This window comes from Labrus bergylta, chromosome 3, assembly GCF_963930695.1.
Source record: "Labrus bergylta chromosome 3, fLabBer1.1, whole genome shotgun sequence".
In the NCBI taxonomy this organism is placed as follows: Eukaryota; Metazoa; Chordata; class Actinopteri; order Labriformes; family Labridae; genus Labrus; species Labrus bergylta.
Genome location: NC_089197.1, coordinates 35,522,255 through 35,594,149, shown reverse-complemented (window position 1 = coordinate 35,594,149; position 71,895 = coordinate 35,522,255). Strand labels below are relative to the sequence as shown.

Below are 71,895 nucleotides of genomic sequence, written 5' to 3'. Positions count from 1 at the left end.
TAAATCAACAGGAGACACTGTGGTGCAGTGTGTGGTAAAATTATTACATTCATGTACGAATGAACACAATACTTTTCTGCAGGATTGTTCTCTCATTCCTTATCAGCAGTTGCAGTATCCTGTTTTACCAAATTAACTTCATCATCACACCTCATTATATTGGACCGCCTGCACTCGACGCTTTTGTGAATAAGAATGGTCAAAAGATGTTTCACATGCGCCCTTTCTGTGACGTGGTGAGAGCCTGAAGCAGAACGCCTGAGTTAACAGACAAAGTTCATAATCAGCTCATACTATCAGATATCTTTATCTGGAGCTTCTGGCTTTGCTGAACCAGCTTTCTTAAAGAAAGCCTGGATATGTTGAACTTGTTCCAGGTATACAACAACTGACCCAAATACTGATCAATAACTTAAACAACAGCCAAATACCGCCACCTAGTGTCTAAAGTGAGTTTTGTCTAAACTAAATGTGTTGATGTGTTTGCACTTAAGAAATAAAAGTTTACAAATAATATAATAAATAGGCTCACTGCAGATGTGAAGAGAGAGGACACTTGGCTTCCATGTATGAGACACACAAGTCCAAGATTCAATTCAATTCAATTCAATTCAATTCAATTTATTTTTGTATAGCGTCAACTCATAACAAGTGTTATCTCAAGACACTTTACAAAAAGCAGGTAGAATACCTTACTCTTTGTCTGTTAACATTACAAAAGAGCAGGTAAAAAGACCTTACTCATTGTTATGTTACAAAAAGCAGGTAAAAGACCTTACTTATTGCTATATTACAAAGATCCGGCCTATCCATCATGAGCACTTTAGCAAAGCAGCAAAAGTTACAGTGGTAAGAAAAAACTGCCTCATTAAAAGGCAGAAATCTTCAGCTGGATCCCCGGCTCATGACGAAACAGCCTTCACAGGCCTAGACTGCGCCGGGCTTGAAAAGGGATAGGGGAGAGATGGGATAAGATGCAGGAAGAGGGATAGGGAGCAAGGGGGTGGGGGGAGGCAAACCGTACCAACGATCCGGTGGGGAGGGGGTATGGGTGGGGTGGGGTGGGGGTTGTTCTGGCAGGCCGTCAACCAACGATCTTGAGGAGCCTAAGAGAGCTCAAGAGCTCTCAGGAAAGTAGGTGGTTAGTGACTGAGATTTACAGATAGATACATGCAGTAATATGATGTACTGTATATGCACAGAGAGAGAGAGAGAGAGAGAGAGAGAGAGAGAGAGAGAGAGAGAGAGAGAGAGAGAGAGAGAGAGAGAGAGAGAGAGAGAGAGAGAGAGAGAGAGGAGCTCAAGGTTAATGGCTGACATAAATCCCTGTTGCACCTACAGCTGCATAAAGTAAGAAAACAAACAGGAATACTCTACATAGTAAGTTGTTTCATTCATATTTTACCAATGTGTGTCCAGCTGGTGAGGTCAGCGACTATATATGTGTGTGTGTTTTTACCTGTAGGGCAAAGTTGTGCAGCAAGAACTGAACTGTCTCTGTGTAAATGGTGGAGGAGGGTTTAGTTCGAGTTGGTCTGGGCATGACGCCCTGTGCTGAAGGCTGTCCTGGCCCGTTTGAGTCCTGGTTTCCACACTCTGGGTCTATTAGGAAACAACAGTGTTGGGCAAGTTACTTAAAAAAAGTAATTAGTAACAGTTACTAGTTACTTCTCCCAAAAAGTAACTCAAGTAGTTACTGATTAACAAATTATAAAAGTAACTAGTTACTTTGGAAAGTAACTATTGCGTTACTTTCAAGTAAATTTTTAAATGCTCAAATGTGTCAAAGAATTTGGACCCCACCTCCACCCCTCTTTAACAGAACTTAAAATACATGTGCATGTTCAATTATTTATGATAAATCTGAATATTATTATGAAATGGACACTTAATACAATCAATAATTAACAGAAACAGTGTACACAAATCTAAACTATTTTAATGTTGCTGTGGGACAAAGTGAGACTAGCCTCCAATCAAATGTCATGTATTATTGTAGATATTATAATTACTATGTTTATATAGTGGATCCGTAAAAATGACATAATAGATGTTTTGGAACTTTTGATATTTATTGCACCTCAACAGGCCACAACAAGGCAAAATTGAATTATATTTGTTCAGCAATATACCAAAAATAAATAACAAATATATTCACTCTTTGTAGTGCAAATTAAAAAAACTTCAGACAACTGGTAGACATACTGTACTTCAAGTATCTTCGTCCTCGAAAAAGTAGAACATTGTAACAATATGAAGTGCTTTCAATATTACTGAAAAGTGCAATGTATAGCAAAACTAAGGCATCCAAATATAAACAGGTAATACAAAAAATACCCTAAATCTCTATGGCTTTCTCATTGACAATCTCACCTCAAGAGGCCGCAGCCAGCCAACAAATGAATCTAAATTAAATTATGCTCTTTAAGCAATGTACCATAAATGTATTCAAAAAAATATATACACTCTTTTTAGTGCAAATGTAATAAGATGCAACAAAACTTCAGACAACAGGTAGACATACTGTATCCAACTTTAGCTCCTGAACATTCATTCATTCATCTATCCATCCATCCATGCATACGGGAGAGAGGAGAGCGCAACTGAAGTTGAGAAATGAACGACTCTTTTCAGTAAGTGATTCAGTTCAGTTCGTTTACCCAGATGATTCATTCGTTTTGAACGAATCGTTCATGACCGACACATCACTACCGCCCCGACTTCTTCCTCTCATGTCTCCAAAATTATATATAATATATTATTTAACATTTAGGTGTCGCGAAAATGTATGTGCTTTTTATAGCTGCTGTCAGTTTACAAATGGCTTTTATATCCAACTTAATTTCACTCAGCTGACTGTTCTAACATCCACTAACGATTGTGTTTCAGTCAGTACAGTGTGTGTGTGTGTGTGTGTGTGTGTGTGTGTGTGTGACTGAGGCTGGTGACTCGCAGTCTCGCTCGTTCACGTTCAGTTAATGTTTCGTTCACTGAACGAACTGAGAGGAAAAGCGGAGCTCTCGTTCAGTTCGTTCACTGAGTTCGAGAGCTCCGACGTAAATCACTGAACGAACTGAACGAGAGCTCCTACATGAATCACTGAACGAACTGAACGAGAGCTCCGACATGAATCACTAAACAAACTGAACGAGAGCTCCAACATGAATCACTGAACGAACTGAACGAGAGCTCCGCCTCCGAGTCACTCTCTTCCTCTTCTTGTACTGAACGTACTAAACAGAACGGTCGGGGAAAATAAATGTGATTGTTTTAGCAGCTTTCAGTTTTCAAACTGGAGCTTTATCCAACTAAATTCTCAGCTCATTATTTATTATTTATTCACCACCGGCTGTTCTCAGTACGATCGTGAGCAGAACTAAACGTTCGGCCGTGTTTCAGCTTATTAAATTCTGATTCACAGACAGAGCTGCAGAGAAGTACTGAACGATTCAGTGAACGAATCTTTTGAACGAATCACTTTACTGAACTGATTCTACTGATTCAGTACACTGAAAATAACTGCTTTTCACAACACTAAAGGGCGGGCTTTAGTGACACAGAGCTCCCGACCGACTCCGTCTTGTTGGTTCAGTCAGTACATATCACTGACATGAGAGGGAGAGGGAGGGCGGGCTTTGAGCAACTCTTACGGTCTGGAGAGAGAGACGGGAGAGAGGAGAGCGCAACTGAAGTTGAGAAATGAACAACTCTTTTCAGTAAGTGATTCAGTTCAGTTCGTTCACCCAGATGATTCGTTCGTTTTGAACGAATCGTTCATGACCGACACATCACTAGTGAGTCAGAGCTTAGGCTCCATTTTGAGAGGACAGAGCAGAAAGACAAACACGTCTGAGACAGGGTGAGTTTAATTCAACATTATTATGACTTTACTGTTTAAACCTCTGGTTCATCAGTTAATGAAGCAGGTTCATGCTGAGTAATACTTTAAAACTGATCACATACAGTGCAGGATCCGCTTTGTGAATGTGGACTACTTCCTCTTTTCAAAATACATTTGGAGTACACACTCACACACACTCTCAATCACTCACTCATACACACACATACATGCAAACTCTCTCTCTCACACACACATACACACACACACACATATATATATGTACACAGTCAAACACACTTACACACACACTCTCAATCACTCACTCTTACACACACATACATGCAAACTCTCTCTCTCACACACACACACACACACACACACACACACACACACACACACACACACACACACACACTCACAGACTCACTCACACACTCACACACATCAAGCTATCTGATATGTTTTGGGACTTTGTCCTCGGCTGATCTTTAATCCTAACTCTTGAGTTTCTCTCGTATTGTTTCCTGTTTGTCAGGACTCCTGCGGTCTGAGCTCAAAGTCAGCGTTAATGGTTTTCTCTCACGTTAAATGAAGTCCAGAGAATGACTCACTTTTAAATTTAATAGGAAATATTTTCTCCACCTCTTCAAGCAGTCACAACAAAATACTGCAACCTAGTAAAATGTTGTGACTGAATGAGGTCTGTTTTATGAGAAGGTTTTAACCCTACAGGCATGAAGGACTTTGTTTTATACCACGGTTGGTGATTAACTTTTTCACCTACGTGCCCCTGTGACTGGTGGATTCAAAAATCTACCAGTCTTGCACTTTTTAGGCAGTAGGGAGGATCATCCCTTCACCAACCCTGGGAATAAAAATTGCTGCATACTACTGAATGATGTCATTCAATAAATGGTGTGAATCAAAGGGAAGTGAGGATACCCTATGCAGACTGAAAAATAAGTGGGTATACCTATACACCTGACCTGCATATACCCTCAACTACACCACTGGAAATTAACTTGCCAAACGGAAAATCTACCCGCATTTGGTGCTTGGCGGGTACCAGTCTTACATTTCTTACCTGCCACTTTATTTTAACTGGCAGCACAATGTAATGACATGTAACATAATAATCAAGGCTTATAGTATTCAAGGAAAAAGACGATCAACTATTAAATAAAATACTGACATGCTGTTTGTCTCACTCATGAACATAAAAAAGTTTGTTTTAGTTTATTATTTTTGGGCTATGTCCTCAAAGGCTGATGAAGCTGAAATCAAACCTCGACTGAGAGGTAAGATAATGGATATATTGTTTTTTTGGGGGCTTTTTGTGCCTTTAATGCAGAGAGAGGACAGTGGATAGAGTTGGAAACCAGGGAGAGAGAGCGGGGAATGACATGCGGAAGGGGGCCACGGGTGGAAGTGAACATGAATACATGGGACGCGCGCCCTAACCATTGCGCCACCAGTGTGCCCTGGATATATTGTTTTAAAAGAATATGAGCTTATATGAGAAGAGTCATCACAGTCATAAAGGTTTCTGCTGGAAACTGAGTTTCATTTAGAAAGATATTTTTAAGTCACTGTGTGTTTTCTTCTCAGGACGTAGCGTATAACTGAATCTGTCAGGTTCCTTTCCTCTGCGTTTGTATTTCAAATGTCTGAGTTACAGTAATTTGCTTCTGTTGAAAAATATCCCATTTTCTAATGTAGCTGCTTCACAATAAAAGCAATACTATTTAAACCAGGAACTTTTAGTGGGAAGAGCTTGTCGGAAATAGAATGCGTGTTATATCGTGTTCACAACCTTTGTTTCAGAGCGCTTCTTACCAGCGCTCCTTGTTGCTAAATTACAAAAGTTAACTTCTGCTTCCCTCTGTAATGTCCGTAAGGTGTGTTTTACTTCACTTATCAAACAAACGTACGGCAGAAAAATGGGTGTACGGTCATTTCCACGCAAAGTTCGGCACTTATCAATTGTGAGCAGAGGGTACGCTAAAATCGCACACCAGGTCTCAGTTCGTGTACGCACGTTTTCAACTCAGTGTGGACTTGCAGTGCAGCGAACCTGTCTGTGTTGGAGAATAATTAGATCACACTCAGGGTCCGAAATTAACACCCGAAATGCGGGTAGATTTTCCGTTTGGCGAGAACTTTTCAGAGGGCTATCCGCCACAGGGCGGGTAAATGTTTTATCAAAAAGCCATAAATACTATGCTGAGTATTCAGCACGTTTGATGTAGCCTAACTGCAGCTACTTTTCCCTGCTCCTCTCTCTGCTGTCATGACTGTCAGCATCGCGGGGCACGCTGAGACACACCAACATACATTGCAACACAAACGCGCGCGCTCAAACTGTCTGCATCTAACTTAGCGATAGCAACATCATAAGTGTGAACATCTCCACACAGACTCTGTGAAACAGCGCTGTGTTACAAACACTTTCGATATGCTAGAGGATGCTAAATGCACGCTCCACTTTTCTCTTCCATCACGTGCAGCAGGAGCAGTCAGAGATATACACACGTCAAATAATGAACAGGCTGATTATATTAAGTGTCTAATATTGACAAAGCTAAATCAGGAGAAAACTTGTTTTGAGGATTAATAATTCATTTTTCTCTGATGGATTTTTGTTTTTAGCCTGTAATGTTGTAATGCAGGGGCAGTTATGAGGGGAGCAGGAGGAGCATGGGAACTACTGCCTACAGATAATACATTAAGAAAAAAGTAAAGGCCAGCAAATATATATTTTTACCATTTTTCAATTTCCTGATCTGATGACATCGAATCGATCGAATCAGTGACTTAAATTTGTTATTGATTAAACAAAACATAAGGCCTTCTCAATTAAATGTACTGTAACAGATGCGTATGGGACACAAAAACAACCTTTGTTATTTTGGCCGGTAAAAAAATATGTTTGGCCGGTGAATTTTTTTATCTACCTGCCACCTTGGCCAGTGAGTCAAAAAGTTAATTTCGGACCCTGATCATGTGACACACCGAAATGTGTTGTCACATTTTGTTATTGTAATTGGTTATTTTGTATGAATATTATACAAAAGTATCTGTGTTTTGGTTAAAGAAGTTATTTTGAAGTTGTTCCTGTATATGCCACAAGGGGGCAGCACCTCTCCTGCTGAGCGGGCTGTTTATTGTCTTTGCTGCGCTCTGCTTCAGTCTGGCAGAACGACAGAAGAGTGAATAACTACAGTCGACTCAGTGTGTTTTCTTTGTCTTTTACAGGTTAGTAATTGAAGTTTAAAACACAGAACTTTCACAATATGATGTAGATTTAATTCCACTTAAAGTTTTATTGGTTCTATAACGCTTTGTTGGTCTTATGTTTGTAAAGAGAGTAAAAAACGGTTTTGAGTGCTAGCATGCTAAGAAAAGTGCCTTGTGCATGACCGTAACTTTCAATTTCAATTCCCTTCTGATTTTCAGTTGGTCAAAAACGCTCATGATACTGTGTAAAATAAATAAATAGATCATTCATTCTGTTTATGTACAAAAGTAAGATTGTTACATAAGTTAAATGTTATTTGTTTATCTGGTAGCTCTGTCAGTTAACATGGTTTTTTCCCATTGAAAATCTTGCTAAGAGGCAAAATGCTAGTTTAGGTAATTAAACCATAATGAGCCTGTGTTTACATGGATGTTAATTTGAACAGTAAAATTAGATTTTGTATTTAGTGAATTAATCAGAGTGTCTGAAAAGCACTTAGAGAAGTAACATATTTTGTATGTTTTGGTATTTAAACATTTGTTTAATAAAAGTCTGGCAGAACGACAGAAGAGTGAATAACTACAGTCGACTCAGTGTGTTTTCTTTGTCTTTTACAGACACACTTTAAGCTGTAAGCAGGTTCCATCCCGTACCTGTTACTATCACACTATAAAAGTGCTTGTTAAGACGGATAGATAGAGGTTCACAGATTTACTGTTAGATAAGATATCTGAAATGTATTTTATATTATGCTTCACCTCATACCTAGATCATAACTAATTGGTATGTCCGGAGATTTAAATGATAAATACGCTGATGGGCCACATGCGTAATTGCACAACAGACACACATAGGACAGACTTCATGTGACATAATAACGAATAAAGAAATCCGTGGGCTGTAAGACAGAGTCAGGACCTTCTTGTGTTAAATTCTTATGTTTGGAAAGAAGGCTAATCGGATGAGAAGTGCACATTGCACAGCGTTTGATCAAACACTACTACATTTGATGCAGGACGTTTCAGGTTTCTCGTCTCTTTTAAAGTCTCATTAATGGAAAGCACAAAGCCGATTTGTGCAGCCGGATGTTATCCGACACAGATGCAGGTTTGCCTGTTCCACTTGTGCCTGATATTGAGGCTGAACCGATGAAGGAAGCCACGGCTGGCGTCCTCCGGTCCGCTCCGGATGCTGCTTGTTTTAAGACCCGCAACACTAGGCTACATTGTAGCGATCGTATTGGTCTGACCAGGTTTTTTTAAACTAAAAGTATAAAACTTTGATTATATTATAGGCTAGATAATGTACATTATATAGGCTATCACAGATTAAATTAATTATTAAAAACTCAGCTGGAGTTCGGTTATCCACACCAACGCGTTTGAGATTTCATGCAGGCGTATTTCTTCTAACGTGCTTTAATCCTACATGTCAGGCTGCCAAACAACACAATGTAACACCCGGTCATGTGTACGCTGTGATCAGCCAGATATGCACGTTTCATAGGTCCCACGTTCACCCGGTCATACAATGATTTCTACACCCATATCTGCGCTGGTTTCTACACCAGATTGATAAGTGAGGGCCCATGTGCATGTGAATATTTTCTTTAAATCAAATAAATATCACCAAGAAAACACGAAGACAATGTAAAGGAGTCATGTCCTGATATCAGCAGCAGCTCTACACCCTCAAAAAGATGAGTCAGACCAGCGTCTCCTCCGCCATTGCATTGTTATTGACAAATCTGATATCAGAAGTCCCGCCCCTTCTTGAGTGTGATTGGTCGGTGAGGGAGAAGTGACATTGATCAGCGTGGCGCTGTTCTCAAAGTTGAACATCTTTCAACTGATAGCGTTTGAGTGCAATGACTAAAAACAGCAACATTTTCACATAATCATTCACTTGAATCATTTTGTGGATATATCATTTTAAATCTGTCGACCATCTAAGGGTCATTGGTTTAGGTCTGTGTGGATGTAACAGTTTGTGTAAGACTCTCATAGCAGCAGATCTATTTTTGGAGAGGAGCCGAGTGTATGTTGTGAGCTTAAATGACTTGAATGTAGATATCTGACAGTTTCAAGTGAAGGTAATGTCACCTCTCTAGCCTTTTAGAAGTGTTCCCAAATGGTAAAAGAATTTGTAGGCTGTACCAGCTAACAGATTATAACAGGACCGTTAACATGAAAAGTTTGTCAGCCATTTGTGTTCTGTTGCTGTTGTCTGACCTCGGCCCAATAAATTCTAAGATAAGCCACTGTCTGTTTCACCATTTCATCATTGGACATTTACAGCAGAAACATCATGGCGTCATGATGTTCTTACATGCTTTTATATTTTTATGTCTTTTTCTCTATATGAGTAATGTGCAATATATGTTGTGTTTTATACATGGGTCTGTACTTTTCTGTTGACATGTCGATGTGTTTTTCTATTGTTTTTATGGATTCTACTGTGAGGCCGCTGGATGTGTACAGCACTTTGAGCCCAAGACAAATGTCTGAAGTTATAATATTTACAGCTGCTCCTTTGAGCCCAAATCAACGCCACAGCGCGCTTCTTTTTATCATGTTGGACTTGAGACAGCGAGGCGTCAGTTTAAACACACCTGAAGCTGGTTGACCCGCTGTTAAAGAGATGCTAGTCTGTGCTCTGTTAATCATGTTACACCAAGCAAAGCCTTTCCAGCATATAGAGCACCATTGTGACCCTCGCTCTGCCACTGTGGTCGGTAGGTTGAGCAAATTCACCCGCCAAAAAGACACCCGTATGTGACGAGTGCTGATTTCCAACCCTGTTTTATACAGTTCTAGTTGTACAAATGTCCTAAAGGTCATGGTTGCTGGCATTATTCAGGGCAGATCAGACGGACCAATCATGTTAGGATCAAAACAAACTGCACTGAGGTGCTGCATCAGGTACTTAGGCAGACAGGAAGGAAGAGAAAAGAGAGAGAGTCTCCTCTGTCCAGCTGTCTCTCTATGAAGAGTGACTGGTCTAAAAGTCTTCCTCCAGTCTTCAGTAATGAACCAGGACCCTCAGATCAGAAGATGAGTGATCGAGGAGACAAAGAGGAGGACAGAGCAGAGTCTCCTCTGTTCAGCTGTCTCTCTATGAAGAGTGACCGGTCTAAACGTCTTCCTCTAAACTTCAGTAATGAACCAGGACCCTCAAATCCACAGTAAGAAAACTTTTTTTAATCACCAAACTGTCAAGCTAAAAAAAGAGTCCTGAACACCATAATGTGTTGATTTTCTTGTTTTTAATCATCAACCTGCACACAGTGATCATACAGAGAAAGTCACTGAACTCATAACAACATACTAAGGATTATATATATGTATTATATGTTTATAGATAAGATAATATGATTTCAGTATTGACTCTTTGGTTGTGTATCTAGTCGTCTTCTCTGTGATTCTGCAGGAAGTAGTCTTTCAAACTGATCCTGAAGTTTAGTGAGATCTGCTGTGATCGTTTGCTTTGAATCATTTTTTCTGTTGTGTCTTTTTACATTTTTTTTTAATAATAATAATAATAATAATAACTTTATTTATATAGCACCTTTTAAAAACACAGGTTTACAAAGTGCTTTGACAAACAGCAAGAACAAAGCAAACTAAACACAGAAAAACATTAACAACAGTAAGAATATAACAGATGCAAAATACCAAAAATAATTAAAAACAATTCAACAGAAAAGAACCCAAAGTGCACGATACCCAACCAGACATATATAACCCAACCATCATAAGAACCATCATAAGAACCCAGGAACACAAGAACCCAACAACATGAGCTGAGACCAAGAGGACCAAAGATTTAAAAAGATGTAAGAAACTAAGAGATAAAAGCAAATAAAAAGCAATGAGAAGGTAAGCGCAGTAAAGGAAATAAAAACAAGTGGTTAAAGGATCAAAAAAAAACCAAAAAAACCCAAAACTATAATATTAATAAAAATAAAAATTAACTATAAACATGACTACACAAAGAGATCTTTTTTTTTACTGAAGTACTGCAAAATCCGGTGTAAGATGCACTTTTAATACCTGTTTTTTTTCATCTTAAAAGTTGGCTGGGTCTTACTAATATACCAGTATAAAATGTTGACACGAGCCATCATTACCGCGGGTGCAGAAGTCACCATCACTGTGTGCGACCGGACGCGATTAAAAAACCATCCCCATTCATTGGGCCTGATTTACTAAAGGTTTGTGTGTCTAAACACGTGTGCAAACTTGATACCACCAGCAAAAAATGTGTTAACTGATCTACTAACGACGCACAGTGAGGATTGAATCTTTCATATGAGCAAAACAACACGCATTGACCATTTAGTATGTTTGACTTAATGAATATTCAATATGGGGCGTTTCTGCCCTAGAAAGGAGAAAATGCAAATAAGTTAAGTTAGTACACGCATTGTGATTTACCAAGTGGACAAAAAGACTGAGGTGATTGTGACGGTGTCTGAGTTTAACACCTTTGAAAAGAACGTGCTAACCCAGGAGACCAGTGTTACACACAACAGACTGCTGTTATTGAAGTTAGGAGGAGACATAAGTGCAACAAAAGAAGACATACAGATCGCTTTATTCCCCACACATGTTAATATGTTTGGAATGACAGCAGGAAACACCATGATTAAACTATATTGTTGCCTATTTAAACAAAACTGAACATTCACAGCCTCTGCATTCTAAAGAATTTCAACATTGACGTTTATGTCTTCCTATTTCCCTCTTTTCACCAACATTATATTTTAAACTGGGATTTCTTTTTTCTCGGGTTGCGCGTCTCGTGCCCTCCGGTACGCTCCTCCCTCTACAACCACTACGCTTAACTGCGGGGACCTCACCACTGCTTGTACCCCCGTCTTCGATGCCTCTTAGGAAGAGCGTTTATGTCCGATCAGACACAGCGCTGGCCAGTTATCTTGTGCGCAACAATGTGCCGAGTGTCACACCTGAGCGCCACAGAGGACACAGCTCACAGCTCACACCTCATGCACAATGTATGACAATTTATCTTCAAAAGATGGAGGGCAGAAAAGAGAGGCCCTGTTTAATGCCAAGGTTTTCTTTAAGCCAAATTTTCTTTTTGTAATATTCAGTTTTATCTGCTATAACTCAAAAATACTGTACGTTTATTTGCCTCTCTCACTGATACCTATTTTGCGCTTGCAGTCATCCTGCTTTCTGTCCAAACTCTCCGTGATGTAAACCAGTAGAACACGCAAAAACCTAACTTAAATAGTACCGCCTCCACAAGGTTTACACCTGGCGTCATTCACGCAAATTTTCTTAGTTGATCACCCGAAAAATTGCACACTCACCAAATTTTTTGGAGTGAACACACAATTTAGTACTCTTTAATTGGGACCTTAGTAAATCAGGCCCTCAGTGTATTAAGAGCTGATTGCACGCTGTTCTGGGAAAGATGGCGACACAGACCAGTCTGGCTGCGCTACTTTTTCAAAACTTTTCCCTCAAGAGGACATAATAATTAATTTACAGAAAATGTAGGATATTGTTCCATAAATAAACCTTGTGGAGTTATTTTTTGATTGAAAGAGTCCTTTATTAAAGTTAAAGAGAAACAAGTGGAGTCGGGCAGAGAGCTTGCAAGCTAGGGTCTCTGCTTCACAACTTTCCCTGCAGGCTGAGAGCTCGATTACCGTACTGTAGCTGGTGGGAGAGCAGACTCCACAAAGAGAAAACAGAGTAAAATGGTGACAGCTGGGGTCTCATTTATAATCGTTGCTTACGCACAAAACAGGGTCTGAAACTGGCGTACGCCTTTTCCCACGCAAAGTCTGTGATCTATAAAAACAAACGTGACGGTAAAATGTGCGCACCGGTAAGCAAACTGTGACCCAGGCGTACGTTCATTTTTTTTGGAGGCATGGGAAATTGGCGACACAGACGGTGAAGTGGTGAATTGAAGCCTGCAGATACATATTGATATCTCTTCCACATTTTATTTCACTAAATATCAAAATTTACTGACCGATCCACGTCATCATAATCATTCAAACCGATGGTTTTATTTAGGCTATAATCGCGCATGTAGTGAGCCGTTTCCAATAAGTAACTTTCATTATGACAATATATAAACATAAAATAAAAAATAAAAGTCTGCCCCATACATATTTCATCAGCGCTGTCTCGCCTTCATTATCCCGGACGGACCTCAGAGGACCGGACTTGTACACTAATGTAATCACTGATGTAGAGTTCAACATTAGACTTACACAAAGACCATAGAGCCACCAGTTTTCATTAATATCTTTCAATATCGTGCATTTATCATCAAGTGTGGTTTTTAGTTTTAATAAAGATGACCGTGTCAAGACGCACAGAGACACGGCGGTGGCTTCACACATTTCACCTTCTCGTTACTCAGCATGTCTTCATAAGCTGCACATATTTACTCTGTAAATAATTCAAGTGTGGACATTAAGTCAGGGCATCTCTGACAGGATCATTAAGCCTATATATCCTCATAATTAGTCACAGAGCAGACGGAGTTTCCCACGAAAAAATGTGGCCAACAATCAAATGTTTTTGTTCGTTGATCAAACCTTTGATTACTAATATGATAGAGTGAGACAGACTGCTGACTGACGTGAGCACTCTGACAATATGAAGTCAGTGTGGGTCCTGTAAACATGTAAACATTGCAGATATACTCGTGTGTAATGATGAACGCTGGATGTTTTCGTGGTGTCATTCTCTGATTTTTCTTCAGTTTGTGATCCTCCTGCTGCAGTAAACTATCCATATGTCCATTTTATCCTTCACTTCATTCACAACCTCCTCCGTTTCTGGGTCAGAAAGTTTTGTTTCTTTGTCTAAACTTCCGGGATCCAGCGCTGGAAACCTTAGCTCCGCCCCCTCATTTGTATGCATTTTCATTCACAAGCTGTTTTGTGTTGAGCGTTTATGGTTGAATGTGGGCGTGTAGAGGGCGGAACATGGGACTAATCTACATGCGCACATTTCCAGGTGGATCGTGATTTATAAAGGGAACATTGCATGCAGGTGTGCGTACGAACTGTTTTATAAATCTGAATCATTTTGTGTGCACGCCATTTCCGGGTTTGGGCACACGTACATTTTTAGTATGGTTTCTACGCACTCTTTTATAAATGAGACCCTTGAACAGTAACTGCAGGTTTTGGACTTTGCTGAACACAATAAAAAATTGTCATGCAGGAAGACAGTGTAAACTTTATTTTCTCTCCGAGAGACCTTCAAAAACACAGCGCGTCTTATACCGGTGCAACTTATATTTAAGATTTTATGGTACTTCTTTTTTTAACTCATGACACAGCTCCTGCACATGCTCAGTGTGCAGGTCATGACACAGCATGTGCAGGTCATGAAACAGCATGTGCAGGTCATGAAACAGCTCTCTATAAAGCTGATTAATAACTTTTCAAAGGGCTCAGGTCTCAACCTAAATATTAAACATTTGAACTTATGGCTTTTAAAGATTGTAATGTTCCCCATATTTGTAATAATCCAGTGAATGACCAGGTCACATACCTGGGAGTAGTTTTCACCAAGGAGCAAAATATAAGGTGCACCTTAAATTGTAATCCCATCGTTGATACAAAGAGATTTATCTCTGAGACGAAGGACCTTGCTCTCAAAAACTGAGGGCATTTCCAGACGCACTAATCCGGCTCTATCTTTGGATGTTGACTAAAATGTAACCAAAAGATTCAATTATATGTTGTTGAACTTTATGTGAAAAAATAAAATACATTATATTAAAAAGAACATGACAATAAACACGAGTCAATGTGGGGGCTTGAACTTTTTAGACTTCACAGCTCTTAACATTCAAAGTGAACAGGCTGAGACATTTTTAAATAACCCAACATCTCTATGGAATATGATTCCTAATTATGTTTTTTCTAAAGTTGGTGGCCTGTAATTTTATTACTGTGCAACTATAATATCAGTAAAATCACGATCAAACTATCCAACTTCCATAAACAGATACTCTTGACTTGGTCTCTCATCTTGAAACATAACTTCTCTCCACACAGGTATTACATCTGGAACAATAAGTTAATATGTTTTTTGAAAACTGGTTGAAAATAACATCACACTTGTAGGTCAGTTATTGGACTCAGATGGTAGACTCTATGGTTACACAGACAGACCTCTGCACATGCTCACTGAGGAGGACATGGCACACCTTTTTAAACACTGCTTTTTGTGATTTTTATTTGATTTAGTCCACCACTGGTTTCTAAATGTCAGTCTCAGTTTTCATAGCTTTATGATTTCCCTTATCTCCACAGAATAACAAAGGGGTCTGTTTCTGTGGAGGAGCAGCTGTCCAGCTGTGCTTTGTGTCAGTGTGTCCTGAGAGATCTGGTTTCTACCAAATGTGGACACTGGTTCTGTAGACAGTGTCTCACCTCATACTGGGACCAGTCTACTTCATCAGGAGAGTCCTCCTGTCCCCAGTGTGGAGAACGATCTAAAATAAGACGAGGACTGCAGATATCAAGTAAGTCCAGCAGTGTAATAAGTAAGACTGAAGTCATTGTGTCTAAAACAAGACAAAGCAGTTAGTATTTTCATTGATATATAGTTAAATGTGACATTTACATTTTATCTGATTCTTGCTGTCAGTTTATATTCAGTATATTTTATTTGTCTTTTAGCAGCACACATTTATTACAGGGATGTTTTTGTGTTGTGTGCTTAATGTGTAATAAGGAAAATTGTGTATTTGATCATTTTATAAATCCAGTCTCAGGATATGTTTCTTCTCTTTCAGCAGATAGGGGTCTGCAGGAGGTTACAGATGAACTTAAGATCAGTCTGAGGAAGAGATATGAACATGTGATTGAAGTGATGAAACAGGAAGTAAAACCCTTCTCAACAAGACAGAAGCTCAACCCGACCAACAGAACCAAAAGACAGAAGATCAACCCGACCAACAGAAACACAAGACAAAAGCTCAACCCAACCAACAGAAACAAAAGACAGAAGCTCAACCCGACAAACAGAAACAAAAGACAGAAGCTCAACCCGACAAACAGAAACAAAAGACAGAAGCTCAACCCGACCAACAGAAACACATCAGAGTGGTTCTGACAAATGGCGTCGCTGGTGTTGGAAAAACCTTCTCAGTGCAGAAGTTCACTCTGGACTGGGCAGAGGGCTCAGAGAACCAAGACGTCAGTCTGGTGATCCTGCTTTCATTCAGGGAGCTGAACTTGATCAGAGATGAGAGGTACAGTCTTCTTGAGCTGCTCTGTGTTTTCCATCCAACATTACAGAAGGTCACAGCAGAGATGCTTGCTGTCTGTAAACTGTTGTTCATCTTTGACGGCCTGGATGAAAGCAGACTGTTGTTGGACTTCACAAACTGGGAGATTGTTACTGATGTCACACAGAAATCACCATTACACACACTGTTCACAAACCTCATCAAGGGGAATCTGCTCCCCTCAGCTCTCATCTGGATAACTTCTCGACCTGCAGCAGCCAATCAGATCCCTCCTTCATGTGTTGACAGGGTAACTGAAATACGAGGCTTCACTGACACCCAGAAGGAGGAATACTTCAGGAGGAGGTTCAGTGATGATGAAGATCTGTCCAGCAGAATCAGAATAGTTATAAACTTAGTATTTTAAGATATGATTTTATACCCTTCATACTATAATTAATGTGTTTTTGAATGTTGAATGGTATAATGCTGATTTCATTCCCATACAGGCGGAAATCGTCTAACTGTCTTCAGGTTGGACGTAATGTCTATTTCATTGCATAATTGTTTGAAATGTTTACTGTCGGAGATAATCCTACAAATACGAATATTGACATGGTGATGTTCATATGATCAAAGTTCTTATTTATGCTCTTAATAAGTAAAGAACTCGGAGTGGATTAAATTCAAAGTTAAACATCGGAGGCGGGTTAGATATTAGGCCCTGCCCCCTCGTAAAAGTAATCCCCAGGATAAAGTAGCTCGTCTCTCAGGAGCTCTCTCTCTTGTAAATTCTTCTAAAAACTCTCGTAAATTTATCTTGAAAAATCTTTCTTCACCCTCTTAGATGTCTTCTTGTTAATTCTTGTTTCGAACCATTTTGTTTCTTCAAGTTTTGCCGACGCAAAACTCTTTGAATTTAAGTCCGGATTCGCAGGACCTGCAGAACTCGAATCCAACTTAAACCAACCCTGATTCTTCATGCACGCATTCTAAGGTTTTTTCCTACAGCCTAAGATTGAGCGCCGCTTTCTTTTTCTCCTTTTTTTAAGTATTGATCATTCGTCTTCCAGAACAGTAATTTTTCTAATCCTCACCCTTGACTACAAGTGACCATTCAAGTCAAGTGAGGATCAAGAGCGTTCAATCCTGACGAACGTTAATTGAGACTCTTTGAGCCGCTGAGAGAACGACCCCCAGACAACCGCTTGGACCGCTGTGTTTTTCTTCAAACCCATCTCATTGTCGACTCCGACCACACCTGCTACGGCGGTTATCGTGGGCCACCGGCATTCCTGATCCGAAAGAACTTGACGGGAAGTCTTGGTACCACTCGGCAGAGTTCAGTTGAACACTACGCATAAGTAAGGAAGCGTTCTGATTATGAGATTGGGGTGTTGAGTCAAGCTTGTGGTATCCGAATCAAAGCCTCAGAGTCAACTTTCATCAAATTTATTAAGTTCCCTTTTCATTTTCTTTCTCAAAATCCCACTTCGTTAAATCCCTCAAACAATATAGTTTTAAACTCCAAAATTGACATAAGGATCTCACCATGGCAACTTAAAACAACTCAATATTATTATTCAAGTTATATCACTGTCGTAATTATACAGATATTACCTATGCATTTCCTTTAAACTCTTCTGTTCATAATTTTTCTTTATTAAACTTTCATATAAACTTTCAGTACTTTGTGTAGTTTTATGGTTTTACTGCTTGAGAATTCATCCCAATGATATGAGACAGATTTATAGATTCATTAATTACTACAGGTAATATTAGTTTCCCTGCTTAACAAGGATGGTGCCCAGAGTTATATATATATTAAATATTGAAAGTAGATACACTACACAGGGAAGTTCTTCTGAAGCTGGGGAGGCTGGCATTTGAACATCTGGAGGATGGAAACATCATGTTCTATAAAGAAGACCTGGAGCGTTGCGGTCTGGATGTCACAAAGGCCTCCGTTTACTCAGGAGTTTGTACACGGATCTTCAAAACAGAGTGTGTGATCTTCCAGAAAACAGTCTACTGCTTTATTCATCTGAGCGTTTAGGAGTTCCTGGCTGCAGTCTACATGTTCCACTGTTTGACAAACAGGAAAAGAGAGGCTTTCCTTAAAGAGAGCAACATCATTTTTCAAATTCCTGAAAGTGATGACTTGTCCCTGGAAATCTTCCTGAGGAGTGCCATGGAGAAATCCCTGAAAAGTAAAAATGGTCACCTGGACCTGTTTGTTCGCTTCCTTCATGGCCTCTCTCTGGAGTCCAACCAGAGACTCTTAGGAGGCCTGCTGGGTCGGACAGACAACAGTCCAAAAATTATCCGTAGAGTAGAGTCATCAAAAACCTGAAGGAGATGAACAGTAAAGGTATCTCTCCTGACAGAAGCATCAACATCTTCCACTGTCTGACGGAGATGAACGACCTCTCAGTACATCAGAAGATCCAAGAGTTCCTGAAGTCAGAGAACAGATCAGAGAAGAGACTCTCTGAGATCCACTGCTCTGCTCTGGGCTACATGCTGCAGATGTCAGAGGAGGTTGGACCTGAAGGAGTACAACTCATCATACCAGGGACGACTGAGACTGATTCCAGCTGTGAGGAACTGCAGGAAGGCAAGGTAAGTCCAGATGTGATTTAATTTGAGTAAAAATAAGCTGTTTAGTTCTTCAAATATGTACTATAAAATATCTAGGTTTGTGAAAACAGTGTTTATCTGAAATATTAACAAACTCTTCATTCACTTGTATTTTGTTAAAAGTTTTCTTGAGCTGCTTTAAATGCTGTGAGTGAAATATGTCTTTTTTTAGATCTAGTGTTTACCAACTTCAAGATCACAGGTCATTTGTTTCATTATAATCCCTACATTTACTATTTTTCTTTTATCATCCTATTAGTATCAGTAATAACAATAGTGATTATTGTTACAATAAATATTATTATCATTACAACTAGGGCTGTCGCGGTAACCACAAAAATGAATAACCTCAGAGAGCTCAGGATTCCCAGGAAATGATGTTGTTAGTAACTGAGATTTACAGATAGCAACATGCAGTCATATGATCTCACATAGAGAGAGAGAGATGGAGAGAGAGAGAGAAAGAGGGAGAGAGAGATAGAGAGAGGGAGAGATAATGTGGTCATTGGACAGTTCTGTGTATTTTTCCTTGTTTGGTGCGTGACATTTCTGAGAACCGTGCTGAGCAACTGACCAATAACGACAGAGCGGATCGGCAGACCAGTCAGAGCAGACTTGGCCCACGTTGGGTCTAACAGTGGGGGCTCAACAGAGTGTAGCTGACAGACTCAAAGCGGAGAGGGAGCAAGGAGGAGCAGTACATGAAAACAGACACTTTTTTCGGACTTTAGCAATTGTGAATGTACAAAAGTAGGTACATATACGAACCCCAAAAAGGACATAATATGGGCTCTTTAACACTTACATAAAAGAAGGTCCTTACTTCGTCTTAGAGCCCCCCGGATATCTTTATTCGTTATTATGTCACGTGTAGTTTGGCCTAAGTGTGTCTGCTGTGCGCAATTACGCATGTGGCACATCAGCGTATTTATTATTTTAATCTCCGGACCTACCGATTAGTTATGATCTAATGTTGATGTTCTGTATTCCTAAATATTTCATATTTCAGAGGCTAAAAGTTGTATTTACTATCCTCTGGAAGTTTGTCTGGCCTTTTAAAGTAACTGTTTTTAGTTTTTCTGTTTTAATTTGTCTCAGTATTTTCTGCAGTGATATTCCTGTGCGCATGAACGTTTAACATGTATTTACTGAACGCAGCCTCTCTAATCTTTAATCTTTAAAGTAAATCGATTAAACAAACAAAAAATAATCAAATAAAACACTCAACTAAATAAATCACCTGACAGCTCGCGCTGCTCAACATTATTTAAAAAGTAATTTAGCCTACAGAGATCATTTGAGATGGAGCGTCATATAAAATACATTTGAGATATCTTATCTAACCAAGAATCTCATCATGCCTTGCTGATATCTCTAAATGGATGAATGAACGGCACCTTCAACTCAGTCTTTCAAAGACTGAGCTCCTTGTCATCCCAGCCAGTCCCTCTGTGCAACCACAGATCAATATCCAGCTTGGAACAACCAAACTCGCAAAGTCTGCCCGGAACCTGGGTGTCATGATTGATGACCAGCTAACTTTTAAGGTTCAAGTAGCCTCGATTGCCCGGTCATGTCGATTTGTCGATTACAACATCAGGAATATCAGACCTTACCTGTCAGAACATGCTACAACAGCTCCTGGTACAGGCTCTTCACGCATCAACTCTCTACTGGCAGGTCTTCCTACATGCATTATCAAATCCCTGCAGATGATACAAAATGCAGCAGCACGACTGGTCTTCAACCTTCCTAAAAGAGCACATGTCACTCCGCTGTTCATCTCCTTACACTGGCTCCCAGTTTCAAATTAAAAACTCTGCTGTTTGCTTACAAAACAGCGACAAAAACAGCTCCTCCTTACTTTAACTCTCTCATCCAGGTCTACACTCCCTCCCGCCCACTGCGCTCTGCCAATGAAAGGCGTCTGATCCAACCTTCACAACAGTGTCCTAAGTCTCTGACTAGACTCTTCTCCTCTGTTGCCCCCCGGTGGTGGAATGAACTTCCAAACTCAATTGGATCTGCAGAGTCCCTCTGCACCTTTAAGAAAAAGCTAAAGACCCAGCTCTTTCATGAATACCTACTAACTTAATGATGATGATTTCGATATCATTGATGATGATGATGGTTGTCATGATTGTTTTTGTTTGATAACGATGACTTATAAGATGGTTTCTATACTGATTAGAGCTCTCAAGAACTGCCGTCAATGTTGTGCTTTGCCTCTGGTCACTTCCTGTCAGCACCTGCGTGTCCAATCGGACTCAAAGCTGATTGTTTGCTCTTACTGACATTGTTCCCTTTTTTCTAGATCCTTGCTTGTGTTGTACTTACTCTCTGATGTATGTCGCTTTGGATTCAATTCAATTCAATTTATTTGTATAGCATCAACTCATAACAAGTGTTATCTCAAGACACTTTACAAAAAGCAGGTAGAATACCTTACTCTTTGCCTGTTAACATTACAAAAGAGCAGGTAAAAAGACCTTACTCATTGTTATGTTACAAAAAGCAGGTAAAAGACCTTACTTATTGCTAAATTACAAAGACCCGGCCTATCCATCATGAGCACTTTAGCAAAGCAGCAAAAGTTTCAGTGGTAAGAAAAAACTGCCTTATTAAAAGGCAGAAATCTTCGGCCGGATGCCCGGCGCAGTCTAGGCCTGTGAAGGCTGTTTCGTCATGAGCCGGGGATCCGGCCGAAGATTTTGAAAAGGGATAGGGGGAGAGATGGGATAAGATGCAGGAAGAGGGATAGGGAGCAAGGGGGTGGGGGGAGTCAGACCGTCCATCAACAATCCGGTGGGGGGGGGGGGGGGTTGTTCTGGCAGGATATCTGGATAAAAGCGTCTGCTAAGTGAATTGTAGAATTGTAGAATTGTAGAATCTAACAGTAAATCTGTGAACCTCTATCTATCCGTCTTAACAAGCACTGTCATAGTATGATCTAATTATTCTCCGACACAGACAGATTCGCTGCACCACAAGTCCACACTGAGTTGAAAACATGCGTACACGAACTGAGACCTGGTGTGGGATTTAAGCGTACCCTCCGCTCACGTCCAAATTGATAAGTGCCAAACTTTGCGTGGAAATGACCGTACACCCATTTTTCTGCCGTAAGTACGTTTGATAAGTGAGGGCCTATGGGTGTAACCCACAGCACACAGATTCCCCTTAAGTAGACAGGTTAATTACACACACCTGAGCAGGTAGACAATGAACTCACAGGTAAAAGTACAAGGTCTCACCAGTAGGTGGCTCTTCAAAATGTAAGAAAAGATAAGAAAAGTGAAAAATGTGGAAAAAATAAATAAAGAGATAGGCAAAACAATCATGATAAATCAATATACAAGCAACAAAATCTCTAGAGCAACATAGGCATCAGACCACAAATACAAGAAAAACTATAAAAAAGGACTGAAATCAGTTTCCTCATTGAGTCCTGGATATACTGTAGCCTGCATTTGGTATATGTAATACGTTTCTCTTTGCAATAATAATTTGATTTAATCACCATGAATATTCTTTTGGATTGTTTCTAGGTCTTGGTTTCCTCTTCTTTTATAAATTTTTGTGTCCCCCACCAAAGAGAACCCTCATCACATGTGTCTCAACTTCTGAGCTCTCTGGACTTTTTTTTCTCTCTGTAGCTACATATTTCTTCACTCTAAGCCTATTTAGCATCAATACATAGGCTATTTTGGCATTTGACCAGGTGGAAACGGACACCCTAATTATCATGGAAGACCATGTCTGATTTACAATGTACCTGAGCTCTATCACGCACAACATTATTTGCATCCACTACAGTATGAAAGAGTGGGGATTGTTCTCCAAGAGGACATTTGTTTGTGGAAAACAGACATTCCCTGCGACCATGAGCTGCATGAGCTCTGTTTGATGGGGATGGAAGAGAACAACATAGCACAGTGTCATAACGCTGCAGAGGCAATATGACTTTACAAAGACCTGAGGCCTTTAATAAGAGCACTCCTGCCAGAGCCTCATCACTGATGTTGTAGCATACAGACAGATGCACTGTCCATGGTTTTAATAATGATGATGATGGCATCTCCAGCAATGAGGCCTCTCCACAAGTTTACATTTTTCAAGTATCATTGGCCTTTGCTTCAGTTGATGCTGTGTTGAAATGTTTACCAAGATGATGTGATTTCTGTGTCGTAGGCCAGGTTGTTAATGTTGGGTCTTGGGACCAGCAAGGGCACTTTAGGGTTTTCCAGTCATGGAATTCTGGACAAAATCATATATAGCTTTAATAAAATATTCTCAGATTTGGGTCCAAGAGACAAATTTACATAAAATGGGGGTCTGTGCCCTTTAAGTGTAACAAATGTGAGGTCCATGCTGTGAAAATGTTGAAAATCACTGTAAAGTAGGCCTGTCATCAACTAAAGGCTGTGGCTCAGTTGGCAGAGTTGTCGCCTCTCACCCGGTAGGTCAAGGGTTCGGTCCTCCGCTGGGCAACATGTCCGGTGTGTCCTTGGGCAAGACACGTAACCCTGAATTGCTCCCGCTGCTTCGGTGGTGGTGTATGAATCAAAATAGTTACTTCTGATGGATGATATTACATAGCGATCACTACCATCAGTGTGTGAATGTGTAGTTGTGACATGCGATGTAAAAGAGCTTTGAGTAGTCAGAAGACTAGAAAAGCGCTATATAAGCTCAAATCCATTTGCCATTTAAAGAAATTCTTAGTCAACTAATAGACATAAAATTGATCAACTAACTGATTAGTTGATTTCATCGACAAATCTGTAAAGTTTGAGTTTTCCACATGCAACAATTCAAAAGGACCTCCTTAAATATCATGCTTATCAGCGATGTCCTTGTAATTACTAATTCAGCATGGTAATAAAGCATTAGAACTGACTAATGGACTAACAAAATCTTAGTTGACACATTAACACAGTTAAAAAAAGACAGTGAAAATGACAAACAGTTGAAACCTTTTAATTGATGAAACATTTTCATTGCAAACATTGCAAACTCATAAGACATTGCTTTCATTTAAATAACATGAACTTTGACCCGGAAAGTGCAGGGTCCTATTTTGGGGGGGGGGGGGGGGGGGGGGGCACTGCACTATTCTAAATCAAAGTAAGCAAAACAAAATAATTTCTCAAAATTGGCATATGAATAAAATGCATATAGGCCTAACATATGAGGTGCGTCAGAAAAGAAACAGGACTGGGGTCACAAAAAATGTATTTCAAATCTAAACTACAAACTACATTTCTTGAGTCTTAATGAAATTTTATCTTGTTATCAATCTGGTTTTAGAAAATCACACAGTACAGTCACAGCAGCTACTAAAATAGTAAATAATATTTTTATGGCCCTGGATAGCAAACAACACTGTGCTTGTCTTTTTATTGATTTTTCCAAGGCCTTCGATACGGTGGACCATGATGTATTATTGCATAGACTGGCTAATATAGGATTGTCTAATTCTGCTGTTGGTTGGTTTTTTAACTATCTTGCAGACAGGACTCAATGTGTTAAACTTGATGGCTGCTCCTCTGATACTTTGGCTGTCCACAAGGGGGTGCCACAAAGCTCTATATTAGTCCCTTGTTGTTTACTATTTATAGTAATGATTTGGGGAAATATGTCCAAAATGCAAATGCCCATTTTTATGCAGACGATACTATTATTTATTGTTTTGGAGAGACTGTGTTAAAGGCTGTTGATCGCTTGCAAGCTGCTTTTAAAGAAACAGAAGCCCAACTCCTGTCTTTAAGACTGGTACTTAATGTAGATAAAACTAAAATGATGATCTTCATGACATTTCAAGGTACTCTTATTGAGACCGTCTCCACTTTTAAATACCTTGGTATCATCCTTGATGAGAATTTCTCTTTTAAACCCCATATCGAGAACCTGGCAAAGAAACTAAAGGGGAGATTGGGCTTTTATTTCAGACATAAATCTTGTTTTTATTTTGTTTCGAAAAAGAGGCTTATTGCAGTTCAGTTCAGTTCAGATCTTTATTGTCCCTGGAAGGGAAATTTGATTTGCAGCAGTGGACACAAAAACACAACAGATAAACAGACAAAGGACAGTGCAACACAACCTGATGAAATACAACCAAGAAATATAAAATATAAAAATTCACTGTTCGTTAAGAAGTTTCACTCAAATGATATAAATTAAGAGCTGGACAAGATAGACTTTGCTTTCCTAACAACTTGTCTGTTCCAGATTTCTGACAATGAACGCTGCTGAGCGCCGATTATTTTACTGGCTGTATTGACAATACTGGAAAGACGATTTTAGTTCTGAACAGAAAGGTTACCATACCATGAGATAAAACAAAAGGTTAAAATTGACTCGATAAAAGATCGGTAGAATAAAACCATCAGTGTCTTGTCCACATTAAAAGTGTTCATTCTGTACAGAAAGTAGAGTCTCTGAAGGCCCTTTTTGCAGATTGCATCTGTGTTCTTGTCATGATTTAAGTTTTTGTCAATCACAGTGCCCAGGTACTTGTAACACTCAACATTCTCCACAGGTGTACCTTTGATCATAGGAGGGAAGGTGGAGTGGGAGATTTTCCAAAAATCAATGACATCTCTTTTGTTTTTTTAACATTGATCTTTAAGAAGTGGTGGTCGCACCACTCCGCAAAGTCCTTCACAACAGGCCCGTGACCGACCTCTCCATCCTGGAGCAGACTGATTGTCGTCCGCAATCTTCAGGAGATGCCTGTTGTCATAGGTACTCCTACAGTCATTTGTATATAAAATATACAATAAAGGGGACAGGACACACCCCTGGGGTGTGTCATTTATAAAGCCTTCATTTATAAAGCTATTACTGGACTACTCCCTTCATACCTCTGCACCTACCTCACTTTTAAATCAAATCCATCATACAGTTTGCGCTCTCTGGACTTTCTATCTACGTCAGTCCCCAGAGTTTGGGAAGAGGGCCTTCATGTACTCTGCTCCCTCCGCATGGAACAGTATTCAAAAAACACTCAAATTGCAGGAACTCATCACTATTAATGATTTTAAAACTCGGCTCACAAGTTTTTTAATGGCTAATTTTGGAGTGTGTAAATGTTATGTAAATGCATAGTATTTTATCATCATCACAATTGTTCTTTTAGTGTGTATTGTGGTGCACTGTTGTGTTTTGTTTTTGTTTAACATGAGCTCATCCCCCTCCTCCTTCTTCTTCTTCACCTTCTGGACTGTATTTGTCTCTTTTTCTCATGTCTGTGCTTTCTTTTTAGGTTTGTCTTATATTTCGGTTTTTTCTGCTGCCAAGGCCAGGCCTTGCTCGAAAAAGAGGTCATTTGATCTCAAGCAATTCTTGCCTGGTAAAATAAAGGTAAAATAAAAAAAATAAAGAAATAAACATTGACCTTGTTGATACCTTTGAGCTTGGGGAAAATGAAACAATCCTAAAAAAATCCTCCATAATCACCTGACCTGGCTCCAGGTGATTTTCTCCCCAAGCTCAAAGGTCTCATCAAGGGAACACATTTTCCGGCCGTGGAAGCATCAAGAGGGCCATGACGCTGGCGCTGCGGAGAATCCCGGGAGAATCCTTCCAGGAGTACATGGAGGTGTAGAAGGATGGGAAAGTGTGTTAGATTCGAGGGGGATTATTTTGTAGGGGAAAACTTGTAGTATGTAGTTTAGATTTTAAATACATTGTTTGTGACCCCAGTCCTGTTTCTTTTCTGACACACCTCGTAAGTATGTCCACCACCACCTCCACCTACTAACCACTATTCCTAGGTGTCAGGCTCCTCATTCACTCTCATTCATTTTGAGGGCCTATAGTCTAAATATCATACTTCTGAATTATAAACAAACAATACAGCAATATTCTGTGTAATATTTTTTTCTGAATCAAAGGAAGAGATTGAGAGGCCTGACACCTGGGAGGAATGATGATGTTGGCAGCAGACAGGGACACTGCAAAAACTCAAAATCTTACCAAGAATATTTGTCTTATTTCTAGTCAAAACAAATCTCATTACACTTAAAAAAAGACACATCACCTAAAAAGTCACTTGTTTTTCCACAATTTTTTACTTGTTTCAAGCTAATTTTCACTTGAAATAAGTAGAACAATTTTCCATGGAGTAAGTGTTTATTACAAGCAAAAAAAAAACTAACTCCATGGAGTTTCTTCTTATTTCAAGTGAAAATTTGCTTGAAACAAGTAAAAATTGTGGAAAAACAAGTTATTTTTTACGTGTCTTATTTTAAGTGTAATGAGATTTGTTTTGACTAGAAATAAGACAAATATTCTTGGTAAGATTTTAAGTTTTTGCAGTGGACAGCAGTGGTCATCAGCTTATTCGTATAACTTTAGATAGAGGTAAGACTGCTGAAACTTGTTCTACTTAAGTCAAATATTCCTTTAAGTGTGGTTAGAAAAATGTATATATAGCACTTTGAATTTGACACGGTGGTGTCAAATCCCAATTCATTCACAAGAGCACATTCACACTCTGATGCACTCCAAACCTGCAGAGGGTTTGTGTTAGGGGAAATGTTTGGAGGTAGCTCAGTTAGCCCTCTCACCTGCCCCTGGAAACAGGGCATGACCACAACTCCTGATCAATCAGAAGATGCAACTGGTAGGAAAAACAACTTTGAATGTGGATGATGTGTTGAGGTCATGCTTCTCCATGACTGCTTGGTTGAAGTAGTGAGTAAAATGCAGTTAAAATTGGACAATTTTGGTTATGCTAATTTAAGCTTATGTATTTTGTTGAAACGTTGTTTGTTTGAGAACCAAGTAATGGTAAAATGTATTCTTTCGGAAAACTTTGAGAGAAAATGTTTATTAGAATTTATTTGAGACTAATGCATGTCTTTTCTGTTTATCTTGAAGGTTATCAACCTATTCGATTTCCTCATATTCCATCATTCTGTTTACATCCATTGAAACCATCAAACCCAAAACCATCTTCAAGAAAATAAAAATCAAAGAATGAGAAGAATTGAGTTGTCCTTTGCTTCCTTCAGCAGTTGATCAAGCAGTTTTTCAAGTTTGGGCAGAGTTGTGGTCACAAAAACACACAGAACTTGACAGACACCGACAACATATATAGTACTGGCAATATAAACTCTTCCAAGTTTGAAGAGCTGCATAGCATTACAAACACTGTAATTTATGAACAATGTTTAGGTTAAATTTACAGTGGAAAAACATAAATCCACAAACAGTTGGGCATTTTTTACATACAACTTTTCCAAGAATACAGTGTCACATTTCTATTTTTTGTAAATACATTGTCTTTATTGAAATATTAACTCAAGTGTGACTTTTTTTTCCACAGTGCCTTCAGCTGTCCTATTTGAATTTTAAAGAGATCATAAATTGAAAAGAAAAATCTACCTCCTTCTACTACAACGATGCATCTGCCCTCCACATGTAGAACTTGTGGATTATATAAAAGATGATGCTGCTAAACTTCTGAATGTGAGTGTGTGCGTGCGTGTGCGCGCGCGTGTGTGCAGTTTTCATTTGTTGTCTAAGCAAACAGATTTTAGGCCAAATCCATTACTCACACTCCACTCTTCAACACAGAGATGAATTCTGTTCTAAATTCTGCATAGTCTTTGTAGTTAGATGCCAGGTGTGAGCCAAAGGCGCCCTTGTGAACTGTGGCTGTTCTGCTGTGAATGTGACTTTAATGGTCTTACATAGGAACAAGTCAGACCCTGTGCAGTACCTGAGGAATAGGCCAAGCTCCGTCTCATCTCTTTCTCTTACAAATGTCAAGAGAGGGTTTGAGGTAGTTTGTTCTTCCAGTGAAATAGATCCTGGGAACTTGATGGTTTTGGTAATGTTTCATGCCTTGGGTTTAAGATCATCCAGAATCTTCTTCAGTCCTTCCCAACTCATGGATTGTCCAATAGACCTGAGAATTGGCTTCCAACACTTTTTGATAAATGCTGGTTCTTGTACCATCTCTTTTAGGGCTATTTCCTCCACCAGACTTGGCAGATTTTCTTCAGTTGGGAGTACACAGCAGTTGTGACTGCTGAGGAGTTCATCCATATCTGCCCCTTTGAAGTTGCTAATTGTTTCACCCGCTATTCACACATACGCTATTCACGTCATTTTGTTCTATCGGACGGCTCGCGTCCATTCACACTGGATCCGTTTCTGGGACGTCAGCGCAGCGGAACGCACCCATGACACATCACAGGAGAACTACAAGATCCCGCGGGAATAAAGAGAAAAACATGCAAACATGTTGCTTTGTCTTTCTGAAGACGCATTGTTGTTAATTCGGTTCCTGTTTTGACGTCATGTTGATAAAGTGATGAGAAATACGATCACGAGTCCGTATATTGTGTTTTATTTTTAAATTGACCGAATGCTCTGTGCGTTTCCTTGTCTGACTTCCTGTCCGCATTGTCATATTCTGTCCAGTTTGACGCAAACTTGCAGCGCGCTCCGGTGAAAATAGACTCTCTGCGTATTTGAAACGGAGCAGAGCGCCGGAGATGGACCGCAGCGCGCGCTGTGTGAACACAATGATTGACTAGAGTGGAATCTAAGTACAACGTAGTGCGCTGCGCTGACGGACCGCGGCACGCACGGAGTATGTGTGAATTGGGCTTCAGTTAGCACATCCTTCTCAGTTGCGCTGATATAGTTGAAGAAATCCTCTCGTAGATTGTCTGAACAGGAGAGAGATAGAGCCACGGTACGGAATGGAGGGGCTTAGAACCAATGACAGAAAGCATGCGCTCAAAGTCCTCTAATTTGCCTTTCGTTGATGTACTGTTGGGGAAAAAAGTGTTTTTCCTTTTTCAAGAATGGTGGATACAGTATCGTCTTTGCTTACAACTATCTCTCTTGTTCCATCCCCAGTAGGCCTTCTTACTTGTTTGTACATAGAATCTTGGTAGTTCAACCAGCCAAGTTCTATTTTCCTTGTCTTTTCAGCATTCTTATTTCCTTTTGGAAGGAAAAATACTAATTTTATACTTGACATGATTCAATATTGCCACCTTGTGAGCAAAATCTGCAACATGTTACTGTGCAGCTCACTTAAAATCTGCTTCACATTTTACTTATTTCAAAACAATGGTACACTCAAAAGAAAACAAAGAACACAGTAGACAACTTTGTGAACTATCTCACACCAGTGGAAAATTATATTTTAATGAATGAACTACACGGCTACATATATTTGAGTAATGAGTGTTTTGAGTTTCTGTTTATTTCTGTGAGTGAGAATGTAATGTATGTATGTTAGGGCTGGGCAACGATTAAAAGTGTGATTAATCGCATTGTTATATGCAAAATCCAATAATGAATTAAAAAGTAGTGTATAGCGCACTTTTATTGTAAATGTAATTAAACAATGTAATCAAAGCAAATAAATACAAAACTAAAGCTTATTGCATTCGTTGCAGTCTGGACGCAGAGTGGTGTGGGTCTCCTCTCTGACTGCAGCTGGGTCTGCTGCGCGAGGCTACACTGACAGCCTGTGAGTGCTTTTGGAAGGGGGAGGGGCTCACGGCAGCACCCGCTGCACCAGAAAAAGTCGCTAGATTTGTTGCTAGTAGCTGTTGACGAAAAAAGTCACCAAGGGGGTTTGGAAAGTCGGCAGATTTAGCGAGAAAGTCGCCAAGTTGGCAACACTGTTTCCTCTTTCCTGTGAGCGCCGCAGCAGACATGCGCAGCAGTAAGCAACATACTAGGCTCGCTCACGATGGAATTTTACAAAATAAAAGCCAGTGAGCAACAGACTTTTACAATAAGAAAATAAATAATAAAAACTGCGTTAATGTGAGATAAAATAATTGTCGGCGATTAATGAGTTAATGTTAAGAAGGAGGAGGGGGATGAGAGCGTTAACGTGCCCAGCCCTAATGTATGTTTATTATTATTATGTAATTATGAGTGTTTAACATGGTATATTTTTCAATCAATCAATCAATCAATCAATTTTTATTTGTATAGCGTCAACTCATAACAAGTGTTTTTGTTATTCTTTTTGTAGAAAAACCACACTCATAACTGTAATCTCCAACTGTTATGCCTGTGTGCTGCTGAAAAGGAAAGGAAAGAAAACTGAAAGCATATCAACCTCTCTAAGCCTTTTATTTCCCCACATACTCGGAATTGTGGCCTCAAGTGGTGTTCTAGCCTACACACCAGCATGAACCTGGTGATAAACCTTGAACTAGTGCCCAGTCTGAACATTACTAGTAGTTTCTCCACTACAACCAGAATGGCATTAGCTGGTTTAAGCTGGACACCAACTGAGCCACCACTTCAACCAGCTTGATACCAACTACATTACAGATCATAAAACCTCTTACGATAAATTTAGATACATTTCTGTTACCTTTTGGTTTCAGACAAATAAAGTTTATATTCTATTCTATTCTTAGACTGGTCATAGCTGTTTTTGTTTTTTTGTTTTTAACAGCAAGGGTGTGTGTCCAACCTTTTTTGCAATTTAGTAGTTACCAGTATTAACTTAGGTCATATAAATCATTTTATGTCCATCTTGTGCAGGTAAATACAGGTATTATGCCATTATCAATATCCAAATGAATCATATTTATGATTCTACAGACTTACAACAACCAAATTGGACCAAACTAGTTCTTAATTTCTCACTTAAGCATTAGCAGGCAATGCCTTTAAATATTAACTTAGATTATGTAGCTGCTTCACCTTGTCCTCTGACATTCTTGCCAGGTTCTCCTCAGGAACACCCCTTTCTTTCAAGGCTGAGAGAAACTGATCAGGGGGATTTCCCGAGGAAAATAGGTGGTTAGTGACTGAGATTTACAGATAGATACATGCTGTATATGATGTACTGTATAGAGAGAGAGAGAGAGAGAGAGAGAGAGGAGCACAAGGTGCCAGGTAGTCTAAGCCTATAGCAGCATAACTAGGAGCTGGTCTACACCAGCACCAGCCCTAACTATAAGATTTATCAAAAAGTAAAGTTTTAAGTCTATTCTTAAAAATACAGAGTGTGTCTGCCTCCTGGACCCCGGCTGGAAGGCGGTTCCAGAGGAGAGGAGCCCGATAACTGAAGGCTTTACCTCCCATAGTACATTTAGAGACTGTAGGTACCACTAGCAGGCCTGCATTCTGGGACCGTAATGTTCTCGAAGGGTAGTATGGCACTAGTAGCTCCTTAAGATAAGATGGAGCCTGGCCATTTAGAGCTTTGTAAGTGAGAAGAAGGATCTTGAATTCTATTCTAGATTTTATAGGGAGCCAGTGCAGAGAAGCCAACACAGGAGTAATGTGGTCCCTTTTCCTAGTTCTAGTTAGCACACGAGCTGCAGCGTTCTGGACTAGTTGAAGAGTCTTAAGAGACTTACCAGAGCACCCTGACAAAAGAGAGTTACAATAATCCAATCTGGAGGTAACGAGTGCATGAACTAGTTTTTCTGTATCATTTTGCGACAGGATATTCCTGATCTTGGATATATTACGAAGGTGAAAATAGGCTGTTCTTGAAATTTGCCTGATGTGAGAGTTAAAAGACATTTCTTGATCAAATAGAACTTCTAGATTCCTAATAGTGGTGCTAGATGCCAGGCTGATGTCATTAAGGACAGTCACATCACTAGAAACTGTGGTACATAGCCTGCCAGTAAAGACATATTGATCATATCTAATATAGAGTTGCTAACTAAGGGAAAGACTTCCTTAAACAGCTTGGTTGGGATTGGGTCTAAAAGACAGGTTGACGGTTTCGACACAGAAATAATTGAATTTAGCTCTGAAAGGTTGATAGGAGAAAAACAGGTTAATATCAGGTCCTGGAACTGTTTCTGCCATATCAGAGGTATCTGCACCAGGTAAGGGCAGGAGGTTACCAATTTTGTCTCTGATGTCTAGAATTTTGTTGTTGAAAAAGCTCAGGAAATCATTACTGCTGAGGGCTAAAGGAATACAAGGCTCAATGGAGCTATGATTCTCTGTCAGCCTGGCTACAGTGCTGAAAAGGTATCTAGGATTGCTTTTGTTTTCCTCGATTAGAGAGGAGTAGTAGGCAGCTCGAGCGTGACGTAGAGCCTTCATATATTTATTATGACTGTCCTGCCAGAATAAACAAGATTCTACCGTTTTGGTAGAGCGCCATATTCTTTCAAAATTTTGCGATGTTTGTTTTAGAGTACGGGTTTCTGAGTTTAACCATGGAGCTAGTCTCTGCCGTTTGATAACCTTCTGTTTTAGGGGAGCAATCGAACCAAGAGTAACTCTCAACGTATCCACTGCACTATCAACAAACTGATGTAGCTGAGAGGGACTAAAGCTATCACAAGAGTTTCCAACTGGGTTGAAACACGGTGCTGAATCAGAAGCAGCTGAAATAGCTTCCTTAAATCTAGCTACAGCACTATCAGATAAACTTCTAGAGAGCACATTGTTATTAAGCAGAGATAATTCTGGTAAGACAAAGTCAAAAGTAATAAGAAAATGGTCTGATAGAAGAGGATTTTCTAGGAAAACTCAGGCTTTGGATTTCAATGCCATAAGCTAAAACAAGATCCAGGGTGTGGTTAAAACGATGAGTAGGTTCGTTTAAACCCTGGGTGAAACCAATAGAGTCTAATAATGACATGAAAGCTGTGCTAAGGCTATCATTATCAACATCCACATGGATATTGAAGTCACCTACAACAATTATTCTATCACTGCTAAGGACTACATTTGATAAAAATTCTGCAAATTCAGATAGAAATTCAGAATATGGGCCAGTAAACTACAACAACTAGAACTGGCTGAAAGGTTCTTGAGACTGAATGTGAAAGACTAAGAACAAGGCTTTCAAAAGAAGAAAAATTCAGCTTTGGTCGAGGGTTAACTAGAAGATTAGAATTAAAAATAGCTGCTACTCCACCACCTTGTCCAGTGTCTCGAGGTATATGAGTATTAAAATGACTGATCATTCACTAAAAGAGATTTGGATGCTAAGGACCTAATGTTCAAAAGTCCGCAGTGAATTTTCTGATTTTGTTTTTGCAAAATCGTATTTGTAGTTTTGATTCTAATGAGATTTTGACGATTTACGCCTTTTTTTTCTACATTTGGATGACTTATAAAAACGGGTCTGGGCCGGGGGACAGACACAGTACCTATAGTATAACTACAGTTAGATTCAGAATTACAGCTATAGTGACTGGGAGACAGATCTAAGGGAGGCGCAGAGAAGCCTGTAAGACTGCAGCTCTGCCTCCTGGTCTGAACTTTGTGTTGTTGTCTGCTATATTTCTAGATAATAGAGCTGCACTGTCCAAAGTGGGATGGATGCCGTCTCTAGCTAGCAGACCAGGTTTTCCCCAAAAAGACTGCCAGTTATTTATGAAGCCCACATTGTTTGCTGGACACCACCTCAACAGCCAGCGGTTGAGTGATGACATGCGGCTATACATGTCATCACTGGTCTGATTTGGGAGAGGTCCAGAGAACACTACGGAGTCCGACATCATCTAAGCAAAAGTACACACCGACTCCACATTAACCTTAGTGACTTCCGACTGGCGTAGTCGGGAGTCATTAGTGCCGACATGAATTACGATTGTATCAAATCTACCTTTAGTCTTCGTCAGCAACTTTAAATGAGATGCGATGTCGCCCGCTCTGGCCCAGGGTATACACCTAACTATGCCCGCTGACTTCGCTAGCTTCACGTTTCGGACTATGGAGTCTCCAATAATCAGAGTTTTATTCTCAGCAGGTGTGTCGCTGAGTGGGGAAAATTTGTTTGAAACGTGAAGTGGTTGGCGGGGAACCATGTGCTTCGATTTTTGACTATGCTTCCCTCGGACAGTAACCCAGCCACCGCCTCCCGGCTGCTCGGGAGCTACCGGGGGGGAAGCCAAGCTATGTCGGCCCGCACCGGCAACAGGTGGCTGGCTAACTACTGCTGCATACGATGACTCTGACTCAGTGGTGCGGAGCCGTCTCTCTAACTCAGACACCCTCGCCTCCAAAGCTAAAAATAAACTACATTTCTTACATGTATCATTATCACTAAAGGAGGACGAGGAGTAACTTAACATCTGACACGTAGAGCAGGAGAGAACAGGAGAGGGAGAAAAAGAAGCCATTGTAAATAAAGCTAACTGCTAAGCTAGGCTAAGAGTGGGTAGCTAAAATAAACAAAACTGTTAAGCAGGTTTGTCGCTAGAGAGAAAGAGTGCTTTTCGATTACTTCTGTTTGTCTGAACGTACAGTGTGTTGGAAACAACAGTCGTAAGAAATTAGGCAAAATTAACAATTAAGCTTTTAGCTCTAACGATACGCTCACCCGTAGTACGTGAGTCACATGAGTTGTGTTTTAAATGTAGACTTTGTAAGCGCACTTTATGAAGTTTATTAGCAGACATGTTTCCGAGTGCTACAGGGTTTCCCTTGTGTTTATCTGCTAACAGGGGACTGGAGACCCGTGTGTGTGTGAGAGACTGCATGTTACAGAACTTGTATTTCTTTTTGACTTGTGCAGGTATGTGTATTTTATGTGTATTTTATATGTTCACTGTTTGCATAAATAATTATGCTGGTTTGATTCATACGCTGCAAATGCATTTAGCATTCAAATGATTTAATTTCATTTACTGTTACATATTATTTAAAAACATTTATGGTGTTTAAAACAGAATTTGAGCTTTGTTTAAAATTGCAATTGCATGTATAAATTAAAAAGCAGTCTGCGCTAAGCTCACTGAGAGAAGGGGACTGGAGATCCGCTGTCATATTTGACTGTGATGACTTTTATGCTTATCGATGTTGATTCCGAGTAAAGCAACGTCAAATATTTAAGATTTTTAGTCTAACGGGAAAACAAGGCTGAATATTTTACTGAATGCAATGGAAAATAAATTTAGTGAACAGTGTTTAAATCATTTAACAGAATGAATTGGATGAATAAAGATTATGGTTTCCCCCGGATGGATCTTAAAATCAATTGCAGAAACTAGAAGAAAGGTTAAAGGAAAAAATAAAAAATAAAAGAAGGAAAAAAGAAGGTGAAATAAGAAAAAACAAAAAAATCAGAGTAACGAATTTAGATTGAAATGAAAGTTATAAGAAATGTTTGAATGTGTGGAAAGAGGAAGCAAAAAGTAGAGAAAAGAAACAAGCATGCAAAACTCTGCCTAAAGTAGATGTGCAAAATAAAAAAGGGAAAAATGAAAGGGAACAGACAAAACTACTACTCTCTATCCTCCACTGTGCAGTGTGAATCCTGATCTCGATGCATGTCCCCAACCCTACATCCCTCCAAATGCAATCGCACCAACACAAGAAGCGACAGCGGCTCAACAGCAAGTGAGTCCTCCCAGAACACCAGCCACGACACCCGGCCCGTCAACACCATACTCATCGTCGCCCTCCTCATCGACACCCGCCTCTTCACTTTTCGATCAACTGGATGAAGTAATGGGGCAGGCCAAACATGCTGAAAAACAACATGAAGCCCAGTTGGCGAAGAAAATAGATGGCAAAGACAAAACGCTTCACATGGCTCAATTGACCATGGTCAAGGCAGTATAAGCTATGATATCTGGGCGCCAACTACAACAAAAAACTCAATCCACAAGGTCTCAACACCTTTTACGGACGAGGAGGCATGTGCAGAGGTCGAGGTCGTGGAATGGGAGTATGACCTCTACTGGATAGAGATCAATGTTAGATCTGTTGCAGAAAAGGACATCGGGCAGCAGAATGCCTCCACAAGGACGACAGGCTAACCGCAACAACAATTATTCATCAGATTGAAGGGAGATGGACATGGGGGAGTGCGGAGAGAGAGGGAGACATCTGCCAGTGACAAGTGAGGGGACAGATAAGGGAAGTGAAACACACACACACATTCACACCAGTATGTGATCAAACAAAAATGCTTACCTCCTCAAAAGATGAGTGGGAGATATATTTACTCAGTAGGGGCATCAGGCCTCACGGTTACCTCTCCCCTCACCTGTCTCTATCAAGATCAACAGGTGAAAGATGCATTTATGTTTGGCAGAGCTTCAGCAGGTAAAGTAGCCGAGAGGACTACTTGGATCCACGCCAGCCATTGTAAGAAAGTGCCTGCACCAGAAGTAGCTTCCGACAACACTGATGGAACCACAGCATCAACTTAGCAGAACTGAGGACTTCAGTCAACAATGGAACAATGACGTCCGTGGAACTCGTTCCGACAGCTCGGACTGTGCAGCCTTCGTGGAGCAACATGCTATCTCGTCCTGCTAACTTTTATGGTTGTATTTCCTATTCTGTGTTATGAAGCCCAACATAAGAAACTCTGGAGATACTTAGCTTATGATACAGACACCAACCTTACAAGCCATTTAGAATTCAGCTCCAGCACAGACATTACTTTATCTAGAATTGATCTCACGATGGCAATTGTTTAAGCATAACACATTCTGAACTTTCACTTGGTGGTGTTTATACTTTGGGATTAATGAATAATAAATAGGAGGGAATGTAATAGGGAATTTGAGCTTTTTTGAGATTTTGTTTATGTGTTAAAATAATTCTGTTGTGAATTGTCTGACATTTCAAGAAATGCTGTTTTAGGTTAAACTGGCCTATAAACATCTTGTTTTTGCATGACCTTTGACCTCTACAAGGATGACTGCATGAACACTTGCTCATCTGCTTGTCTTTTCCATTGTTTTAAGGAAGTGTTTAGGTTGATTGTGTTAAACTGCTTATCTCCTACAACAGAGCTGGTATTAAAGGAGTCTTCAGTCCCTCTCTCTCATTCGAGTTTTCTCTGCAGACTGATCACCATGATACACTCTGTGCAGTTTTCCTTCTTGCAACTTCTTGCAAGAATAAAACCTCAAAAAGACCATTGGGTCTTGGTCTTTATTCATATTCTCACTTTACTGAAATATTTCCATAACAACGGCAACACATTTTAATCAAATTTGCAAATGGTCCACGGTCAACATATTTTCATCAGAATTTGCAACAGGTCTGGGTTCAAAAGAATTTCATCAAAATTTGGGCCAGGTCGGCGGTAAAGTTGATCACCTGGCACTGTTATGCACCCATTGTTTTTCCATAGTGAGACGGAAAAAAAACGTTTTTCAAACATGGAATTCTATTAACGTTGTACACATTTGTATATTTAAATACATCATAAGTGATATGAATAAATAATTCAGAGTTTTTACTTTTTTTTTTCTAATGTGTGTGTCATGACCACTTTACTGCTAGAGAAGTGTCATTTTCACTCCCTGTGCGTTTTCTGTGTAGAAAACATTCAAAGTTGTATATAAACTGTGCTATTTAACAGTTATCAGCACAGATGCCCCACTGGATTCACAAAAAAAGTATTTCTGGACAGTCTTGTTTCATTTTGACCCCCACTTAATGTGTACCACGTCATTTTGCAAAAAGACTTTACACAGCAGTTAAAGTTGATCTTTATGTCTTTCACAATCCTCTGAACTTGTCTGCAAACAATATGTTGAGAGTTCAGATTAAAATGCATAATTTCTTGTTGCCTATACCTTAACCTTTAGTCAATAAGTTCATTTTGATCCCTTGTTACTGTTTTGCACCTATTTGATAGGCATCGTTTTGCCAAAGTGAGATGGAAAAAGAAAAACTTATTCAAACATGGAAGTGAAATGAAAAACAAAATTACTTGTAGCTTGTACTTTTTGTCCTTATGATTATACCCTTACTTTGATCACCTGTCTATGTTTTGCATTTACTTTGACAAGCATATTTCTACAGTCAGATGGGGAAAAAAACTATTTAAAATAGGTGATTTCATAAATTTTGTAGACATAAGTACATTTAAACCTTTATGAGTGACAAGAAAAACTGTATTATGAGATACAAAACCCTGAGTTTTACAGGAACATGATAATGAATTTGGATTTTTTTTTTAAAAGAATAAGACCATCACCAAAATAAAGACTGGTTAGTGTCATATTTGGCACAATCCACATTTTTACAACAAACAACATATACTGTGACAATGATGAACAGTTTATTATAGTTCTGTTTTTTTAACTTCACACAAAAAGGGTTAAAAAAAATATAGAACTTACCGGTAATTTAAAACAGAAACAAGTGTTTCAGTTTCAATAGTTAGAAATGCCCTTTTATGATTAAGACTAAAGACAGAAGACTTCATAATACTGTTGGCCTTTTATAGAGCTATAATTGAGCTATGGTAGCTTTGGTACATCAACCTGACTGATCAAACAGTGAATTTCATAAATTTTGTAGACATAAGTACATTTAAACCTTTATGAGTGGCAAGAAAAACACATTTGGGAATTTGACTGTATTATGAGATGTGCGTGTGTTTGCTGACTTCTTCTGGACTTTTAACAGCATTGTCATGTTATTACTATACACAAAATATAGCTGAGACTGAAGGGAAAACCCCTGAGTCAGGAATATGATAATGAATTTGGATTTTAAAAAAAGAATAAGACCATCACCAAAATAAAGACTGGTTAGTGTATATGAGGCACAATCCACATTTTCACAATAGACAACATATACTGTGACAATGATGAACAGTCAGTGGCGAATCTAGAGTCTGTTTGGGCCATAGGCAAAAAATAATTGGGGGCCCCTCCAATCACTATTATATCCAGCAGTGTTATGACACTCTTCCTCTTTATTTTTTCTCTTTTTTCTTTTTTCTCAATGACTTGTCTTCATTTTCCTTAAAGGGGTCATATTATGCTTTATCTGGTTTTATATGCTCTTTAGTGTGTTTTCCATGTGTCCTGTGCATGTTTAAGCACATGCAAAGATTCCTACCTCCTCCTGTTAGCTGTAGCATTAGCTGCATGTAACGCTCGGTTCTAGCCCCCCTCTAAATCTTTTTTGCCAGTGTGACGTTTTGTCAGTGTGATATCACTGATCTAAGCCCATTGGCTCGTTGTGGCAAGTCCAGCAGCTTATGTTGCAGGCCCATTAACTTCTGTAGCACGTCCAAGATATGCGGTAGCACAGTAGTGCTAAGGTGCTAATGTTTTTGCTCTCCTCGGAGCCAAAGTGGCTGCATTCCCAATATGGTAAAAGGGGCGTGACATTTCCGAGAAGTGTGCTGAGCGACTGACCAATTACGGCAGAGCCGACAGGCCGACCAATCAGATCAGACTTGGCACACGTGGGCACTTCAGAGCCTTAGAGAGAGAGTCAGAAGCGAGCCAGTGCATGGAGTGGTAGTACATGAAAACAGACACTTTTTTAAAACTTTAGTTATTGTGAACATACTTTAGTAGGTACATAGATTAAATATACGAACCCCAAAAAGGGCATAATATGACCTCTTTAAATGATTTTCATTGACAAGCTAGGTTTTCACAGGAGTAATATATGATATGCTAAGCAGGGCAATGAGAGTGAGTGCTGTCAGATGGAGCCCCATTTAGGGGGTTTCCTACTGTCATAGCTAAATTTGCTCATTTTGAGTTACTGCTGTTGTTTAAAATTTGTCAGCCCTCAGGGGCCCCTAAGTGGCCTGGGGCACCAAGCAGTTGCCTGCCTGTTGACAAGCAGCGCCTCTGTGAACAGTTTATTATAGTTCTGTTTCTTTTTAACTTCACACAAAAAGGGTTAAAAAAATTCAAAACTTAATTCAAAACAGAAACAAGTGTTTCAGTTTCAATAGTTAGAAATGCCCTTTTATGACTAAGACTAAACACAAAAGACTTCATAATACTGTTGGCCTTTTGTTAGAGCTATAATAGCTTTGAGTACATCAACCTGACTGATAACGAGTATGCAGGTCTAAATCCTAGATATTTCCATGCCCACATGTCTCTTGCTTCAAACATTGCAGGATTTAATATTTATTGTATTTAGTATTTGTCTTGAAACATATACTCAACTCAGGAAAGATAGATGTGAAATTAAAGGAAGAATATGTGATTTTTTTGAGCCCTTGAGCACCAGCATGAAACCAAAACAACTTGCGCTGCATTGTTGTGTTAGCATGCTAATGCTAGCGATCTTTATTATGCTCGTATCTTCACACTGCATGTAAATTTACCTGAAATGAGCGTGATCTAGAAACACAGTTAAGCAGTGAGTACAGTATGTTATTCTTCTTTTCTCTAGTCCCTCAATTAAACAACTTTTATACACGAGGGGAGGAGTCAGCCGGCCGTCCAGGCGATGTAAACATGCTATAGATACGGCTCGGAAAGCATCACAGACAGTGGGACTCGGGTGTTACACCCATTGTAGACAGTCATGACTCACAGAGTTATTTTCAGAGGAGATATTTGATTTCTATTACATTTAAGTGTGAAAAATCACATACTCTTCCATTAAGTACATCTTCTATAGTAAATTCCTAATATGCAAGGGTTATGTTACCAGTGCCTCTGTACCAAATCTAAGGAATGTAAAAGGAAGAATCTGCGATTTTTGATCCAGTAGATGTCGCCCTTGAGCACCAGCATAAAACCAAAACAAACTGCTGCTTATTCGCACGAAGGAGTTATCAATTGGAACAAACAATAATTAAGCACCATTATGCGCAAGCAGCATACACAGCAAAACGAAAAGAGTAAAATTTTTGGTGTTTCAGCAAGTGCAGAGTTAATTCTACTCTGGATGCAGTCAAATCCCTGTTAGAGTCAAAATCGAGTGTAAAAACGAAGTGTCAAGTAATCAAATCTGTAAGTGTCACTGCAACATCTTTAACTCTTTTACTTTTCACTCTGAACTCTGAACCTGGATGTGACTCTTTTGTGAGTGTTATTTATCCCTCCCCGCCCCCATAATAGAACACACACCAACAGAAGTCATGAAGACTGCAGACTGTGTTGACTTGTGGATTTAGCCTGACGTTGGCCAGTAAGAAAATAAAGTATTCTCAGTAAACGTTATGTTTTCATATAGATATTGATACTACTCTTCTTGTGTATGTTCTTTTTGAAATATTAGCCACTGTAACACTGTTAGCTTATTTTATGCTGCAATATCTAGCTAGCCATCTTATTCTCCTCCTAAGTAGCTTACTTACTCAATGATTTCATCTTGCTTCATCTTAAATTTGTTGGCAAGGACCATAGCTATGATAAATGTTTCAGAGATGGTGTCCCAATGAACTATTTATTAAGCTAAGTATGCTAAATTTGCTGTGTGAGTGTTGGTATGATATCTCCTGTAAGACTAAAACTAGCATTATTTTTGTAGAAACTAAAACAGCAGAAACATATAAGACAGTGAATGGTTTATACGCTGCCTGGATCGTTCAAGACTTGTCCAACAGCATGTTGCTACGCTATCTTTATGCAGTTGTGCTATAAAATTATTAACTAAATGTTTTTTGTGTGTGTGTTTTTTACTGTGTCTTTTTGTGTATGAGTGTGCATGCATGAGTAGGAAGAGATCGTCCAATACAGGTTGTCTTGCATGGAGAATATAGACAGTCCAACTCAACACCTATGATGGCTTACGTGAGCTTCCAGGCCTCATTTCCAGACTGATAAGTAATACTGTAATGAAAATGAGAGAGCATACATTGTTTCATATTGCTGTATGTTTTATAAAGTGTTTTAAACGGTTATGTGGTGCACATGTTTTAAAATAAATGTTTTTTAATCAAACCTGATCTTTTTGTGAGTGTATTTTTTAAAGTAATTCATTAAAGCAATGTTTACACCTCACAGTGTTAATATGGGGGTAACATTTTAAATAGTTAAAAAGATACTCTGAAAGAGTGACTTTCTAACACTACATTGCAGTGTTGAGCAAAAGTGACACTGGTTAGTGTTACTGGTGTTAACCTTTAACTCCAAGAAGAGTCAATAGTAACACTTAGTGTTAAGGTACCAACTCTCCAAAAAGAGTTAAATTAACACTTTGTGGTGTAGACCCATATAGACACTTTAAAGTGTTAATATTAATTCCTTAATCCTTGTATCATTCTATTATTGTATTTTTTCTCCCTTTATTTAACTGATGTACATATGTTTGATTTTTAACTTCTTGTTATTTTTGATAAATTATATTCCTGTTTCTTGAGCTGTTGTGACAAAAAAATGTCCCCCATGGGGGATCAATAAAGTTTATCTTTATGTTTAACTCTGATAGTTTTAATTTAAGTATGCTGATTTTGCTGTGTACAAAGTTGACCTTGGCTTTAGCTGCAATTGCCTGTGGCCTGCTTGTTGTGTTAGCAGGCTAATGGTAGCACACTTTAGATAGCTCGTAGCTTCAAATTGCACATAAATTGATGTTTAGGTGTAAAATGTCGCACATTCTTCCTTTAAGCACAGATCCACATATTCGGAACAGAGGACAAGTTTTAAATCTATAATTTGTTGGTTTCACCGATTCCCCTTCCCTTAATATTAATCAAGGTTATACATGATAAGGGGTGGCCTTAGTTTGCACGCCCCATGTACTAAATGTGGAAAGAAGGGAGTTCATATCCGACCTGTGGCCGTTTTACCGTATGTCATTCCCCACTCTCTCTATCCACTGCCCTGTCTCTTTAAAAAAGCATAAATGCCGCCCCCCCCTTCCGAAAGTACATCATCTGCTCTGATGTCCTTTTATCCTTTGTAAATCCTTACTCTCCCAATAACCATAATCCAAAGGTCAAAAGTACAGATCATGTCACATTCTTTTTCTTAGATTGTTCCATCTATGAAGTCTTGTCTGCCAAATCCTTTCTGAAAAACAAAACAAAGAAAATTATTATGCATTAATGATCGCATGTGTCAGCTAGTCACTTACACAATGTCATTTTAACTTTATAAGGTACTACTATCCTATCATTGTGTTTGTGGCTTGTTATACTCCCCAAGAGCAAAAAAAAATACTGTTATATTTTTAGATGATCTTACAGAAATTTCAATTTTACATCATAAATCCTGTGGATGAAGAACATCTTTATTATACTTACGTAAATTGACTCCTTTGGTTACTATTGTAACAACAGGTTGGCATTTTGCATCAGACAAATTTAAAATGTTACGTATAATCTGTTGTTAATGCACTGTAGTGTAGTTGTTGAAAATCTGAATCTAAATCTCACAAATGGTTTTTCATATTTTAAAAAAAGAAATAGGAAACAAGATGCAACAAGTAAAAACTCTCCAAAGATGTCCTTTTATGATATGTGTGAGTGCCCCAATGCAGAGAAGTAAAGAAATTCTACAATCTAACTGTTACCAGCTGCAGAAAAAGAACTTGAATTTTAAAGGGGCTATATGTAACTTTTTAAATGTATAAATACTTTTTTATCGCCCATTAATAAGCAAACGGTTAACTGATGTGAAAAAGTAGATGTTCACTGTCTATCTGTGTTAGACTGTCTATCCTGCATAGAGTTTTTCCGTGAAAGCTCCAGGAAGTGACATTTTATGCACATTCTCAATGTCCTCCTCACTCCGCTCCGCTTACAGAGATCAACAGTACAAACTCATCACACACTCCCGGTCTTCACCTGCACAGCCAGAGGCCGTCTTCCACACACTTCTATCAAACTCATCACACACTCCCGGTCTTCACCTGCACAGCTAGAGGCCGTCTTCCACACACTTCTATCAGACACACAGACTCCTTCACAGACTTTCACATGTGTATGACCACTTACCTCCTCTGTAAACATTATGCCGGTAAATATCCAGTGTTTCGCGGCCGATGATGACACTCCTTTGTGTACGTACGAGCACGTATGACGAGCAACAGTTTACTGGTGCAGTTCACCTAACGGCCTGCGGTCTCACTACAAACGCAGTATTTTTGAAAGTTACATATAGCCCCTTTAAGGTCAAAGCATTCCGAGTTAAGGCATGGCCAGAGACTGAAAAGATGCAGGTGTTCACTACAGAGTGTGGGAGGAAGTGGACTAATCAGGAAAGAATGGTGTTCAAACGGGATAAAACCCAAATACTCTGCTGTTCATATAATCTCCAGGGTCATGTGTTCACCCAAACACAGCGACAAAACTACCGTGTTGACAGTAAAATGTTGTTTTAGGTTCTGTGTCTCTTATTATTTTGATGCAGCTAAGAATATCTGGAGATTATGTGTCTTGGTATGAGCAGCTGTTGGTCTTACCAGTTTGTAGTTTTTGTGCAGTTTGTTATACTGGAACATGTTGCAGAGGACAGTTGAGGCTGCCCTGGCAGCATTTAGACTCCCATAGCTATATCAAAACACAGCAATGGACATTTAGAGGCAAAGACGACATTTTAGGAGGATATAAAACAGAAATGCAAGAAAAAGAGCATAATGAAAATGTGTTATAGAAATGAAACAGGTTTCACTGATATAACATTAAATCTTTGGAGAGCAGCTCTACCTTACCTATACTGATATTTGAAGTTTGCCCTGGAAGTCAGTCCTACCTGGTATCATGTGATGTCTTGATGCCCACCAGTTTTGGCAGGCCATTGAAGTACGAGATTTCATGGGCTGCCAATGAACTGCAGGTGACGAGGTGATTGAGGGCTCCACAGATGTTAATCACCACCTCACTGGATGGCTCTTTTTGAAATCCATCACTGGGCAGCTTGGAAACAAGCATGTTGACCATGTTCTTAGCTGCAAAGACAAAGAAAGAGGGTTACCTTTCAGACATGTTTTGAGATGAATTGCAGTAATTTCAGCCTTTGAAAGGTTTCCAAACAATCAATTGTTAAACAGTTTAGGGTCTGCTTTGTCTTATTTTTCACGTCATTTACTATGGAGCCATGCAGTTGCAATACGTGCAGAATTGAGTAGCTGAAATAAGACCTGAAAAACAAGATGTCTATAACGGCAGCTTATGTTGCCCCTTGTAACAAAGAGGTACTTTGTTATTAGTCAGGCACGGCTTTAAAGGCTGTGGACACTTTATTTTTGCACCTTTGCACTTTAAAGAAAACATGTATTTGCACAGTAAGAAGCAGACATTTGCACAAGTTAGCCTGATTTCTTATCAATTGTTTATTAATTGGTTGAGTGTTTGTGTGTGTCCTCCAGGTGCTTCGCATCTGATAGACAGCTGCCTGCAAAACAGAGATGACGTTACCCGCAGAAAATTAATTGATTGCTGTCTGGTTAAGTAGTCAGGTGTCTCTGTGCAATATATTATTAGTGCAAAAAACGTGTGTGTTTATAACAATATAAGTGTTGGTTCCTAGTTTAAGCGCTCACTTACCTGTATCTCTTGGGTACGTCCGAATTGTCATTTTTGGTTAGGAAGGTTCCTAACTGAGTGAAATGACCCGGAAGCATTTAAGTGGCGGCCATGATAAATTCTCTAAAAGTTAAGGAAAGGTGGGTCATTGCTTCCTTTATAACCTCCTTTAGCATAGGATACACTGGACCATCCTTTACAAAAGGAGATGAGACAATGCTGCCCCACGAAAATTAACGATGACCATAAAGGGACACAGATCATGTAAGGGATGAAGGGATAAGAGACAATTTTATCCAGATGATGTTTTATTCAACATATTTCATTCAGTCAAGAATGCTTTGTGCAGTTGTACATTTGTATACTTAAAACATTCTGTATATGTATATCTTACATAAATGTAACAATTAAAATGTCCAGTGTATCCTATGCTAAAGGAGGTTATAAAGGAAGCATTGACCCACCTTTCCTTTGCTTCTAGAGAATTCAAACGGCTCTTAAATGCTTAGGGGTGCGTCCGAATTGTCATTTTTGTTTAGGAAGGTTCCTAACTGAGTGAAATGAAGCGTTTAGGTTGAAAAGGATTTGCAAATAATGGTATTCTGTTATTATTTACGTTTTACACAACATCCCAGGTTCATTAAAACTGGGGTTTGTATATATATATATATATATATATATGTATATGTCATGCCATTTAGGAAATTACAAAATATATATAACATCTATGATGTCTGAATATATTGAATGGAAGTCTGAATATATTAAATGAAACTTTGAATATATTAATTGCAAGTTTGAATATATTGAAGCTAGTCTAAATATACTGAATGAAAGTATGAATATATTGACTGGAAGCCGATTTCAATTTTTTCTATCTACCAGTTTCATTGTTGTCATTAAAATGATACCCTGCTGAATATGCTTCGTTTTTTTAAAATTAAATAAGAGGAAATATACCAATACTTTGTTGAACTTCAAAACAGTTGTTTGTACTCAAACTAATATGAATAATTTGGAATGTAGATTCCGTCACCTTGAAGATCATAGGTCAATTATTGGAACATTTTCACTGCTTATAAGTAGTAATGTTCAACAAAACATTGCTGAGTACTTTGTGCATCATTCTAGAGGGAATTTTTGAGTCTCTTATGGAGATGTCAGCTGAACAAACATTACAGACTTCCATTCAATATATTCAGCCTTCCATTCAATATATTCAAAGTTTCATTCAATATATTAAGACTTTCGTTCAAAATATTCGTACATCACGGTTGTAACATATATATATTTTAATTTCCTATATGGCATGCCATGATATATATATATATATATATATATATATATATATATATATATATATATATATATATATATATATAAATTATTGAACATGATTGCAATTAGTGCCAAGTGGAATCATGTGTAGCTGTATGAGTTAGTAACTATGGGCTATTTTGTTAGATCTCTCCCACAACAATTACAATGAAACAAAAAGTGGTTCCTCAACAAAACCCAACAGAGCTTGGAGACCTCAATGTAGGACTATGACAAAGTAATACAGAAGTCAGAGAGAACCGTAGAGGGGCTGTCAACTTATAAATAAGGAAAGAGCTTGACTATAAATGTTTTATAAACAACATCTTCAGCATTCTTAATTTGCATCATACCTATGTCTTTGTCAGAGTAGTGTTTGGCCAGATTTCTTAGAAGGCCAGTCAGAGACCTCAGTTCAGTTTCACTGTGGGTGTCCAACAGATCTAGCAGGAGGGGCAGCATCCTCTCCTGGTCCATTATCACACAGCTCAGCACTGATGACCACTGGCAAAGAAGGGAATAGATTCAATGAGTCAATTTACCATTTACCAGGAATACTACTGAAAAATGCACACAGCTTTTTTTTATATTTGTATGGCCTGTGAGCTCTTACCCGGGTCTCTCCTGCAGTGACATTTTGCAGGGCTCCTATGGCAGCCTCGCGGATGGCTGAATTACTGTTGCTGTTTAGCAGGATAAACTTGTAAAGAACCACTACCTTAGGATGCCACAGCCACTCAGACCCCTTTGGCTGTTGAGACACTTCAGACATGATGAAGGGACTCTGATTAAGCTGGTCATGTTGTGAAGGAGAGAGAAAATTACATGTTGAGTTGATTATATTGAATTAAATACATTCACTTACATAGCTCTTTCTTTTTTCACTCTTCAACACTAAATGTCAAATTCACCCTTTTAAACACGTTCATTACACCGATTCACTGATGGTGGTTCCATCCATCACTATTATTATTTAATACATTTATACACCAAAGGCTATGCCTCCGGGGCAAGTTGGGGTACTCCACTGAGTCACAGACCCCCTTATTTATCTCAGTCTCTCAACCAGAAGGTTTGGCGATCCCCGCTCCAGGAGTTATATGTCAAAGTGGTCACTGAACCCCTCATTTCTTCCGCTGCACAGCCAGTGGCAAGTGAATGTGTGTGAACGAAACAGTGCTGTTGGGCATTTTGGCCCTATAAAGCCTCTGTCATCAGTATGAATTGATGAATGTGACATGTAATATTCAAGTGGTCGAAAGACTAGAACAGGGCTATTTTACCATTTATTTACAAGGACAGTTTCCTCTAACCGATGGATCTAGATTATACAAACTGTTAATAAAACCAATCCTAGGAGCGGGAACTTCATGGTTCAATAAAAATAAACACAAATATTGGATTTATTCTGTAGGCTATCTTTACAGAGCAGAAATCTTCAATTAAGTTCAACAAGGTCCTGTCGGAGACATTCCCCAAGCAGGTCTACTGATTTTAAACTGGTACCAATGAACATATAAGAGTGGACCATTTAGTAGAAAAAAGGTTTAATTCGCTTCTTTTCTAATTTTAGAGTAGACCACACCGTATAGCCTGGACTTCTTCTGGGTTTCTCATATCTGCTGCTAATGATATTGATTATGACGATGACGATTTTTGATGAATACGATGATGACTGTTTTTGTTTGATAATGACAATGACATTATTGAGGACAGTTTTGATGCTGATTAGAACTCTCAAGAACAGCTGTTAATGTTGTGCTTTGCCTCAGTGCACTGCCTGTCAGCACCTGTGTCCGGTCCAAATGAAAGCTATTAGTTTCCTTTTACTGACATTGTTTCCTCCTTTCTAGATCCTTGCTTGTGTGTAAGTGAATCATAGAATTGCTGAAATCGCTTCTGTAGAGGCAAGATAAGCTGGGCTGTTTAAAATAGACTTTTGTGAAGGAATAAGTAATCTAGCAGAAGTTAGTCTCCTATGAGCTCTGTTTTGAGCTTTTCTCCTTGAGATAAATAACTACCTCTCTAGCTGCTTTAACTATAATGTTTTCTGTCTGTTCTTCTGTGCTGGGCAGAATAGGTACATTGTAACAAGCTGAAACCAGCTGTTTGCTGTTGATGAACAAAAGAGTCAAAAGTATATGGCAGTTGTGGGTTAGGTTGCTGGCTGCTAAATTGAAAGAGGATTAAACTCTGAAAAAAGGATTTAGATCTCCAAAATCTTATTTGTTGTTACTTGTTGTCATTACATACAAGTTAATGATAGTGATTACATTTACCTTTGTGTTTTTTTTGCTATACACAGTAAAGCAGCCTATGGCCTCACTGTCCCTGGAGGCCGCCTTGCGACCTTCAAGGCGGAGTCGGACAGATGAGGGAATTTCCACGTACAACTGGTAGGACAGATTCCTCATCACACATAATGAATTCTCCAAACCCTAAACACAGAAAAAGACAGAACAAGTTGACAAGTAGACAGTTAAACTGAAAGCATTTATAAATAGCTAACTAAGAAGGATGCTGAAACAACTGAATGACTAAGACCTTTAAGTGTTTAATATCTCTTTCATATAAGGGAAAGACGTAAACTCAATCCCTGAAGTAGTAATATAAAATAGGATCTCAAAGCTCCCCTGAAAGCAACAACAAATACAGCCAAGTTACCTTGTCATCTTAGTAAAGCTGATGACAATGATCAATTCACTCTACACATGATTGATTAATAGTATTTTATCTATGTGGCATTCACACAAAGTGCCCAACCCTCAGGGACACCAGAAAAACATTATTAAACAACATATTAAACAAATCAAGTCATTACTAGTAATTGTAAAGGTGCAAGATCCTTTTACATTTCTGTCACACAACAAACAAACTCTGTCCTCCTCTGGAGAGGCATTAAACCTGCCGGTCTGTAAAGTTAATGCTTATGATCCTGAATATGAATTTATATGCACAGAGAGATCTACAGTATGTCTTTTGATTAAATTATCTCGACACTGGAACTATTTTTAGGAGGCAATAAGTAGTTGTAGTTTTGGTTAACGGAATATATCGATGGAACCATTTTCCTCTTAATCTCCTGAATATCACAGAGTTTTCTGTTGTGATATGTGAGTGACATATTATTCAAATAAGAAACAGATTTGAACTCTTTGGCCCAGAGGTAAAAACCCCTGAAGTTGAGTGGTATGCTTGGAAAAATGTTTAATTATGGTCTTGTGTCACTGTGTTGGGAAAATGCCGTAACCAAAACAAGAAATAAATCATGTATGCTACACAACTTCATCAACACTTCATCTGAATTTTTGTCAATTCTAGGATATTTTTTCAGTTTGCATTGATACATCACTTTTCTTCACGTTTGAAAAACTATTACCATTATTTTCTTCATCTTTATTTCAGATTATATTACCCTCTTGAGCTAATCATTTCCTTCAAATCTGATATGTGCTTCCTTAAATTCTATGCTCAGTCAGATTTATTTTCTTTCATCTTTTAAAGTGTTTCTCTGCTGTTCATACTAACTGCAATTCTTGATTTCAATAGGGTTTGGAATAATTTCTAAATTCATTATGCCTATTAAGATTCCTTTGTGCATTTATAAAATTATTTCCAACCACTGCCCAGCATATATCATAACAATTTTCCAAATCCTGTTGATTGTTAATACATCCCATTGCTGAATAACGCCCCGGAATCTGTTGCCACATTGGCTAGATGAGAAAAACGAGTCAGGGAGTTGCCTTTGCCTTACAATTTTGAATTGTTAGGTTATTTTCAACTATCAGCCAGTCAAGAAAGTTCTCTTATTCTAATCTCTCAAGTCGATCATTTTGGGCAAAAACACAAAACACACAATTATTTAAGCCTTCAATATTTCCTCATAGCTATTAACAGTGCTGTCCAAATTAATTATTTCATGAACGTTTTTTTACATCACTTATAAAGATAACCATTATGGTAATATATATATTTTTTTATTTGTTTGTTTATTTTGACAGGGACAGTGCACAGTCAATTAGCTGTACCAGAGTTAGCTATAAGCTAATTTACATCTGTAGTCCCTGGGCAGGAGACAGAGACAATGTCTCTGTGAAGAAACAAAACATACACTAACAACATCATCACAACAGTAAGACCGTACACAACCACTGAACAATGACATTACACTAGTCCACAGTGAAATTCACACATTATATAAAACCAATAATAGGCTAAGAGCACTTGACTTTAAAAATTACACTAAAAAAACAGCTATACCACAACATATATCTCCAATACACCACAACAACAAAGCCATAATAACATACTGTATCAATACGTTACAACATTATCAAACATAGTTCATGAAAATGTGTTTATGTGTGATGAGGACATGATTGAGTTGATTTGAGCCATGATTTGATTTTACATTTAAATTCAGCAAAGCTACGGCACTCTCTGATTTTAGCGGAGTCTCGGATTTTCGGATTTTCTGGAGTTCCAAAAGTGTGTAGCTCTAATAGAGACGGCTGATTTGCCAAACTCAGAGGATCTGTGCTGTATAACACAATCCCCTCTGTTGTTCTTCCTCCATCTGCACGCGGTGATATGAAATATTTTAGTGGGGAAGGAGCCAGACCATTAATAACTTTATACACTAGACAAGCATCAGCAAGACCCACAACATTGTCAAAGGTTAGGAGGTTATACCTCTGAATGATGTTACAGTAGTGGTAACTTGTTGGCTTTTTGTCCAGTGCCTTGAGTATTTGCTTGTACAGGGTTTGGAGAGGGGCGAGTGTTGTTTCACCTGCTTGCGACCAGCTTGTGATACAATATGACATGTGTGAGAAAATCATTGAGTGCACATATAGCTTTGCTGCATTAATGGGTAACTGGTTTCAGATAAACCTGAAGTTCCTTAGGTTAAATTTTATAGTGTTACACAGTTGTTTCACATGTTTCTTAAAAGACTGTCTGTATCCTTTCACCGTTTACACTGATATCTGGTTGAAATCCATTATTCCTTATATAAAAATACATGCAAGCTGTTTTGCTCACATTAAGTGTGAGGCAAGATTCTGTGATTCTGGAAATACTATTGCAATGGAATCCACATAAAACAGATTAAACATCTGGGTCGTTAGCTTTATCAAAAAGGAAAGTTTAAAGTCTATTCCTAAAAGTACAGGTGCCTCCCAGACCCTGAATGGTGTGATTCCAAAGGAGAGGGGCCTGATGACTGAAGGCTCAACCTCCAATTGTACACTATGGGCCTGATTTACTAAAGGTTTGCGTGTCTTAAAATGTGTGCAAACTTGATACCACCCATAAAAGAAGTGCTATCTGATCTACTAACAGCGCGCAGTGAGGACTGAATCTTTCATATGAGCAAAACAACACGCATTGACCATTTAGTATGTTTGACTTAATGAATATTCAATATGGGGCGTTTCTGCCCTAGGGTACAAAATACTGGGAGGAGAAAATGCAAACAAGTTAAGTTAGTACACGCATTGTGATTTACCAAGAATAATAAAAACTGCGGTGATGGTGTCTGAATTTAACACCTTTGAAAAGAACGTGCTAACCCAGGAGACCAGTGTTACACACAACAGACTGCTGTTATTGAAGTTAGGAGGAGACATAAGCGCAACAAAAGAAGACATACAGATCACTTTATTCCCCACACATGTTAATATGTTTGGAATGACAGCAGGAAACACCATGATTAAACTATATTGTTGCCTATTTAAACAAAACTGAACATTCACAGCCTCTGCATTCTAAAGAATTTCAACATTGACGTTTATTTCTTCCTATTTCCCTCTTTTCACCAACATTATATTTTAAACTGGGATTTCCTTTTTCTCGGGTTGTGCCTCTCTCCCCCAGCTCGCCCCCTCTGGTGCGCTCCTCTCCATAATGCGCTCGTCTCCTCCCTCTAAAGCTGCTGCTACTCTGTAGGACGCTTTGATTGGGGGACCTCACCACTGTTTGTACCCCCGTCTTCGATACCTCTCTCCATAGCATTTCTGTCTGATCAGATACAGCGCTGGCCAGCTGTCTGCTGCACAACAACGGCAAGAGTGTCGCGTCATATCCATTATTGACAGTATGTAAAGATGTAACACATTGTGGCAGTGCAGGGCAGAGTTACCTTGTCATCGACTGTCTCCTCTTGTTTGATGTAGGACACCAATGAGTCCACCAGGCCTGGCATATCCCTCATCGTCCGTCTTGTTCTTTCATTCACAGAGCTTAAGTTCCTATATACAATAAACGTATAGAGATATTGCAAACAGGCTAAGCTTTTGATAATCAATACAACACAGGTGTCTGTTTGAAATGATAAACACATTTTATAAACTTTATGTCGATTTCTTGAACCCATTTATTTGCCTCCTAACCATATTGAACAATAAAGCATTTTGGAGTTTACTACACTTGCATGTGCTTCAGTCCATCTGAAACTAAAATAAAGAATTAGAATATGATCAAGAAAAAAGTATGTACTGTACTAACAGAGCAGCACTTTAAATTGTATATTTAATTAAAGTTGCATTTTGTGAAGTCAGCTTAAATAAATAATCAAATTATACCTTTAAGTGTCAAGTATAAATAAAGAAGGTGTTCCATAAATGACAGTGGTTTTCTATTAACAGTAGAGGTAACCATTTTTATGGCTGGTATCTCTTACTCTTGTTCAGGCTTGTATCTCCAAACCAATGCCAGTTACAGTTAATGACTGTGATTATAAATTTAATTTTATCCAGAAGACTCAAAGTGTAACAGAGAGGCTATAGTTGGAAGCAATTTAAAAAAAAAAATGTAGAAATAAAAAAAAGTTAAATAATGATTTTTTGTGTCCTTTATAATCCTGTGTGTATATGCCATATCACCTGGAATTATACAACCCCTATTTACTAAAAGATACCATGCTTGAGATGTATTGGTCTTTTTAAAGTAAGTTGTTAGATTGATCTGTGTAAACAGGTAAAGTAGGTCTTGCAAAATATAAATCAAATGTTTTGATGTGGATTTGTCTGAGGGCATAGTTTTATAACCCTCTCTTATATTTCTTACAGTTGATTCAGTCTGAGATCTCAGAATAGTCTAAATATTCAGTCTCAGCAAATAATTAAAGGTAGAAAATGGTACTAGAAATGTCCATTGCAGCTTGTAAACATAACATTCAAACTGGGCTGCTCCTCCTGGGTATAGCACCACCATACTTACCATAAGTGCACACTCACTGCAGGGTTAGCGTGTACATTTACTGCATAACCTACATTGCAAGCTACCGCACACCAGCACAAGCAAACCACCAGTGTTTGGCTCCTGGGTTAAGGGCATCACCTGAGGCAGCCTGTCGTGTTGTTGAATATCTCTCTCTCAGATGTGCTTAACGGCATGCTGCTGCACAGAGGAATCAGTACTTTTTCTGTAAGCTCTGTTAAAGCCTCATTGGACAGCTTCTCCTTCAGATTATCTCTTGAGGACAGATTCCACAGTACACCTGCAGCCACAATGAAATTGTATTTTGTTATCCTGATATGTCAGTTGTTTCATCAAGTAAACCATAGAAAAATATAAATCAGTGATTATAACTGGATGATGTTGCTCAATTACAACCTGGTACATATGCTTGCTTGGAAATTTACATATTGAAAGGGCTGTTTGCACAGCTATTACCTGTAATGGTCTTTCGTAATTCCTCATCAGGTTTATTCAGGATGCTTACAAGACACATCACGCCACCTGCATTGACAAGTGCTGACTTGTTGTCAGTGTTCTCGAAGATTAGGTTTCGCATGGCACCAGTGGCAAAACGCTGCACTTCTTGGTTGTCACTAGAGAATAGCTGAACAAGAGCTGGAACACCATGAAGAGCATGGACCTGGGAGAGAGAGACATGTCTAGATGAAAATACACAGTTGGTGTAAATAAAAAACAGGCCTAGTAAAAAAAATAGAACTAATGGAAAATCAGATAGATAAATAAATAGATGAATACAGCAATATAAGAGACCTGTGACCAAACACAAAACATTTTCAGCTGTTGTTACCTGGTTTTTGGCAATGTTGCTATGGTAACATTGGTGTTGTATGTATGCAGCTCCAAGAACTTGCAAAGCAGCATCTTCCTCAGAGAGATATCTGACAGCTGTAGCCATGTCCAGAACCTGCATTCTGCACACATGCATACACATAATAATATGTGTAAATAGATGTAAATATAATAGGTGCTGTGACCAACAGTGAATGTTAAAGCTATTATCACAGTAGTGCTGAAACCAAGCACTTTTTATGTGAAGTAACAATTCATCCTCCTCTCACTTTTCTTCTGCAAAAGATTTCCGTGTCAAAAAATTCTCATAGAGCAAAATACACTCCACAAATAAGCAAGAAAAATAAATCAATATTATGTCTCACTCTTCAAGTGCGTCGTTGCTGTGAACCGATGCCCCATCCGAAATATCCAATACTTTCCCAGCACTCTTTAGACTATGGAGTGAAGCAGCCCTGTGTAGGTTCAGGTTGGCTTGGTACTGCCCTGTCCCAATGACATGGTTGTCCCTGTACACATCCTGCTGCCCCTGTGTCCCCCAGCCTTCACCAGCCATGGTGACCCCCCGGCCAGACCCAACCCAGCCCTCATGGCCAGTGGCAGAGCTTTGCTGATGGTAGTGCTGCTGTCGGTTGGTAATACGGCTGATGGTACGATGTGAAGGGCCTTTGTAGATGTACTGACTTGGAGGCTCTTCTTTGCTTAGTGTCCCACTGAGGCAACGCCGAAGGGTGCCAGGAGAATTTGCAGTGATCGGGAAGTAGACTTTCTCTGGAGGAACCAACAAAGTAAGAGGAAGTGCCCTCTGATCTGTCTGACACAGCGATTTAGAGCGTCTGTTACGGCTGTGTGACTGGTAATTCTGGATGCTGCATTGGATTGCGCTGGAATCTTTTTTTCTTTCATTAGAACTCATTTCCACAGCAGAGCAAGAAGAAGCTGAAGTGCACAGGCTTACTGTGGGAACCTGCAAGGTCGTTGGAAAAGCGAGAAACTGTTAACAGAAACTAAGCACAATGAAAAATAAATACCTTTTCAAAAAAACTGATTTGACAAGAAGTGGTAAAAAAACAGAATTGTAATTAATAGTGACCTAGGGCTTGCCAACATCAACCACTAGTGGTCCAACTGATTACAGTATGGATGACCCCACTATTTGGCATGCATGCATCGCAGATTGATATAATGTATGGTCATAGATGTTAAATAGATTACTGTGCCTTAATCCTTGTTTACTGCCCCTTAATCCTTGATTACTGCCCCTTAATCCTTGGTTACTGCCCCTTGATCCTTGGTTACTGCCCCTTAATCCTTGATTACTGCCCCTTAATCCTTGGTTACTGCCCCTTAATCCTTGTTTACTGCCCCTTGATCCTTGGTTACTGCCCCTTAATCCTTGATTACTGCCCCTTAATCCTTGTTTACTGCCCCTTGATCCTTGGTTACTGCCCCTTAATCCTTGATTACTGCCCCTTAATCCTTGTTTACTGCCTCTTGATCCTTGGTTACTGCCCCTTGTACAGAGAGCTGTGCTTTACTCAGAGGTCTTATGATTACAAGTTGGAACACAATGAGAAAACATTTAATCAGCAGCTCCTGCAAAATGGGTAGTGAAGTTATTGTAAGGTTGGAAATTTGATGGTCATCACTCCTGCCCAACCTGAAACTAACTTCACCACAATGCTAAATTTGAAGTGATAGCACTCTACTTTACAAATGATCAAATATTTTTAAAACAAGTTTTGTTTGACTTTTCACACAGAAATGAAATCTCAAGTGTTGATATGTAAAAATATTTAGTTTCACTTTGTCTTTATAACCTTGCAGCTATCATCTGGAGGTTGCGTGTGACAACAATCAGTAGCTTTTCATAAATGATTATCTCCCAACTTGCTGTAGTTTTTATATACACTTAACCAATCAACACAAACTCCATTATACAGCACAGTGCTGGGCCCAAAAACATGACTAACACTAACTACTCACACATGGGCTAAATGAACAGTGTGCAAATACTATTTATTACGGCTATATCAGTCTTTGCAGGTCGTCAAAAAAGAGTGCCGCGAGGGACTAAACACGGGAGTGAAGCTGTGGCACGCTGCCGTTATGAATGACTTACAAATCCAAGATGCTTTAGTCATTTATTTACACTACTTGTTTGACATTACTAAATTCATAATGTAACAGATAATGGCATTGACATTATGAAGCTTTTAATATGTACTCCAAAAAAATGTATTGGAATTATAGCAATGTATCTAATAGTAAATATTTGTTTCTGAGAAAGACAAAATATTTTATCATGACAAATTGAAGGGATTCACTTCTTTTTTTAAATGCAGTTGGAATTTTTTTTTCTTGAGTTGGTCCACTACAGACACATGCCTCTTTCCAATCCATCCTAAAGTCTGGAAAAGTTTTTAAAATGTGAATTTGTCTCAGTGACTTGTTGACTGAATCCTAACAGGATGAACTCACCCCTTCTTGTCTCTAATCAAACCACTAATCCAAATATTTCATCCCCTTTGCCATCAGGCTGTTAAACCTTTATAGTAGTAACTCTGAATAAAAACATCATTGTATTGTTTTCCTTATCATATCCCTTGATCTTGTGTTTAACCATATAGTGATTAATTCCTGTGACTCCTGCGTCCTGTACATAGATTCCTTAAATGTCTTGGTTATTTATTATGTGTTTAATGACATATTTATTTATTACTGTTGTCCTTAAATTGTGCTTTTCATCTTGCATGGCCCTTATATGTGTCATTACCCACAGAGACCACATGAGGGGGTCAGCGTGCCAGCACTCATCTGCCGTTTCTGAAAGAAGGTTGAACAAACCCTCAGTCTAACCCTGAGCTCTGAGTTGATTTACTCTCAGGTGGGAAACTCTGAGTTTCTGGTTCCAGATCAGCAGATTTGAATTTTTTAAATTAACTCTGAGAAGGTCCACTCGGTGTTCAGGGTGTGCACCACGACGATAAAAAGCCAACATGAATGGAGCCCCGATTCTACGATTCACCATGGCAACAGGTGACAAAAAAGAGATCCTCCTATTTTAACCATCTCGAAATATAGTATTTCTTCAAGCAGACACACGGAGAATATGAACAGGTTTTAAGAAGGAAAAAAAGGAACACTGCTGCAGAGGAGAGAGAAGTGATGTAAGAGAAAGCAGCTGTTCGCGTTGGCGTGTAATGAAGTCTATTCATTTAATATTTAATCTGAATTATTATAGGCCTATTGCAGGTCAAATCTGGTGGAATGGGTTATATAGGCTATTAAACCTACAATTTATTTTCATTAAGATCCAGCAGAAGAAAGGAGACTTTTAAACAGCTCAAAATGAAATATAAGAACATAATAGGCTCATGTAGATTTAAAGTTAACTTCATTCAGAGTCTATTTGAATGTGCATTAACTTTATCCTCAACATAAAGCTGTATCGACACAGATAGGTTAAATGTCCTTTCACCTTTAAATAAACATTTAATGTAGACTCTAATTCTCTGTGGAGTAATGCAGCTCCTGAAACAGGTCCCTGATTGATCTGTTGTCTCTGACATTCTTCATCTATTGTTTGTTTGTAAATATATGAATGGTCTGGGCGGACTGTGACATCGAATTGCTTCTGGGTTAAATCAAGTTTTTTAAGTCTAAGTCCAAGTCTAAGGGTGTATTCACACCAGGAAAGTCCTTTAGTTCACTTTCTTTGGTCCGGACCAAATACAGTGGTTCTTTTTTTGGTTTGGTGCGGTTCGTTTTCACATCCTAGCACTTTTCATAAGAGGCCCAGAATTTGTAAACAAAACCACGTGTGCAAAGATCGTTCAATCATTGGACAAAAAGGTCTGGGGCGGGGTAAAGCGGTGATCGCAAAGTAAAAGTAAACAATCACAGACATCTTGCGTGCTGCACTTGTTGTATTGATATTGATGGTATTGATTTGGTTCATACAATTACAAATGTTTGTAGAACAGCAGCAAGAGCGTTTGATACAACGTTGATTTTATGATGCAATGAAATTTGGTCTTCTGCCCAAATATCCAGGAGACAGTGCGCTCCATGTTGAACCTTGACCAATTTTTAGCAAACGACAACACTGTTTGTTTGGTTTGGGGTGGTGTGAATGCTCAAATGAACCCTGGTGCGGACCAAGGAACTGAACTCTGGTTCGCTTAAAAACGGGGACGAATATTTCGGCAATTCCAGCACTTAATTCTTTCCCCAATTTCTGACTTGTTGTTCCGATTTGGGCAGGCGTTTCTGTACATTTTCCAACTCGGAAACTCGTTTTTTAGATGTGTCCGACACCACATGAATGCAACTGCAGCCACAACTAGTGGCGTGTTACGGTGGCCGGTAGGGCTTAAACGCTCAGCAACATATATAGAAACGCTGCACATTCAAAAGCAAATGCAAACTACCACAACAAATGCAAAGGCTGAAACGCGCTGCAAAGAAACAAACGCGCTGCAAAGAAACAAACGCGCTGCAAAGAAACAAACGCGCTGCAAAGAAACAAACACGCTGCAAAGAAACAAACACGCTGCAAATTGCAGCGTTTCTGTGTTTGCAACCGTTTTTAAGTAGCGTGTGGCTATGGTATACAGAATTTGAAATTTGCTTTGGTGCGCTTGACAGAGTACAGTCTGAAAGCAAACCGAACCAAATTAAAAGTCCACCGATCTTTAGGCTATATGTGAAAGTGACCTTAGCCTCACTGACTAAGGTGATTTATGGCTAGAATTATTATTTTCCTCATTTTTTATCGACTAATTATCATTATGTTTTCATAGTATGTCCGCACTTAATCATACACGAGTGAGATTTAAGGAACCTTTCTTTCAATTATCTGCACTGGACAGCGCTTTAAAAGGTTGTCTAAAATGTATAACACAGTAATGTAGTGCTGGGAGGAGTTACTTACAGCCTTGACTTTGCTGGGTGTGTGTATCATGGATCTGGAACTGAAACCGTGGGTATGGTTCAAACTCCTTACATCAGGACTGCAGTAGTCTAGGCAAAAAGAAGACAGAAAATGAATGATACATTTTAATTTACCAAGTATTCACCATAGAAAAGTACAATGTTACCAGATGTTATAATGTACAACGGAGTATAAGGGCCACGTTAAAGAAAAAAAAATCTAAAATTTCGGGATTCAATTCATAAATTTACGAGTATAAAGTCGTAAAGAGGAGACCTCTTAAAGTCGTTTTACGAGAAGAAAGTCATACATTTATGAGATTAATGTCGTTATTTTAGTCTATATCTTAAGGGTCATAGGCTACCCTAGGCATTTTCGAGCCTAGGCTTGAAAATGACAAATGTGGAGCCTACTTTAGTAAAGGTTTCACTAATAAGGAAATAGGCTACTTCCTTGTGTAGTCGGTAAAAACAGTTCAAGAGAAGTTTTCACTTCAACTTGGAAGACCTTGTTTATCTGTAAAATGATGAACAGGACACAAACGGTCTCTGCACATGAGACACTTTAACAAGGCAGACCGATAACAGACACAAATAGTTGTGTTGGGGCTTTACTTATGCAGATATGGAACTACACATGCTTTTGGCACATCATCATCTTCACATTGTCATAAAATATCAGCACCCTGAAAAGATACTGCAAGAAACTGAAGAAAGAACCACACTGACTGGGAGGAAGTTGTCTGCAGAGGAAAATACCATAACAGTTCCATCATTTTCGCGCAGGCTGGTCTCGAGTGTAAAGTTGTAAATTTAAGATTTTAGTCTCAAAATCTTAGAGTTTTTTTTAGAGTTTCTTTTAGAGACAAAGGGTAGGGCATTGGTGGAAATAAGATCTTAGTTCAAAAAAGGTGCACTACTTTTGTGTCCGTACAGGTATAAGTGTCTGTGTGTGTGAGACTGAAGCAGTTACAGATATAAAAAAATGTTTAACGCTTGATTGATAATAGATATACACAAAATTATCTGAATCAATAATCACAATTTTAAGAAAATGTTTAAATAGAGCTCGGAGTAAGTTCAAGAAGAAAGACTGTTTTATATTCATTCATACATGAATTCCTTAGTCAACATTAATTCATATCACTCTTCCTCTGTCTTCCTGCTCAGGTGATCAGCACTTAGTGGCATTTACTCTTATTCAACCAGCTTCACAACCACTATCAACCAATCATCCTGCTGCTGTCATATTTTTAAAAATCTGTTCTCCTCTCTTTCATTGTCAATTTGTAGGTTTAGTTTGAGTGCTGTGACCCTTCTCCACCCTAGTCACCTCCATTCCATCTCAATATTGAATAATCATTCACTCTTAATGAAGTCTCTCTTATTGCTTTTAGTATAGGCATTTTATTGTCATTGTATAAAAGAACACAACAAACCCTTGTTGGCAGCAATCCTGTACAGCAGGCAGTGACTGAATTAATAAATAAACTGTTATAGTGCAGTGAATGAATGAATACATTAAAAGTTAAAGGCCAGGGACAGATGCAGTGACTTGATAAATATACAGATATAGAGCAGTGACTGAAAAAAATAAATAAACAGTTATAAAGCAGTGAATGTAAAAGTTATTGCAAAAAGAAGTACCTAACACTTAGCATCAGTAAAGTCTTGATCACAACAATGTGAAATGCTAAAAACTAGCATGTTAACCTAAGGTGAAAAATGCAAAGGAAAAGGTACTGAATGTGTCCCAACCAGTTCAGACCAGAAGCCTGATTAAAATTGACGACTATAACCACATAAACACTCACATAGAGAAAAATACATTAGTGATCTGCTATGAGCTGAACAAAGAGAAAAGGAGGGAGCATTGCCTCAAGTTCTTTGCATTTTAGAAAATCATCACAGCCACTCAGTCAAACAGGAAGGAAGGGAGGGAGGAAGAAGGAATGTTAGGCCACAACAGTGTGGGAGGCCACAAAAATTACGGGTACAGGCAAAGCATAAAACAGACATTAAATGCAACCAAAATTGCATTGCAAGAATCAGATGAATTATCAATACTTTTCAAACCAAAAAGAAAGTTTTACAGGCATTTGATCAAGATTGTGAGGGGCAGATCAACAAAGCAAGAATAGAGTTAAAAACACTGTAATCAGTACAGTCAGAGCAGGTTTGTAATGCTGCTGCTCGTCACAGACACATAGACAACCTAAAGTATGTTAGCTGTTGTGATGATGTTTATGTTGCAGTTAAGAAGCAGGCCAAGAGAGGAGGGCACAAAGCAATCAGGCCAGAACCATGTCAGCCCGTTTGCTCAGGAAACAGGCAGAACATATTGCTGCAGACACATCATCCATTCACAAACAATAACACTAGTTATAGTCATAAACTGTCATGAAGAAATATATGCTAATCACCCCAGGTATATAAAAGAAATTTCCACAGAACATGCTGCTTCAAAGTCTATCATACATTTATTAAAAACAAAGCCAAATCAGAATCAGAAATACTTTATTAATCCCAGAGGGAAATTCGATCGTTACAGTTGCTCCAAAATATACAGTATAGCAGTAGAAACATAGTAATAAAAATATTAATCAAATAGAATAGGAATGTAAATAAGATATCAAGAATAGGTACAAGAAATATTTACAGGAATAAGAGTCAGATGGAATATATATAAACATTTTCAAGATTATTGCACTGTTTGTTTCAATATTGCACTTTGTTATCATGGACATATTATTCACTATTATTATATTGCTGTTTTAATAAATATTGAGTTATGTTTTTTTTTAATAAACACTAACTACTTTTTAATAACATTTTAATGAGTGTTGAAGATAGCTTATGTAGTAAGATTAATGCCCTTGACCTTTGGGGTATGCATCGGGCATTCAGGTTTGAATGTTAGTTCCTAGTTGTGGCGAGTTAAGCTGGTGCAGAGGTTTGAGGAAAGGGTGAAGAGTGAGAAGATTGTGGCTGCGCAGACTAGTTCTCGGCACCTCTCTGGCGGGAAAGGAGCCGTACCTGGTGCGTGAGGTGGCGATATGGTTGGGCTCACCTCAACACGCAGCACTGGGATCTGGAACCAAACGCCTGGGGACTCTGTCTCAGGCTCACGTGGGCAACGATGGAGCCACCAGTAAGGGGTGAATGGGAGGAACGGCCTGTCCGATCTGAACCCGAGTGCAGTTTTGTTGTTGGACTTCTGTGCTAGTCATGGATTGGCCATTACAAACATCATGGTCTAACATACGGATGTTCATAAGTCTATCTGGTACCAGAGCACTCTAGAGCAAAGATCGATAATCGACTTTGTAGTTGTTTCGTCAGATCTGCGGCTGTATGTTTTGGACAATCGGGTAAAGAGAGGAGCAGAGCTGTCAACTTATCACCACCTGGTGGTGAGTTGGATCAGATGGTGGGAAAGGCTGCCGGACAGACCTGAAAAACCCAAAGGTGTAGTTCGGGTGAACTGGGAACGTCTAACAGAGGCCCCTGTCTGTGGGGTCTTCAACTTCCACCTCAGGAAGAACTTCTCCCTCATCCTGGGGGAGGTCTCAATATTCATGAATGCACACAGATGTCCACCGTGTTTCGTAGTTGCTCAGTTGAGAGGGGGACAATGTTGGACAGGATCTTAATCACAACTTCTCTGGTGTTTTCCCCCTCTTCCTCAGGCATGCCATTTAGCCGTAACACCAATCTACGCTTGTATCTTGCATGCTCGAAGCATTCTTCATGAAGCACTGTGAAAAGTGGCCTTCTGTTGCTTCAACTTGTCTGCTATTATCCCTTTCAGGGCTGACGTGTTAGTGTCAATCGACTCCTTTATTTTCATGACCGCTTCTGTATTTTCCTTCAGTTGCCACTCCAAGGCTTGGAAGTGTTCATCTTGAGTATCAAATTTGCAAGTTAAACTTTGAATGGTGTTTAATATAACACGACAAGAAATGTCCTCCTCTTGTGTAGTAGTCTTTTTGACTTTTTTGGGGTCTGGTTTGATCAATGGGGCATGATGTCTTACTTGATGTGGGTCTTGAAACATTATTTTTTTCTTGTTCCATCAGGTGGATTTCCTCATCACCACATGCTTGCTGAAGAGTGGCTAAAGAGTAGCCATGGTCTTTGCTAGCTCCAGCCATCACTTTGGTGTGTCACGTAGAAGGAAGGGATTTATGACGATTTGTAAAATTTGTGTAATTTATAGACAACGCTCGGGATAAGAAAGTGTTCTTTTATTGTTTAATTGTTTGTTTGACTGTTTATTATTGATTGATTTAAGGTCTATTTAAGACTGGTTCCGGAGCCTTCGAAAAAAACAACCGCTCACTCCACCATCTTCCCGGAAGTCCCACGGCGGCTTAATATCACCTCCTACTACGGCTTTCCTGCTCCTGCTCATTCGGAGATAACTCTAAAAGCAGTAAGTTAACATTTAACTTTTCTACAACACGGTTAAAACAAATTATATTCAACCCAAATATTTTATTAAAGTCTTAAAACTACACTTTTTTAAATATACAATTATGGTTATTGACTTTGTCCGGGTTAGCAGAGCAATACATTAGCAAAGTTTTATCATAACATGTTAGAAACATTTTGAGGCTAATCTTTACATTTAAATTCTCACATTGTGTTACAAATCATTACTTGTGTGTAAGAACATGTTTAAGGATAAGAAGTCTGTTTTAAACGGTAAAAGACAGAGCTTTGGTGTCTTTTTTCTTTTCGTTGTTGTTGATAAAACTACTGTTAGACCATAGACTGTAAATAAATATGAGACATCCAGAAGAAATCAATATTACAAAGCATACAGTTCATGTTACTGTTCTGACAAGAAGAGGAATGTCTGTCTTATATTTACTGATGTCAACAGCGATGTGGGTGAACATGACAATTGAAAAATACATATTGTATAATATTGTATATTTATCAACCCTGTGAAGTCATGGCATTTCTGGGAAATTATGGGGAGTTATTAGACTAATTGGCCAAACAAAAACATATAATATGGAATTCATAACAACAAAGCTAACATTAAAAACATGTACATACGACAGAGAGAGCGATAGATGCTATTAAAAGCAATTCAATAAGAATATAGTGCCATGTCGGGTGATGGTTTCTGGAGGCCGCCTCTGTTCTTTAAAGTCAAGAAATAATGAACCGAGTCATCTGAGGTCAGGGGCTTGTGAGCAAGACATGCAGGTAATCTTGTGTTTCATCTTCTTGACAATGAATCCTGTGATTTACGAAATCACTGCGTCCTTGTTCTCCGATAGACTCTTCTTCATCTAAAATGGCTTTGGCACGGTGTTTGTTTGCTGGCTTAAGGTGGGCTTTGAATCTTTTTCCAAATGGGTTCCTGCTGTTGAGGACATCATAGGCCGCATCGATGACGCGCAAGAACTGAACTGTGGCTGCAAATCCAAAGAACTGGGGATATTTAAGATCCCTCTCACAATGCTTACTGGCACCAGCCACACTGCTGCTGAAGAGTTGGGCTGCAAGATGTTCTGAATATGTACCATTTTCAATTTGTTGCCAAGACGCAAACCCTCCTCCTCCTCCTCCTGAAGCTTGTGGAGCTCCTTCATGTACTGCCATCTTATCTGCTGGCCATCTTCTCTCAGCAGAACTTTGACTGTTGAAAAGTCATTCTGAAGAAGCTCGAGCATGTGACATGGATCCAGGAGAACATGGACTTTTAGTGAGGGGTCTTCAGGATGGCAAAGAAAGAGAGAAAATATCAGTTATTCATCAAATCATTTTTTTGTTCTCATCTATTTTTCTGTATTCATCTGTGTGTAAGAGTACATTTATAAATTCAACAGTGTACTACAGTATTAAGGCAATCAACATCAAAATTATTCTTTCTATTAAAAGTTAATAAGCTAAACCTTATTGTAATCGGTTCTCTAACTCACTTGTACAATGATATTCCACATACAATTGCCGCATAATTTGTGTAAGGAAAAATTAAGCAGTTTATTGTGGATAGTACTTCATCAGTTTAAATCAATAGTTTCTTTGTTAATAATAATATGAAAAAGATCTCCTTACCCTGGAGTCAGTGCTAAGGTAACAGCTTTCAAATTGTTCTCTGCACAGACAAGAGATCTTGTTGGGAGTCCAGTTCTGTCTTTTCATGTTGAGCATCCACTGGTCCAGTCTATCTGGATCACCTAGAGGAAACTATTTATAAGCAAAATCTGTTAAGTAACACATATGTCAGTCTAGCTTATTCACATCATGTTAACATGAAACAAATATAACCTGAATTATTTAAATCATTAACAGGTCCCTGTCCCTCTGTGCTATTGTACAGCACATACAGTAAATTTCCTATTAACATGCTCGGTACATGGCTGTATTCTTCAAACTATTTATTATACTCATTGCTTTATATTTTATTTTCATTCCATATGTTATTTATATATTTTATATTTCTACTGCTATATTCTTAGTAAGAGCATCTGTAACGATGAAGAACTATATACGTATTAAATAATAACAATAACCATATTAATTTTCCATGAACTCATACAAAGCGACAAAAAAATTTAACATGGTAACCAATTACACAAATCTTACAGCACTCATTTGTATGTTCAAGCTTCAACATATAGCTGATCACTATCTCTTGACATCTTTAGTGTTGTACTAGTTATTGCCTGTTTATAATAATAATAATAATGATAACAGAAAATGTTGAAGTTTGAGTTTGTGTGCCGTCGAATGAATGTCAACCATGTAACGTTAATATCATCCTCTATAATCTACTCAACCTTCTTGGTTTCAGTTGCGCCTAGTTGATGTTGAACTTCATCTCCAAAATAACAACGGCATATGACATTGTTGTTCTAAAGTACTTACACATAATTCCTAACAATGACATTTATGTGGAGTGTAACATTCATCATAACATCGGATAACCATATTCACCAGCCTTACTAGATGTGATAAAGGTCTTTGGATTGGTCTCTAGGTATAAGGTAAATAATACCAAATCCTCCTTAATGTTATTGAATTAAGAGGAAAGACGCAATCCCATGGACCATATTTCTTTTTTCAATTTAGCTGATAACTTCACTTATTTAGGTGTACGCATAGTTCCTGATGTGACAAAAATTGTTGTATTGTTGTATTGCATTGTAACCATGCGGTTGACCTTTTTTCCGCCACCATATGGCTGTATTTAAAACTCTGAAAACCTATCTTTGGCTGTTTAACCTCATTCACCTCACTGAATGGTGTATGTAACCCTGATTATGTCCAATTGGTGGCGCTGCTGTACATAATTATCATTGTCTTAAAACTGTGGAAAATACCGGGAGTGACTCAGCACAGCTCCTCAGAAATCTCACAGAATAAGAGCAAATATCCGGGTAAAAAACTTTTATAGACCCTCTAACAATCATATTTTAGTTGAAGGAAATAAATTTGACAATAAAATATATATCTACGATTCCTCAGAAAACATGGCTGACTGCTCGGTTGAGTTGCCAGTCTACGCAAACGGCCTGGCTCAAGTCACTAATTTCTTATTTTGTTTACCTTTTCTAACCATTGCTACTCATTCAATTTGTTAAATAAATTATAGGTTATTTTAACAAGTTCTACTCTCTGTGATGTTTATATATGAGAACTAAACATTTTGATGCAGAAATGAAAGAAATCCATTCATGCCCAAAGTAACCCTAAACATATATCTGCTTCCTGATTGGGTAATCTGAAAAATATAACCTGAAATGTTGCTTAATGAAGAGGCAGGAACACAATTTTACCAACAAATAATTTTTTGAAAATGGAAGTGTGGAAGTCAAAGGGTTAAAACATGTAAATATATCGACATTTACTTACTGGAAACTCAAATTTGTAAATAGTTCACTGTATCAATGTTGGAAACTTATTTTTAACTTAAACTTAAATACATGAATTGACTCAAATATATGAATTTACTTCACTTTTAAAGCTTACATTTCCTCCCCCTCCCACAAAAGAAATGTCCTTCTCACAAATGCATAACAAATAATGCAGGACATTAACAGGACCAAAGAAAGGGTTTTGCAACAGTCTCATTTTAGAACATAGTCCTTAAGGTAACCTGAGGTCTAACTTGATGTCTGCTGGGGCGCACGAAAACACCAGAGTCTGTTTCAGGAAAAGCAGAGGGGACCGTGGTAGACTTATGTACCAACACAGGACTGGAACCACAGGTCTGTGGAACCACTATATGTAAAAAAAAAACAAAAAAAAACATTATGACAACCACAGAGGTAGATTCAATACAATTTAGTCGCAGTTACTATATGCTACTGAAAATATTAAAACATGTAAATATATCAATATTAACTTTGGAAACTCAAATATGTAAATAGTTCAACGACTTATCCTTCAACCAAATACTAACGGGTCAATAACTTTTCTCGCCGTGCATCAGTCCGCCCAAATACCTCATAAAAATAACATTAGCATGCGTTGCTAACTAATCGAGGACAGTCGCATTATTCTGCTAACATCAGGTTGTTACATGATAACGTCAGCTACCTGTAGAGATAGACTGAATCTAGAACTAACAGATCCAACAGAAACAGAGTACAGAAAAAGCTTGAAACGAGCGCATTACTCACCCGTCTGCAGAAGAATTAGCTCGGCTTCGGACTTGCAGCCCACTGTTACTTGAAGCGCTCACCAATAGGGCCCGACCAATATGGGATTTTTAGGGCGGATACCGATATCAATATTGGGGAGGGGAAAATAATCAGATACCGCTATATCTGCCGATATCTTTCTTGAATGTATTGTCAATCTGTAGAGGTAGATTGATGTATATATACACATGTATTGCGTTGATCGCTTAAATACGGATGAAACGCTTGTGGAAAAGATATATAATGAATACAAGATGGTCACTGTGCATGTATGTGCACAGTGACCATCTGTAGCCTTCTGCTCCTCTGTTCCCAGTCTGTGGCATGCTCTCCCCGAGCAGCTGAGGTCTCCGCAGTCTGCTGACGTTTTTAAAAGGGCCCTAAAAACCTATTCAACAAAGCCTTCTGCTTGTGCTTTTAGTTCCGTTAGTTGCTTAGTTGATTAAATTTGTTTTTATTTCTATTTTTTATTTTTTTCCTGTAGCACTTTGAGATTTTTTTTGCAAAAAGTGTGTTACAAATTAAATGTATTATTATTATTATTATTATGTGCATCACTGCTTGACACTCTGGAGAGTTATAATTCTTGTTATAATCCGTACGGCACACCCTGCTGATGACAGCCAGAAAAAGAACTGCTTGTGTAATGCATTGAGGCTTAATTGAAATGCTATTTGACTGATAAATAAACCTAGTAATAATGGCGCATATCTGTGATAAAATTAGCCAATACCTATAGCCAGCTGATATGCTTATATCGGCCAAAATTATTGGCTGGTCGATTTATCCGTCGGGCTGTAGTCTCCAATGTGTAAAAGCCTGTCCAATATTTCCTCTATTCTGGCTTCTTGCTGGGTCACTTTATCTCTTTTTCCGTCACCTTCCTCTTCCTCTTAGCCTCAGCCATTGTATCAAACAACACAGAGATGGGCTAACTAACTAGCCACTAGCACAAACCTGCTGACTGATCTAATGCTGTAAAGCTCTATGACTTCTCGTGAGATGACCGCGAGGCCAAAAGTTAAAGAGTCTGGTTTTCAGGCGAACGGCAGAAATGAGAGAGACACAATTCTCCCAGTTTCTAACGATTGCGCTGTTTGATCGACTTTGAAACTACAATTTTATGGTGGAAAAGTATACTGGGGCTTCAAGACAATGATTCCCAAAGTGGGGTTCGGGACCCCTAGAGGTTGTTGTTTTATTATGACGTGCAAACACTGACTTGTCTTATTCCAAAGCATTACATAAATGCAGCTGCTCAATGGTGACTGTAGATCAGTAGAGATATCATGGGATTTTATTTTAACTCAATGACTTCATCAATTCATCAGAAAGCGGTTCTTTTTAAAATGGGAGTATCTATTATTCACAAAATTCCTGACTGGAACATGTGACTTCATTAATGACATTTTCCATAGAGAGGACAGGAAATGGCACAAAGCTCTGTTGTCTGTGATGAATAACACAGGGATAAACAACTCTTCAGACCTTGTTCATATAGCCTATATCTGGTTAAAGTTTGAAATGTTTAACATTTAGTTGAATGTGACAAGCTACATTTATAAATGTGTACAAAAATAGATTTATACTGATCAATTCTTTTTTTTTTAAACCTACACACAACATATCTGCAGATTGACCTTAACACTATAGGATGAATGACCGATAGTTAATTTATGACATAGAATCAGCCCGCCATGGCACAGTGATAGAAGATCAAGTTTTACTAAAACAAATATGATGGCAAAGTGCATGCTTTCCATGCCAAAGGTTTCCTGGATGTCTGTGTAACAGATTTCCCATCTTGATTGCAAAACAACTCAGGTTAATATCAGTTCTTGTATGTTGAGATTTGGAGTAAAAAAAAGTCACACTGATGTAACAGTAAGAGAGGGTTAAAAAAAATGCTTTTAAGGGTCAGATGATGAGAAGTTGAATCTGAAATGGATCAGTTAAAAGTAATCGAGTTTGTAGGCCTACCCGTTCAGCCTTGTACTTGTTTAATGGTCTGGTAGCAGCAGAGTGCTTTGATTTATTTAACCCAGGTCAATCTAAAACCTGCTTGTTTCATATCTAGGCAACAGAAACACGTTGACTTTCTTCTCCCTGGCTATAGTGGGTCTATCCGTTATAATCAACTATTAGCCTACACGTTTCTTCCTCACCATCTCTTCTGTAGCAGTGTTATTGATTATCTATAATAAAACCAGAGGCCTCCTCACATATCACTCTTTCTAACAGTTTGGATACAGTTCCCACGCACCCCGGCGTGAGGCCAACCCTTAAAACGCAAAGTGGCTCACCTGTTGATCTGAAAGAGTCGTTCAGTCTAGGCAGGGAGGAGGACCTTTTTTCAGCCAGCCGCATACGGACCTGCTCCCGGACCCTCCTGGCTTTAGCCACCGGGTCTGGAGACGGGCCGTCCGAGGGAACAACATAAGCGGTCCAGGAAGAGTTGGGCTGCAAAGCGGACAGAAAACAGCCCTCTGACACGGCTGAACTCATATCTGCCGTGGGAAATGATCAAACTAACCCAGGTTAGGAGAGAAAAGCAGGGGAAAGTAAAGTTCCCAGGACGGGCGCGGTTCGTCTAGTAAGGGGGGGGTCTATTGTCTGAGAGTCCGCTACGAAATGGGGATCGGTCAACAAGCAGACCTCCTTAGGGCGGGACTTGAAGGCTTTGGTCAGTAAAATAAGACCTGTAAGTTCAGCCAGACACACCGAACATCACTTATCCCCATTTGAACCTTACATTTGACATTTTATATATATATCTGCAATCCAGACTGATTCAAGATTCAAGATTGAAGATTGAAGATTTGTATTTGTCACA

The 71,895-nt window shown here is 38.8% G+C and overlaps 2 protein-coding genes across 2 annotated transcripts; one reads left to right on the top strand and one right to left on the bottom strand.

Moving 5' to 3' along the window:
- The first annotated feature begins 3,761 nt into the window (after nt 1–3,761).
- Nucleotides 3,762–18,005, top strand: LOC136178609 (zinc-binding protein A33-like). Its single transcript, XM_065953218.1, has 3 exons — nt 3,762–3,859; nt 15,400–15,611; nt 15,885–18,005. Exons 1-3 carry the CDS (start codon nt 3,777–3,779, stop codon nt 16,202–16,204), a joined length of 615 nt encoding a protein of 204 aa, XP_065809290.1. The 5' UTR covers nt 3,762–3,776; the 3' UTR covers nt 16,205–18,005.
- A 20,943-nt stretch (nt 18,006–38,948) lies between these two features.
- LOC109989628 (plakophilin-3-like) lies at nt 38,949–71,674 on the bottom strand. The gene is made up of 13 exons (XM_020641462.3): nt 71,366–71,674; nt 60,398–60,486; nt 55,827–56,428; nt 55,460–55,583; nt 55,087–55,291; nt 54,751–54,910; nt 53,552–53,660; nt 49,686–49,844; nt 48,020–48,199; nt 47,760–47,910; nt 45,317–45,512; nt 45,027–45,114; nt 38,949–43,633 (listed from the first exon to the last, which is right to left on the bottom strand). The coding sequence occupies exons 1-13, from the start codon at nt 71,565–71,567 to the stop codon at nt 43,592–43,594; spliced, it is 2,307 nt and encodes a 768-aa protein (XP_020497118.1). The 5' UTR covers nt 71,568–71,674; the 3' UTR covers nt 38,949–43,591.
- Between the last annotated feature and the right edge of the window lie 221 nt (nt 71,675–71,895).

Bases quoted from the DNA above. Each gene is read 5' to 3' on its own strand.
- LOC136178609 (XM_065953218.1), top strand. From the start codon at position 3,777: ATGACCGACACATCACTAGTGAGTCAGAGCTTAGGCTCCATTTTGAGA. The intron at 3,860-15,399 runs GTGAGTTTAATT...TTATCTCCACAG, and splicing joins ACAAACACGTCTGAGACAGG to AATAACAAAGGGGTCTGTTT. The intron at 15,612-15,884 runs GTAAGTCCAGCA...CTTCTCTTTCAG, and splicing joins ACGAGGACTGCAGATATCAA to CAGATAGGGGTCTGCAGGAG.
- LOC109989628 (XM_020641462.3), bottom strand. From the start codon at position 71,567: ATGAGTTCAGCCGTGTCAGAGGGCTGTTTTCTGTCCGCTTTGCAGCCC. The intron at 54,911-55,086 runs GTAATAGCTGTG...TTGTGGCTGCAG, and splicing joins ATTACGAAAGACCATTACAG to GTGTACTGTGGAATCTGTCC. The intron at 45,115-45,316 runs GTAGGACTGACT...GTTTTGATATAG, and splicing joins AAGACATCACATGATACCAG to CTATGGGAGTCTAAATGCTG.